A 72089-nucleotide genomic window follows, 5' to 3' on the forward strand; every position below is an offset into this window, starting at 1 on the left:
ATTGACATTTTGGGACCAGCACTTTGCTTTTTTGGTGTTATCCAACACCTTTAGGATTTTAAATCTGATGTCACCCCTGAATTCTCAATTATGATCATGGCATTCCTGCAGTGTTTGTATTTAATCAAAATCAGGCCACCTTGTCGGACTAAGAACTTGAATTAGGATGGATGGGGATGACAGCTCATCATCCATCACATGTGCCCCTGATACCCACAATTTGAAACATTAATTTGTAGTTAGTTGGATGAAACAGGGTGAGAGGCTAGGGAGTGGACAACATTGTGTCCAATTCCTTTCTGTTCCTGAGTTGGTCTGCCACTGACTCCAGCACCATGACCTCACTCTCATGTACCACTACTGTCAATGTAGATATCTCAGTCAAATTGCTGACAGTAGCATCCCAGACCACTGTTGGCTTGCTAGCTCACCATTCCAATAGTCTCTGTGAACGCAATGAAATCTGCAAGGCTAAATCATCAGTTTTCCTCTTTGAAGATACATTGATTGGGTTAAGTGAATAGGCACCCCAAGACCCTCCTCACCAGCACCACCTCCAACTGCCTTTTGGTGCAGACCCTCTGAATGATAGATTTCATTCCACCATTAACACACAGAGAATCTACAGATATCGAAACAAAGTCAGTCATTTGAATTGGCTTCTGATATATTGATATATATATATATATAACATGGCCACTGTAGTGGCCATGTAGTTATGATTAAGTTGCTGTTTCCATAGGAAGAGCTTTTTTTTGGTGGCTTATTCCTTCGCATCCCTCGACGAATCCTCACCGAACTTTGCAATAAAAGTATATTTTTTGCAAAGTTTGGTGAGGATTCATCCAGGGGGGGCAAAGTATAAGGGGGGTCCCAAAACTTTTTTTTTCCCATAGACTGAATGGGGAAAAAACTTTTCTCACGCCTACAGCCCAAACCGCTGGACGGATTTTCACCAAATTTTGCAAATTTGGTGAAAATCCGTCCAGTAGGTTTTTTTAAAATGGCCAAAAAGTAGGTCACAAAAAATTAGTGATATCTGTGTTCGGTCCGCGGACACATTTCCTTTTTCGCTCCGCGGACAGTGTCCTGATTGGCCAATCGGCTTACGTCATGTCCGCGGACATGCAACGTGTTCGCTGATTGGATGGCGTAGAGCGTGAAGTGCGTCAGATTTTCGGTAGCGCCCGCCATCGTGGATTCACGTACGTACGCGGACAGCGCAGTGAGACTTGGTTGAAAAATTGTATTTAGTAAGTGTGTTCATGTGTAAGAGTGTTTGGGGAGGGTGAGAGAGTTATGAGATGTATTTATTTATGTGGTAGACCCTCTTGTTGTGTTCGATTTGTCTGCGGACAACACAGCTGTTCTGAAATGTTCTAAATAAACTAAATGGGGGTGTTCTGAGGACGCAATATGTGTCTGTGTTGTTCGCAAGCAAGCTGAAACTGTTCTAAGAACACTTGCGATGTCCTTAAATAAAGAAGTTGGGGGTGTCCTGAGGAAGCTGTCCGTATTATTCGCTGGTAAGTTGAAAGTGTTCTAATAACACTTGCGGTGTCCTGAAATGTTGTTAAATAAATAAAATGGGGGTGTTCTGAGAATGCGGTGCCTTGAAATGTTCGTAAATAAATAAAATGGTGGTGTCCTGAGAACGGTATGCCTGTCCGTTTTGTTCGCAGATAAGTTGAAACTGTTCTAAGAATATATCATGTGTTCTGGGATGTTCGTCAATAAACAAAATGGGGGTGTCCTGAGGACGCTGTCCGTATTGTTCACTGGCAAGTTGAAAGTGTTCTACAAACACTCGCAGTGTCCTGAAATGTTTGTAAATAAACAAAATGGGGGTGTCCTGAGGACGCTGTCCGTATTGTTCGCTGGCAAGTTGAAAGTGTTCTACGAACACTCGCAGTGTCCTGAAATGTTCATATATAAACAAAATGGGGGTTTCCTGAGGACGCTGTCTGTATTGTTCGCTGGCAAGTTGAAAGTGTTCTATGAACACTAGCGGTGTCCTGAAATGTTCGTAAATAAACGAAATGGGGTTGTCCTGAGGACGCTGTCCGTATTGTTCGCTGGCAAGTTGAAAGTGTTCTACAAGCACTCGCGGTGTCCTGAAATGTTCGTAAATAAACAAAATGGGGGTGTCCTGAGGACGTTGTCCATATTGTTCGCTGGCAAGTTGAAAGTGTTTAACGAACACTCGCGGTGTCCCGAAATGTTCGTAAATAAACAAAATGAGGGTGTCCTGAGGACCCTGTCCGTATTGTTCGCTGGCTAGTTGAAAGTGTTCTACAAACACTCACGGTGTCCTGAAATGTTCGTAAATAAACAAAATGGGGGTGTCCTGAGGACACTGTCCGTACTGTTCACTGGCAAGTTGAAAGTGTTCTACAAACACTCGCAGTGTCCTGAAATGTTTGTAAATAAACAAAATGGGGGTGTCCTGAGGACGCTGTCCGTATTGTTCGCTGGCAAGTTGAAAGTGTTCTAAGAACACTCGTGGTGTCCCCTAAATGTTCGTAAACGAACAAAATGAGGGTGTCCTGAGGTCGCTGTCCGTATTGTTCGCTGGCAAGTTGAAAGTGTTCTAAGAACACGCGTGGTGTCCCCAAAATGTTCGTAAATAAACAAAATGGGGGTGGCCTGAGTACGCTGTCCGTATTGTACGCTGGCAAGTTGAAAGTGTTCTACGAACACTTGCAGTGTTCTGAAATGTTCGTAAATAAACAAAATGGGGATGTCCTGAGGACGCTGTCCGTATTGTTCACTGGCAAGTTGAAAGTGTTCTAAGAACACTCGTGGTGTCCCCTAAATGTTAGTAAATAAACAAAATGGGGGTGTCCTGAGGACACTGCCCGTATTGTTCGCTGGCAAGTTGAAAGTGTTCTAAGAACACTCGCGGTGTCCTGAAATGTTCGCAAATAAACAAAATGGGGGTGTACTGAGGACGCTGTCCGTATTGTTCGCTGGCAACGTCAAAGTGTTCTAAGAACACTCGTGGTGTCCCCTAAATGTTCATAAATAAACAAAATGGGGGTGTCCTGAGGACGCTGTCCGTATTGTTTGCTGGCAAGCTGAAAGTGTTGTAAGAACACAGGCGGTGTCCTGAAATGTCCATAAATAAACGAAAAGGGTGTGTCCTGAGGACACTGTCCATGTTGTTCGCAAGCAAGCTGTAACTGTTCTAAGAACACTCGCAGTGTCCTGAAATGTTCGTAAATAAAGAAAATGGGGTTTTCCTGAGGACGCTGTCCGTATTGTTCGCTGGCAAGTTGAAAGTGTTCTAAGAACACTCGCGGTGTCCTGAAATGTTCGTAAATAAACTAAATGGGGGTGTCCTGAGGACGCTGTCCGTATTGTTCGTTGTCAAGTTGAAAGTGTTCTAAGAGCACTCATCATGTCCGCGGACATTAAAAGTACCCATAAGGCATAGTTAAAATGTTTGAATCTATGGGTGTGGTTATGGCCAAGCTCCCAAGACTCTATGCCCTGGCCACAACCACCGCAGCATATCACACTCATAGTGGCTTATAACTTCGGGATCTAAAAACAAATTTATAAGGAACACAGTTATAAGCAACTATGGGTGTGATATGCTGCGATGGTTGTACTTATTATAATATACTTACTGTTTGGTTTAGTAAGTGGACTACATGTATTTCTTGTTCATTTCTGTGATAAAAGAAAAGATCATGTTAGTATTGGTATTTTGTAACAACTTAAAACATTTAATAATCAACATTTTTTTTTACCCTCATATTTAGTAGATTACAAACCCAAACCAGTGTACTGTGCAATTTGCTCAGTTTCTGTGTTTGTTGCTAAAATCATTGGGTCTGTGGGAGAAAAAAAATCCATGTTGGATTTAAAAAAAAAACTTTTTGTTATGCTACAGTCAATTTGTTTGTTTGTTTTCAGTGTTCACTTGTTGTTTCTGGCTAATGCTCTATATATTGGCTTGTTCCAGATTTTTGGAGCAGTTAGATATCATTTCATGTTTGGATATTGTAGAATTTTGGAGCAGTTAGATACCAGTTGGTGTAGTCTAACTGTCTATTTTTTTTATATAATTAAGTGGTAGTGATTTATCTGTTTGTATATTGTAAAAATTTTGGGGCAGTTAGATACCAATTGGCGTATTCTAACTGTCTATTTATTTATATAATTTAGTGGTATTGATTTATCAGTTTGGATATTGTAACATTTTGGGTTAGTTAGATACCAGTTGGTGTATTCTAACTATCTATTTTTTGCTCTAATTTAGTGGTATTCATTTATCTGATTAGCTGTTGTAGAATCTTTGGGCAGTTAGATACCTGTTGGAATATTGTAACAGTTTATATTTTTTTACTACAAGTTTAGTTAAGGTTTAAGTACAGTTTAGTTGATACATTTTGGTTTTAAGAACATTAAATAAGCGTTTGTATGATTTGCAGGTAATCTCTGCTTTAGAGTAATGGTACTATCATTACATTCAAACCATCCACATTTCTTTTTTATATATGCAGTGTAGTGAACTGAATTGGTTGTGGCTCCTGCGTGGTAGATTATACCTATTGTTGTGAAGGTTTTCTTACCAAGTGATACTTGACCATGTGTGAATCCAGTCAGCTTGCAGTTGTTTTTGGTACCATCTGCATTATAACGTAGAAGCATTAGTATTACGTATTTATTATGTGTTTGTATTAGTAAGGTGGAGCGATTATCTGAATTGCAGGTAGTACATAATCTACCATGGTTTGCATTTTGTACAAGTTGCTGAAATAGAATGGATTCACAATTAGGTATTGATATATATACGAACCGTTCATTGGGGATTTGTTCTTGTGTCACATTGTTGCAGAGAGTGCATGTATGTTTCCACATGTATGAAATCTGAAAGATTTCATTTATAGGTATGTTTTTATTTTCCAGTACTTGTAGTAAGTACATTAGAAATTCTTGTGGATCTTCCTGTGAGTTTATAGTGAATTTCACCATTCCAGCACAGTAGTCCAATTGTTGTCTTATTCCATAAACAATATACATGTTAACAGGATTGTTTGTTGCATTTCTGTGAAGTACTAACATTTGCAAACACAATTGGTCTGTACTGTGTAAGTAAATGTTGTCAACAATTGGTGGTAATTGAAATAGAATATTCATTGTTACATGTGCATAGCAACTTACTCCAACTATATTTGAGAGTTTAAATGGACCAGGTAGTTCTGTATCTAATTGATTTTTTTTTTTTAGTTTGTCTTCCTTCTTTGACAAAGTACCTGGTTTACTTTCCCTAATTGGTTCTTTTATGCTTGTGGTACTTGATGAAGTTTTAGTTTATTTTACTCTCTTTGGAGGATTTGCAGTGACATCCTGTTGCTTTTCTGTTTGATTTAGTTTTCAGGGGCACCCACCACCAGGCCCCCACCCATGTCTCCCAGCACCCCCACCCCCCAGCCACCAGGGGCAGCCTCCACCAGGCCCCCACCCATGTCTCCCAGCACCCCCACCCCCCAGCAGTGCAGGGGCAGCCTCCACCAGGCCCCCACCCATGTCTCCCAGCACCCCCACCCCCCAGCTACCAGGGGCAGCCTCCACCAGGCCCCCACCCATGTCTCCCACCACCCCCACCCCCCAGCAGTGCAGGGGCAGCCTCCACCAGGCCCCCACCCATGTCTCCCAGCACCCCCACCCCCCAGCCACCAGGGGCAGCCTCCACCAGGCACCCACCCATGTCTCCCACCACCCCCACTGCCCCAGCAGTGCAGGGGCACCCACCACCAGGCCCCCACCCATGTCCAACTCATGTTCCCCACCACCCCCACCCCCAGCCACCAGGGGCAGCCTCCACCAGGCCCCCACCCATGTCTCCCAGCACCCCCACCCCTCCAGCAGTGCAGGGGTAGCCTCCACCAGGCCCCCACCCATGTCCCCCAGCGCCCCCACAACCCAGCAGTGCAGGGGCACCCACCACCATGCCCCCACCCATGTCTCCCGCCTCCCCCACCCCCCCAGCACTGTGGGGCACCTACCAGCAGGCCCCCACCCATGTCCAACTCGGTTCCCCACCACCCCCACCCCCCAGCCACCAGGGGCAGCCTCCACCAGGCCCCTACCCATGTCTCCCACCACCCCCACCCCCCAGCAGTGCAGGGCAGCCTCCACCAGGCCCCCACCCATGTCTCCCAGCACCCCCACCCCCCAGCCACCAGGCCAGCCTCCACCAGGCACCCACCCATGTCTCCCACCACCCCCACCCCCCAGCAGTGCATGGGCACCCACCACCAGGCCCCCACCCATGTCCAACTCATGTTCCCCACCACCCCTACCCCCCAGCCACCAGGGGCAGCCTCCACCAGGCCCACACCCATGTCTCACACCACCCCCACCCCGCAGCAGTGCATGGGCACCCACCACCAGGCCCCCACCCATGTCCAACTCATGTTCCCCACCACCCCTACCCCCCAGCCACCAGGGGCACCCACCACCAGGCCCCCACCCATGTCCAACTCATGTTTCCCACCACCCCTACCCCCCAGCCACCAGGGGCAGCCTCCACCAGGCCCACACCCATGTCTCACACCACCCCCACCCCGCAGCAGTGCAGGGGCACCCACCACCAGGCCCCCACCCATGTCTCCCAGCACCCCCACCCCCCAGCAGTGCAGGGGCAGCCTCCACCAGGCCCCCACCCATGTCTCCCAGCACCCCCACCCCCCAGCCACCAGGGGCAGCCTCCACCAGGCCCCCACCCATGTCTCCCAGCACCCCCACCGCCCAGCAGCGCAGGGGCACCCACCACCAGGCCCCCTCCCATGTCTCCCAGCACCCCCACCCCCCAGCCACCAGGGGCAGCCTCCACCAGGCCCCCACCCATGTCTCCCAGCACCCCCACCCCCCAGCAGTGCAGGGGCAGCCTCCACCAGGCCCCCACCCATGTCTCCCAGCACCCCCACCCCCAGCCACCAGGAGCAGCCTCCACCAGGCACCCACCCATGTCTCCCACCACCCCCACCCCCCAGCACTGTGGGGCACCTGCCAGCAGGCCCCCACCCATGTCCAACTCATGTTCCCCACCACCCCCACCCCCCAGCCACCAGGGGCAGCCTCCACCAGGCCCCCACCCATGTCTCCCACCACCCCACCCCCCAGCAGTGCAGGGGCAGCCTCCACCAGGCCCCCACCCATGTCTCCCAGCACCCCCACCCCCCAGCCACCAGGGGCAGCCTCCACCAGGCACCCACCCATGTCTCCCACCACCCCCACCCCCCAGCACTGTGGGGCACCTGCCAGCAGGCCCCTACCCATGTGCAACTCATGTTCCCCAGCCAACATGTCATCATAATCTAGATGCCTGGTCCCTATGGTCAGACTCCAAATGCAAAACACCCACCCGAGTATTGCATCCACCCACTCATAATTTGCAATTACATCACAGAACACCAATTGCAAGTTCCGAAACAAAAACATTTCCCTCACATACACCCAATGGGCATTCAGTGAATCTCAAAACACATATCATGAAATGCATGAAACCAATGAGATACCACACATTGAAGTTCACCAAAAAAATATGTATTAAAGGAAACATAAATAGAATCAAAAGTGAAGAAACAGAAATGTGAATGTTCAAAAATTAAAAGAAGCATGTCCGTGAAAAAAAGCAAAACCAAAAATAAAATTCCAAAGTAAAGTTGTCCAAAGTCAATGTCCACAAAACAAAATCCAATGGGAAATAAAAAAGAAAGCCATTGCTCCATGGTTAAAATGTGAAAAAATAAATACAATCCAACAGTGAACTATGTACATGGGAACAAGCCAGGGTCCATTATCCCAACAAAAGAAAGGAAACCTATCTAACTACACTAACTAATAAAATAAACTATATACAAAAATGTGGCCAATGTCCAAAAGGTCCAAATAAAATCAAAACAAAAATGAAACCTAACACTACCTACATAACTATGTACAAGGGAAGCGGGCTAGTTTCACGGCTCACTTGTGGATGTCCCGGGCCAGGGCATCATCAAACTCCTCCTCAATGTCCCAGAGGCGGTCCTCCTCCATGGCCCCGAGGGTCCGCAGGGCCGTCGACGTTTCCACCTCCAAACCCCTGCGGATTGCCTCGAGGCACTTGGCCCGCCTCAGGGCCCTCCGCATGGAGTTCTCCGCCCTGACCATTGGAGCCGTGCCTCTTCCGCCCGCTGCCGCTCCGCATCTATGGCGTGGCCCAACCGCTGCCACACGGAAGACACTCTCTGTCCTGGGTCCCCCTGCCCTCCGGCCGATGCCTGCCCCTCCGATGTTGAAGGCCCCGAGCCTTCATGGCTCCCACCACGTTGCTGCTGCTGCTGTGCCTCTGCCCGTGCACTGCCTCCTGCTGCCTGCACATCCTCTGCCGGCTGGGGTGCAGTCGTAGATGTGGCCACCCCTGCTGGACGTCCGACTCCCGACTGTGGCAGGGATGCCTCCTCCACCAGCCTGGCCGCACCGTCAGAGGCAGCTCCACAGGGCACCCAGGTGACTGATGGGTGGCAAGATGGCACGGAGGACGACTGGCGCGTAGGGGGTCCAGTTGAGGAGGGGGTCGCAGCAAGCCCCATCAGACGGAGGAATCCAGCCTTGGTGACCTGTCCCAGCAGACTGACGTGGTCAACGAGCCATTCGAGATTATGTGCAGTCTCCTCATGAAAAGACTGCAGGTCACCTCGCATGGCCCGTTGACGCAACGCCACACCAGCCAGGACAGGCTCAACCCGGACCCGGATAGCCACGTCCGCAGGCAGAGGAAGGCCAGTTGACGTGAGCTCATCCCCTGCCTGAAAATGGGTCTGGACGTAGGCATCCCTGCTGGTGCAAGATGATGCAGGGACAGGATCAGGGACAGGATTGCACACATGCACCTCCACGGAGGCCTGTGCTGCCTCCTGTCCCCAGTCCTGCACTGCACCACTAGCACCAGTGGGATCCCCACCTCCAGACCCCGTCTCTGGTGCTTGCACGGTCTCCTCCTCCACCAAACCCCCCACCAACCTGGATGACTCCGTGCCATCTTCCCCTGTTGGGCCCTGTGGGGTCCCAGCTGCCCCTTCTGCTGCCGAGGAGTCCAACTCCAACCTCCGCCTCTTGGACCTCCCCCCGGCAGCTGCGGCCTGGGACGCGGCACCGGACTCCTCACTCCCCGACGAGAGCACAACATGGGAGGGGAGCCGGGCCTTGCGTCTCCGGCTGGCGGTGGGATCCCCGCCGCTGTGCTCCACAGCACCGTCTCCGCCCTCTTCATCAGTTGACGCTGCAGACAGGGAGAAATAAAACACAGGCATCAGGGCACTGTACAATGGACACATACACACATGACAGTTGTACATGAGTGGCATTGGCAAACCTCAGACATGTCATCACAATCCCCAACACACATGTCATTTAAACTCGCACACATGAGCCATACCACAGCCATATCGCAACTGCCAGCACCATCCATACACATACAACAGCATGAGCAGCCAAATGTGAGCCAGACATCACATGCAACACAGGAAGTGCACCACACATGTACACACACCACCACACTTGCATGCATGTGTACACCTCTGCCAAGTGTCGCAGTGTTCAGACGGGTATCCATGTCACATCTGCCAATCAGGCTTCCACATACCGCTGTCACATGCATCCATGTTGCATCACTGTTGCACCCTTGTCAAATACACACACATGCACATGTACACAGTGCTGATACATGCAGCCGAAAACAACATACATGCGTCACATCACGGACATGTCTACTTACATACACATTCATCCAAACATGTGTGCCAACACAACAGCATTTGGCATGCAAGCCTACACACACAAGCACCATCCATGTCTCACACATTCCAGCCCTCGCATGTGTTAGCCCCACGGCCCTGTACACCCCCACCCATACTCGACCCCATACAAACAGATGTGCAACCTGCACACTACTGAATAATCACCACACGCACTGCTCACAATCAGGATGCATGTACACTCACCGCTCGACTCTAGACGGGTCCCCCTCTCAAGGACCTGGACGTGGAGCGCTGGGGATATGCGTTCCAGGACCCTCATCTGTTCTTCCGACAAGTGGCCCCGGCGCCCCTTGGCATCCGCTGCCTTCAAGAGGCGCTGGGCCTTGTTCAGTGTCTTGGACCTGAAGTCCTCCCAGCGCTTCTTGACATGTTGGAAGTCGCGGACTGCCACCCCCTCTGCGTAGATGGCAGTCACGATGTCAGACCAGATCCGAGTCCGTCCTTCCTTGTCGGAGCGGGAACTTCCGAAGAGGGCATCATACTGCCCCAGGACTTGCTCCACCAGGACACCAACTTCGGTGGCACTGAAGCTGGTGCCCCTCTGCCTCTCTGGCCGGGGGTTGTCAGTGGTCCCAAATGGTGTTTGCCCCGACATGACAACCCCAGAGGCAGGAGTGGGTGGGCAACTGGCTCCTGGGGCTGGGCTGTGGAGCGATGGAATCCCAGTCGGGAGTCTTCGGTTCCAGCAGGGGTGGTCACAGCAACAGCACCCCTGGCTGATGTGCAGGCAGCAAATGGCAGGGCACGTGGGCAGCAGGCAGTCAGGCAGCAGCAGATGGCAGGTGGGAGCGTGCTCGGGTCTCTGGGGGGCAGTAGTTCGGCCTTCTGGGCAGGAGCGTGGTCTTCCGTGTGCTTACGCATGGCCAGCTTGATACGGAGTGATTTGGCACGTGAAAAATCTGCACGTTAGCGTGTAATTCGAGGAAAGGCCCTTAGCGCGTAAGCGCATCTGCATGCATACGCATTTTCATTGGACAGAAGGCCCCTCAAGCGCAAGCGCCCCTTTGACGTGACGCCTACAGACGTGCATCGCAATTTCAGCGCGCGTGAAAAACTGCACGTCCGCGTGTAATACGAGGAAAGGGCCCATGCGCGTAAGCGCGCGTGGAAAACTGCACATTCGCGTGTAATATGAGGAAAGTCCCTTAGCGCGTATGCATGGCAGCACGCATATGCGATTTCATTGGACCAAAGGCCCTTAGCGCGTGAGCGCGTCTGTGACATGACGCGCGCGGGTGTTTCCCTCATTGCACGTGATGAAGGAACACACGTGGATTCCCACCAATCGCGTGTGAAAGTTCCCGGCACCCCGGAACACATGTACCCAGGCTAATCGCGTGTGGAACTTCCCACGCACCTCAAAACACACGTACCCAGGCCAATCGCGTGTACGCTCACTCCCCTCCGATCACACGCGATGACACTCGGACCTACAGTCTTACCACGTATCCGAATACGGGAAACCCGTGCACGGCAAAAGACGTGCACAGGCGTCAACGCGTCCGCCCACACGAAGGCAGGCGGAGGCGTCCCCGCGCACAGCATAAAAGTGCGCGCAAACAACAAACGCGTATATACAGCTACGATGAATGCCCCATTTGTCGCTGCACTGATCGTGGGACACCGCAGGAGGAGGAGAATAGCCAGGGCACGCATTTTCGCACCACGGACAAGCCTTTTTGGGATGCCTGACGACCAGGTCTACGGCACCCCATATCATCCTAGACCTGGTCAGGGAGTGGGAAGATGACCTCACATCCCCCACCCTTTGCTCCCTAGCATTGAGCCCCTTGGAGAAGCTGCTCAATGTCCTGCATTTTTTGGCCACTGGGTCATTTCAGCGGACCACTGCCATAGTGAGGGGGTCTCACAGGCCACGCAGTCACGCTGCCTACACCAGGTCCTGGCAATCATGACAGCGCGCCCCTCAGTCCGCAGGCACATATACATGCCCAGAACACCCGCAGAAAGGCAGGCCGTTGTCCTGGATTTTTTCAGGGTGGCACACTTCCCCAAAGTGCTCGGTGCCATAGATTGCACCCATGTGGCCCTACGTCCACCTAGGGCCATTGAGCACATCTACCGAAACCGCAAGCACTGGCATTCCATCAATGTACAGGTGGTATGTGATGCAAAGGGAATCATCACCTCTGTCTATGCAAACTACCCTGGCTCTGTTAGGGAGAATTCTCTGTTTAGGCTGAATTTCCTAACCTAGTGAGTCCCCCAGCAGCTTTGCTGGATTTCTGGAGTTGCCAAGAGTGAGACTCTTTTCTCCCACTCTTGGACATGTATGTGTGTAATTCCTTTGAAATATCAATATGTTTGATGGGCTATGGTGTCTTTTACTCCATAGGGTCTCATATGTTTTTCTATGTGTGTTACACCGCACCCTACGTGTCGTAACACTGGGGCATCCTAGCGGACCCCCACCATAAACTCCATACCCGGGGACTGACTACTGTCTCCCCGGGCATGTAAAGTCACCATTGGCTTTACTAGACCTAAATTTACTAACAGAGCTAGTACAAACCATCTTATTGTGGACGTTCTAGTGGGGGTAATTCGATTACTCCTAGATCTGTTACTCGAGGGGGCACTGTCCCGTCCCCCCTCGTCGAGTTTTGGCTGGTGGCAGTGGAAACTACTTGTTATGTTCGACCCCGAACATAACCCTATGGGATTCGTCCCATTGTTGGAGATTGACTCTTTTTCTCGTTAATCTCTAACGTACCACCGGTCTCCTTATCTTAAATAGGTTTATCGGATGGTATTTTCTGCCAGAACTCGTTTTTTAAAAATGGCTTCTGTGTTCATCTCTGTGACTCCAAACCAAAGGTTGAGCCCTTTGTTCGACTTTTGGCGGGCCTCTGTACAGAGACCCTCCAAAGTGGTGCCATTCTGTCTGGGTTACCACAGGGGTGCGGGAGGGGGTTTAGGCACCCTGGACCGAGTTGCCTTGCCAACTCAGGTCGCACTCTGGAGTGATTGGCCCAAGTGGTGAGCGTTCCCGCTCACCACTTAGCATGTGTTGATTGACAGTTAGCTGAATGAATGGGGGTTTTCTGCATAAAAGCAGGGCTTTTGGGACTGGATCTTCAGAAGTCGCCACAGGACCTAAGAATCCGACGAGGGTAACGCTGAGCCGACCTGCAATGACGACACCTCCGGTGGAGCCCTGCTGAGCCGACTCACCACTTCCCGACGACAGAGGAGATCTCCCTGCCGGAGAGTCGCTTCCCCTGGCTGGTGGGAACAACCAGTCTCCTTTGCTTTTTATTCGCCTCAGGACGCAGTGGTCGAATTGCCCATGCAGAGCACCTCGGCAACCGGATAGCCACTACCCCTGTACAGTGACCAAAAGGTGGTGCCTTGTGACGGAGCACTCCGCGGCTGGTCTCTTCCCTGGTGGTGCACCGGACTTTACTTTTCTTCGACGACGAGATCATCTCTACTCTTGGCAAAGACCCGACGTGCATCCACCACCGGAACAACTGCCCCCGCCGGAGCTGCCCTCCACAACAAGGTACCGTGTCCGCCTGGCTTCCCTTTCGATCGGTTCGAGTGAGGTGTCTTAATCCTCTCCATTCCGTTGGGTCGCCTCCAAGCTTTTCTCATTCTTTGTTCTGAACTGGTTCAACCTGCCGATAACAATTTGCTATAAGACTTGAATGCATCTCCACTAGAGACTTTTTGGGACATCGCGCCTTGCCTCTCTCCGAGTGGGCCTGGCCTCTGAACTTTATGATCTATTGCGATTCTTGCCTTCATACCTTGCATTTTATCCGTGTAGGATTGAACTGTGTTGACTGCATAACCTGCCTATCTTTTTTTCTCCCGTCCTAACTAATATTCGAGTGTCATCTAGGTTGAGGTATACACCTCTGTCTGAAAATAAGTGGTACCAGTAGAACCTAGAGTTGTCGATATTCCGCTAGGGGGATTGATCGTTTTCTATTTCGTAGAGCAATTGTGTTTGATTTGTTTGCCGTGATTTGCTTTAGTGTTTTTCACAGATCTGTTATAAAATAAATACCTTAATATCTTTACACTAAGCCTCGTTGCGTGTTTGCTTGCCTTGCTGTGAAGAATTGCCCTATTTTGTATACTCCACATACTGCTCAACTTTTCTTGAGAGAAGTCTGACTGCTCAGCCACAGCTACCACGTGAATCTGTGTGGTGCAGACTGCTACCAAGTGGGTTCACCGCCAACGCCTGTAGTCCTAAATCTTTTGCAGTGGTCCCAGCGGGAACTGCACAGGTTTCCACCTAACACTGGTGTACAGCGGTGGGATTTGTATCGAGTATACAGTTTAGAGTGCTTTTCGACACTGTAGGATAACTAATCACAAAACTTTGCACAAAAAGCAACTTTCAAAAAACATGTCTACGATGGAAACTTACAGTCAAGAGTCTTTGTCAGGTGAAAATACTGAGAGTCTGCGAGCTCTCTGTAGGCAAGAGAATCTTCCTGTAAGAGGCAAGAAGTTAGAACTGATAGAGAGATTGCTGGCGAACCAAAGTCTGGGTACTGGTTCAGAGGAACCAATCTCTCCAGCAACTGTAGATAACAGTAATGGCGTTGATCTGAATCGTAATTCTGATGATAGCGATGAAGAGGCTGACGAGGACGGAGAGGCTAACGAAACTGTCTCCCCTGCTCCTCTACCTGCCTTACCAGCTGTACCTACGGGGCCCATACCAGGTCCCACAAGTAACCCTGCTTATTTTGAACTTGAAAAAATGAAGCTCGAATTAGAATATAAACGGTTCTTGGCTCAATCTGAACGAAACCAAGAGCTCGAGTTCAGACGGGTGAATGCCCAGGCTGAGCAGAAGCAAGCTGAGTTGATACTCAGAGAAATAGAACTTAATCACGAGTTAGAAATGAAAAAGTTGTCTATAGAAACTGCTTCTCTCTCCTCTGGTTCCTCTAGAAGCTCCAGTCCCAAAAGACCCCGGATGCCGAAGGAATTAGTGGGTATGTATGAACCGAGATTGGATGTGTTGGATTGGTTGAAACTGTTTGAATACAGTCATGGGCTCCAGGACATCACCGGGAATGTGTTGCTTCCCTGGTTGTTCTCTAGGCTCCCTCCTGTTGCGACTGATGTGGTAATGGAGTTGGGGGAGGCGGATAAGACGGTTTACGAAAGTGTGAAACTAGCTTTAATAGCTAGATTTGGGAAGACCCCTTGCCAGTATCTTAAGAGGTTTAGAACCCTTAAAAAGCATGATTGTACCCCTTGGGTTACCTGGGTGAGTGAAGGGTTGAACAACTTAGAGGGATGGATTAAGGGTTACAAAGTGAACACTTATGAGGGTATGAGAAATCTTTTTATGTTGGAGTCTATTTATGATGCCTGTTCTCCTGAGCTCAGACAGCACTTGGCTGATTCGAAGGAATTGGATTCCAGGGAGCTAGCTAAGGCTGCTGACTTGTGGGTTGCCAACAGGGCTACTCATGAGGATTCTGGGGCAACTCAGAAAAAGGATGAGGTAAAACAGCCTAAAAAAGACTCAAAAGAGAATTTGAATAACTCACATTCCAAAGAGGGCCCCAAACAAAACCAGAAGGGTAAGCCACCGGGAAAACCACAGCAGAATAGTGTGTCTTCTGGTGCCAAACCGGAAGGAGGTCAGAACAAGCCACCATTCCAGAAAGCATTCGGTAAATGCTTTGTTTGTGGCTCAACTGACCACGTGAAAGGAGATCCCAGATGTAAGGGTAAACCTTCAGGGGTCCAGCTTGTCTCCTTAGCCTTCGCTCCAGAGGAGGAAGTCCAAATGGCAAGTGGAAACTTTCTACTGCTAGCTGACGAACCCATTGGAGTCTCAGCCAGCGTTTCTTTAGTATCTCTAGGGTTGTGGGAACAACAGAATTTAGATGTCTATAATTCCATCCCTGATAATACTAAAGAGTATTATAAGGACAGTGTCCAGGTGAATGGTCAGGAGACTCCTGCCATTAGGGACACTGGGGCCAGCATAACTGTGGTGGATAAATCGTTTTTTCAGGCTGAGGTTGTTGCTAAGGCACCCAAACGCCTCACCAAGTTAGCTGGAGGGCCTGTGCAGATGCTTCCCCAATTACCAGTTCTCATCCAGTGTAACGACATGACTGTGAAGATACCTGTCAGCATACAGAGTGAGGTAACAGGACGCATACTGTTGGGTAACGATTTGAAAACTCTCGGAGTTGTATCGCATACTCCCAGACCTCCTAGTAAACGGTTACAGGAGCTAACCAGACCCGCAAGAGAGAGGACCATGCGCGGTACTCTCCAGGAGATGATGAAGAAAGAAATCACTCCTGCTCCACTGGAATTGTCGGCCGCTGTCTCCAAGAAATCAGAAGCGAAAGGGAAACCTAAGGCTTCTATCCCGAAACCAGCAGCCCGCATTCCAGTGCAGCCGACACGGACTTCCCCACGGTTGTCCAATGTCACACCCGTAACTCCATCTCCAGCCGAGGCTGAGAGGGAGGTACAACCCTGTGTGGTAGAATTAGACTCTGAGGAAGAGCTAATGGAAGTCCAGGAACTCATTGGAGATCTGGATCCTGTTGACCATCCTGAGCTGCAGTCTTTACTGGCAGAAGGTGGACCCAGCAGGGCAGACTTCAATAAGGGACAGAGAGAATATCCAACTCTGGAAGGTCTTCGCCACCAGGCAGAAACTCAGGCTGAAGGGCAAGAGCCTGGGAAATACAGGTTGCAATGGGAAGATGGCCTCTTCTACAGTGAACCGACCAAGTCTGCACCTGGAGACTACAAATGACTTGTAGTACCCCAAGAGAACAGACCACAGTTCTTGCAGCTAGCCCACGAGATTCCTTTGGCTGGTCACTTGAGTTTCAAGAAGACTAAGGAAAGGCTCTCTCTCTCTACTTCTATTGGACGAAGATGGGGGCCGAAGTAGAAAAACACTGCAGGAGCTGCCACACCTGCCAGACCTCTGGTAAGGTTGGCTCCAAAAATGTGGCACCTTTAGTGCCTTTCCCAGTTGTGGGAGTCCCATTTGAGAAAGTAGGGATTGACATCGTTGGTCCCCTTGATCCTCCAACCTCCTCAGGCAACAGGTTTATACTTGTTGTAGTAGACCATGCTACTAGGTATCCTGAGGCAATTCCTATGAGGACTGTTACAGCTCCGGCTGTGGCTAAGGCCCTCCTTGGTATTTTTACTAGGGTCGGATTTCCTAAGGAAGTAATCTCTGACAGGGGGTCAAACTTTATGTCCCACTACATGAAAACCATGTGGAAAACCTGCGGAGTAACTTACAAGTTCCCAACGGCTTACCACCCACAAACCAATGGGTTGGTATAACGGTTCAACCGAACCATGAAGAGCATGATAGGTGCTTTAGAGGAACCCCTTAAGCGTAAGTGGGACCTTCTACTGCCATGCCTTCTCTTTGCTTATAGAGAAGTTACTCTCCCTTCGAACTACTCTTTGGTCATCCCGTCAGAGGTCCATTGGCCCTGATTAAGGAGGGATTGGAGAGTGCTCCTTCCCCCAAGCTAGTCAGAGTGACTGACTACGTGATAGGTCTCCGGAGGAGAATGTCGCACATGATGACGGAAGCAAGCGATAACTTGAAAGCTGGACAAGCATTGGTCAAGCACTGGCACGATCAAAAGGCTAACATGGTTGAGTTCGCTCAAGACCAGCTCGTTCTCGTTATGATCCCAACAAGACAGAGGGCCTTGCAAGATAAGTGGATGGGACCCTACCGAGTAGTGGGTAAACTCGGAGAGGTTAACTATCTGGTGGACTTGGGCAATCCCAAGGAGGCTCCGACAGTCTTTCACACCAACCGACTTAAAGCGTATGTCTCACGACCGGATGTAGGAGCGTTGCTTCTAGCATCATCCGAGGAAGAAGAAGAGAGTGAAGCTCTTCCGGATCTCCTCAGAGGCTTACCTTTAGACGAAAAAATTGAAGGAGTAAATCTCTCCTCCAATCTGACACCCGAGCAACAAGAAGAGTGCAAATCTATGTTGAATCAGTTTTCCTCTCTGTTCTCGCTTTCACCAGGCTTGACCCCTTGGGGCCAGCACGACATACTCACTGGTGACTGTCTGCCAGTCAAAAGCAGAGGATACCGCATGTCAGAAAACGTACAAACCCACATAAAAGGTGAGGTCAGCAAGATGCTTGATCTCGGGGTAATAGAGCCCTCTACTAGTCCATGGTCTAGCCCAGCTGTGTTAGTACCAAAGGCCGGATCTAAAGAGCTTAGATTATGCGTGGATTATAGAGCTATTAACGCAGTCACCAAGACTGATGCCCATCTTTTGCCAAGAACAGAAGAGTTGGTGGATAAACTTGGCGCCGCCAAGTTCCTCAGCACATTTGACTTGACGTCAGGCTATTGGCAAATAGCCCTGACAGACCATGCCAAGGAGAAAACTGCATTTTCTACCCCCGTTGGCTTATACCAGTTTAAGGTAATGCCTTTCGGATTGAAAAATGCACCTGCTACGTTTCAACGGATGGTAAACCAGGTTCTGAATGGGATGGAGGACTTCTGCATGGCATACTTGGATGACATTGCAGTGTTCAGCAATTCCTGGGAAGAACATGTAACCCACCTGAGAGATGTTTTGCAGGCTCTTGGACGAGCCAATCTTACCATAAAGGCGAGTAAATGCCAAATTGGACAGAGTAAGGAAGTCTATCTTGGGCATGAGGTAGGCGGTGGAGAAATAAGGCCTTTGCTCAGTAAAATTGAGGCTGTGCAAAATTGGACAACACCGACTACTCAAACCCAGGTGAGAGCCTTCCTAGTCCTCACCGGGTATTACAGGAATTTCATAGAGAACTATGGGACCATAGCTTCTCCACTGAATGTCATCTCCTCGCCCAAATTTCCTAAAAAGGTTAAATGGAACGAGGAGTGCAATCAGGCTTTTGAAAACCTGAAAAAGGCTCTTTGCCAAGCCCCAGTACTCAGAGCTCCTGATTACTGCCAACACTTCATTGTGCAGACAGATGCTTCAAATGTAGGAATAGGTGCCGTACTCAGTCAACTGGATGGGAAAGATAGGGAGCACCCCGTTTGCTTCATCAGCCGCAAGCTGAAGGATCCTGAAACAAGGTGGGCAACAATCGAAAGAGAGTGCTTTGCTATCGTGTGGGCGCTGAAGAAGTTTAGGCCGTACTTGTATGGTTCTACTTTTCTCATTCAGACTGACCACCAACCCTTGAGATGGTTAATGCAAATGAAAGGGGAAAACCCGAAACTATTGAGATGGTCGATCTGCCTGCAAGGGTTTGATTTCACCATTGAGCACAGGTCAGGGTGTCACCACCAAAATGCTGATGGTCTCTCTAGGATGTATGTCATCGACTAGAGGTATAAGATTCATCCAGGAGTGGATTAAATCCTCCTGTCCCTTAGTCTCGGGGGGGCGAGTGTTAGGGAGAATTCTCTGTTTAGGCTGAATTTCCTAACCTAGTGAGTCCACCAGCAGCTTTGCTGGATTTCTGGAGTTTGTTTTTTTCCATCCTGCCAAGAGTGAGACTCTTTTCTCCCACTCTTGGACATGTATGTGTGTAATTCCTTTGAAATGTCAATGTGTTCAATGGGCTATGGGGTCTTTTACTCCATAGGGTCTCATATGTTTTTCTATGTGTGTTACACCGCACCCTACGTGTCGTAACACTGGGGCGTCCTAGCGGACCCCCACCATAAACTCCATACCCGGGGACTGACTACTGTCTCCCCGGGCATGTAAAGTCCCCATTGGCTTTACTAGACCTAAATTTACTAACAGAGCTAGTACAAACCATCTTATTGTGGACGTACTAGTAGGGGTAATTCGATTACTCCTAGATCTGTTACTCGAGGGGGCACTGTCCCGTCCCCCCTCGTCGAGTTTTGGCTGGTGGCAGTGGAAACTACTTGTTATGTTCGACCCCGAACATAACCTTATGGGATTCGTCCCATTTTTGGAGATTGACTCTTTTTCTCGTTAATCTCTAACGTACCACCGGTCTCCTTATCTTAAATAAGTTTATTTGATGGTATTTTCTGCCAGAACTCGGTTTTTAAAAATGGCGTCTGTGTTCGTCTCTGTGACTCCTAAATCAAAGGTTGAGCCCTTTGTTCCACTTTTGGCGGGCCTCTGTACAGAGACCCTCCAAAGTGGTGCCATTATGTCTGGGTTACCACAGGGGTGTGGGAGGGGGTTTAGGCACCCTGGACGGAGTTGCCTTGCTAACTCAGGTCGCACTCTGCAGTGATTGGCCCAAGTGGTGAGCGTTCCCGCTCACCACTTAGCATGTGTTGATTGACAGTTAACTGAATGAATGGGGGTTTTCTGCATAAAAGCAGGGCTTTTGGGACTGGATCTTCAGAAGTCACCACAGGACCTAAGAATCCGACAAGGGTAAAGCTGAGCTGACCTGCAACGACGACACCTCCGGTGGAGCCCTGCTGAGCCGACTCACCACTTCCCGACGACAGAGGAGATCTCCCTGCCGGAGAGTCTCTTCCCCTGGCTGGTGGGAACAACCAGTCTCCTTTGCTTTTTATTCGCCTCAGGACGCAGTGGTCGAATTGCCCATGCAGAGCACCTCGGCAACCGGATAGCCACTACCCCTGTACAGTGACCAAAAGGTGGTGCCTTGTGACGGAGCACTCCGCGGCTGGTCTCTTCCCTGGTGGTGCACCGGACTTCACTTTTCTTCGACGACGAGATCATCTCTACTCTTGGCAAAGACCCGACGTGCATCCACCACCAGGAACAACTGCCCCCGCCGGAGCTGCCCTCCACAACAGGGTACCGTGTCCGCCTGGCTTCCCTTTCGATTGGTTCGAGTGAGGTGTCTTAATCCTCTCCATTCCGTTGGGTCACCTCCAAGCTTTTCTCATTCTTTGCTCTGAACTGGTTCAACCTGCCGATAACAATTTGCTATAAGACTTGAATGCATCTCCACTAGAGACTTTTTGGGACATCGCGCCTTGCCTCTCTCCGAGTGGGCCTGGCCTCTGAACTTTATGATCTATTGCGATTCTCGCCTTCATACCTTGCATTTTATCCGCGTAGGATTGAACTGTGTTGACTGCATAACCTGCCTATCTTTTTTTCTCCCGTCCTAACTAATATTCGAGTGTCATCTAGGTTGAGGTATACACCTCTGTCTGAAAATAAGTGGTACCAGTAGAACCTAGAGTTGTCGATATTCCGCTAGGGGGATTGATCGTTTTCTATTTCGTAGAGTAATTGTGTTTGATTTGTTAGCCGTGATTTGCTTTAGTGTTTTTCACAGATGTTCTGTTATAAAATAAATACCTTAATATCTTTACACTAAGCCTCGTTGCGTGTTTGCTTGCCTTGCTGTGAAGAATTGCCCTATTTTGTATACTCCACATACTGCTCAACTTTTCTTGAGAGAAGTCTGACTGCTCAGCCACAGCTACCACGTGAATCTGTGTGGTGCAGACTGCTACCAAGTGGGTTCACCACCAACGCCTGCAGTCCTAAATCTTTTGCAGTGGTCCCAGAGGGAACTGCACAGGTTTCCGCCTAACAGGCTCCACCCATGAGTTTCATATACAGAATGTCCGCCCAGAGCCGGGCCCTGGAAGGTGGGCAGCATGGCGACACATGGCTCCTAGGTCTGTGCAAATGCCCTTGCACATGCATGCAAGTCACACACAGACAAATATCCAAACCTTAATGATCTCAACTATTATCACCTCCCCAGGGGACAGTGCCTACCATCTGAGCAACCACATGATGACGCCAATCCGGAACCCCACCACACCACCCCAGGTAAGATACAACGCCGCCCATATTGCAACCAGGGGCATAGTGGAGCGCACATTCGGAGTGCTCAAGTCACGTTTCCGCTCCCTTGACCGCTCTGGCGGGCAACTACTCTATGCACCACCAGTAGCGTGCAGGATCATTGTGGCAGCATGTGTCCTGCACAATGTTGCAACACGGCAGAGCGTCCCGGTGGACATGGTGGTGCCCCCATATCCCCAACCACAGGCACAGGCACTGCCCATGGGAGGGGACAGGGCACGTGGCGAGGAAGCCCGGACCCAGCTTGTGGCCACATTTTTCACCTAAACTCCTACCCCTGCGGAGTGCACACAAGCCTGGCACATACCAGGTGACAATCTATGATGACAAAGAGACAGTCAACTGTCACAGCCCTACCACCCTGAGATAGTTGCCATGGAAGTGCCACATCGTCTGCATCCCTAGCTACTTAAACACAAGCTATCCTGTGTGACCAAAAGGCACACATATGACATATGACATGATATGGGCCATACACAAGTATTTCAAGGCGCAATGAGGCAGGGAGGGGGGAACAAGGGAAGACAGACAACGGTACTACTAGGCCAGGTGTCATTGAGATCGTGCAAGTGCAGGGGTAGGTTGAAGGGAAAAGTGCAAGGGGAAGGGTGGGGGGGAGTCAAGTACAGGGGAAGTAGCCCAAAAAAATAATACATAGGTCGGCTGGTGGCAACTGCAAAGGTAAGTGCAGACAAGTGCTGGGAAGGCAGGGCTGTAGGGATAGAGAGACAGTACTGCAGTGCAGGGGTTGCCAGGGAGGCAGTGCAAGTGGAGAGTGGCTGGGCCAGGGACCGAGGTCGGTGAGAGTGGCCCAGTTGAAGCTCCTGTGCAGTTCCAGTGAAGAATTCTGCAAGGGAGATGCAGAGAGTAAGCAGAAGCAAAGAGGAAGGTCTTGAGGTGCTTCCAGAACTGGAGATGGTTCCCCTCAAGTTCAAGTCAGGCATGAAGTCTGTTCCAGGGGGATGGCCCTGCTGCGGAGAGAAATCTACCCCCAGCTAGTTGCTCTGAGAAGCGGATGACCCGGACATGCAAGGTGTGCATCACACACACCTGCAAAACAGGCCATGTCCATCACTGTCATGTCACTCAAACCCTCCCAAACATCAACATGACATGGCAAGCAATACCCATACACCAACGCAGTAACGATAAGCTACACATTGCCATGTCCTAAATGTACAGTGGCATCGGACAATGATGCCTGACCCGGAATCAGATGAAATGACAGACCAACAAAATCTCCCACCCAAAATAAGTAATTTCTAAATGCATTACAACAGTCGTAGACGTAACATCACAATGAATGCCTGTCTACATGCACATTATGCATTGCAAAATCAACACTGCAGCTCATGTGTGCAGTGTCCTACTCCTGCATCACACTGCTCAGCGCACAGCACAGTGAACATGCCATTGTGTGTGATGCACACCCTGCGCATCACATCTAAGTGACAGACCACGTCAAACATCAAATTAGGCATGTACTGGATCCATGATCGGTCACAGAACATGTGCTGCTGGGACACAGTGGGCACCAGAAGGCAAACAGTGTACACGTGGATATGCAAGGGTGGGAGTACATGTAGTGCATCAGAGTGCAAGTGTGTGGTTCTGCAAGGACATGCACTCCACATATGCATGTGCACTCAAGTGACCATCAGTGTTCCCTACACATCACATGTGAACATCCACCATGTGTACACCCCAGCATGTCAAACCTCAACTATCCCCTCGCACCTGAAAGGAAAACACAACACATGAACAGGCATTGATCAGCAGAACACAACATGTACATAGGATACCACCATTACTATGTCAGAGTTCCCATCACACTGCAGGGCAAGGCAACTATCAATAACAACCCCCCCCTCCCTCACAAATGACCATGACCCACTGAACAACTGTACCTGGGTCATGGAGCCCCCAACCCTCAATTCCACCTGGCCACAGGATCACCTTTACCCTTCGTCACCATCTCCCACCTTGTGTGTAAAAAGATGCCTGAACCCTCAGAATCCACACTCTTTTCCAAAATCACAAAATCCAAGGCATAAAAACTAACCCGAACACCCTCCAGTAGATGACTTGATGTAGCAGTACCTCACAAAGGCCAAGTACTACCACAATGATGCAACAACCAAGGTAGCACAGCAAAACAATGTCACGACAGGATGTGAGACATGTGTGGTACATGACATAGGATGATGCACCATGAATGGATGTGTACTGTCACAGGTCCCGAAACAACCACCCCCACCATGTCCCGGGTGCATGCAAGGTCAAACTCACACAGGCCCCTGAGACCTTGGTGGGGAAGGAGGTTCAGGGATATGCAGTCGGGACAGGTGTTGACACACTGGATGACTGGAATGAGTGGCAGGAGAGGGGAGGAGGAATGACACATGAAACTAGGGAATGCACGAAAATGTAAAACCTGCATGAACACATACACAATCCAAACAAACTTGGACATCATTGTCATGGCCTTCTGTAGTCCAGGCTCAGGAGTGGTACGAACCAACCACCCCCTCTAGGGTTTTGGCACCTGCAAGTTCGGGGCTTACACAGGCATCCGCAACCCCAGTGGGGAAAGAGGGTCAGGGAACGTTGCTTGGATAGGTACGGGAAGCAGGAACACCGGGTAGAGGGTACAGGTCTCAAAATTGCATAGGATCACGGGTGATTAGGGAGAAAAAACATACCAAATTGAACCACACATACATCCATGCATCAGTACACTCCCCAGCAAGCCTATGCAGAGCAGTTTGAAAGAAAAACAACGAGACACTTAGCTCTGGTTTTGAGTGCTGGCCTCCTGCCTGCGCACTCTCAGGTCCGGTTACAGGAGCACTGCAATGCTGCAAAGAGAGCCACAGTCAACAACCTGTACGTGCCAATTACACAAAAACACAACACCAAACATGCCCCATAGCAACAAACTACTCTACAAACAGACAATCTGTGGTCGATGCTTCGTACCCATATATAACATCACCCCTGTGACGGGTCATACACAGTCAATGCAGTAAGTCAGCCACTGGTGGGTGCGTGGCAAATGGAACACCAATGTGTCACAATTCACACAACATGCAATGTTCCCTGGGTAAGCAGACAGACCCATATAGCAAGCCATGACTACAGAGCAAGTTGCGTACCACCATGACCGAAACAAAGTTGGCAGTGCATTTATCATGAAGTACGTGGAAAAGACATGCACTGCACCCGAGTATGTCCCTTGCTGTATGTCCCTGTGAGCTGCCCCTTTCCATGTCTCGGAAGGCGACATGGTTGATACAAGTGCCTCAATGGACCTTGGTGTACCGGAGGGTATGTGCCACTGCCCATGCATGTCTCCCAGACAACTCTACTATCAACAGCCATCAGTCCACAAACACATCTGAACTGCATTGTGTGCTTCAACACCAATATTCGTCTAAGCTCACCCTCAGTGCTGTGACTAAGCCTGCATGTGCAACTCGCCTGGTGCAAGCTTTGCTGTATCGTGGCCCCCATGTGATGCTCACCTTGCCTGGAGTTCCTTGGAACATGTCAGCAGTTCTAGGATGTGGGTCTGCAATCACTGTGCCTCTGCTTGTGCACACATGTGCATGTGGGCACCAACAAACGGGTCCAGAATTCCGTCGTCCAATGGGCCATGTCTGCTGGCAAAGGTGCTCTGGAGGCTCATCCCCCTGCAGAAAGGGCATGAAACACATGATTAATGCTTGAAAGTCATCTGTGTGTGTCTCATCAGGCATCTCATTACTTGACCATGTCAGAGAGTCACATCACAAATCACACCATCAGTCCGTCTTTCACCTCCAAAGTGTGGAACACTATCTACAGCATGAATTGCAACAAGCACGTGTACAGGAAAGATATGAAACATACTACACAATGCATAGCAATCAATGTACACATTAATCATGACACACCCCATCTAGCAAAAGCTGAACAGTGGACAATGACACCTAAATCATCCCCACTAGGGGTGTCAACACAAGTCACACAGCACCAGACATGCCACAGATATGACAGTCCAAAGCCTTTGTGTAATATTCTGTAACACCGAACCATCCTTGCGAGCCCATGGATAAGGGAGGCAGGAGTGGCATATGTGAGTCAAGGACCCCAAGCAGCAAACACATACACAAAACAACCATGAAGGGCCCAGCTGGAACAGACAGTGGATGCCTTCAAAAGCCACAAAGCACCGCACCGTCACATGAAAGCACAATAGACTAGCAATTTTAAACTAACTCAACTATTAACTAATTACACTAACAATGGAAAACCTAAATTACCTATTTAAACTAACTATCAAACAGAAAATTAACTAACTAAACTAAAAGAAAAAACAAAAATGGCCACATACGACCCGGGGGGGAGGGGAGGCACCCAGGAGGGGGGAGGTACAGGGTGCTGCTCAACATCCACATGCGATGATGCTGAGCCAAAAAAAAATTATCCTCCATGGGCTCAACGCCTGCACAGCCCGACCTATGTGGGAGATAGATGGTCGTCCGAGTCTGGCTCATTCTGTAAAGGAGGACGTGGCACAGTAGCCTGGCCACGCCTAGCCGCAGCTTGCCCCTCGTCAGCAGCAAGTCTGCCGGACGGGTGAGCCTGGTTCTGTGTGGCGATGTGACATAGGTCTGCATGCAGAACCTCACGTGATACACGTGCTTCCTCTTGCAAGGTAGCACATGTAACATGGAGTTCCTCCTGCAAGGCCTGGCTGGACAACCGCTGCACCTCCCAGCAAGCCTGTAGCTCAGCCGAGATGGTATGCTCAAGCTGTGCAAACCTCTCCTCTGCCTGCTGCCTCTGGGACATCATAAGGACACCCAGAGTGGATCTAAGGGAAGCATACTCCTCCCTCAGGGCATCCATGTGTGCCTCTGCGTGAGCAGCAATTGCTTGACGCAGAGACGACATTTCAGCCTGGCGTGCCCTGTCTGAGGCTGTCATGCCCAGCCTGAGCGAGCGGGCCGTGGACCGTGCCGCCTGCTGCTGGAGAAGCACCTGCCTAGCAGGGGGGAGCACAGATCGGGCCACACGCTCCATGCTCTCAGCGATGTTCTCCATTGCTGCCCCCTGCCGTTCGGAATTGGCAGTCATGTCTTGCTCCCACTCAGTATACAGCGGTTGCGCGCGGCGACCACGTTGCCGGGCTTGACCCCTGCGGGACCCAAGGACCGGGGGTCCTCGCTGTGTTGGCACCGCCTGCGGCTGCACGACTACATGCCCCCGTCGACGTGATGTCCCAGGCACATCAGTGACTGGTGTGGAGGGTGACCCTGCGTCCCGATCCACCACGGGCGGAGGAACCAAGACTGTCTGATCCCTCAGTGCAGGTGTCGCAGACAGAGGAGTGCCCACATCAGAATCACTCACCCCTGACACATGGACTTGATGCTCGTCCAACTCAACATGGACGTCAGAGTCGTCATCAAGGCTGGACTCATAGGCAGCCAGAGACAAGATGGACTGCAGCACTTGGGGGTTTTCGTGGCCTACCACCCCACGACCCCCACTAGTGCCGGGTTGATGTGGTGTTACCAACCCTGTGTCTGGCATGACAACACCATCCTCCGCCTCCATTGCGTCATCACCTGAAAAATAGAGAGAAAAAAGGTCACTACACATGTCAGAAGCACACGACACACACACACACCGACAGCAAAGGCACCCGGCAGACATGTGACACACAACATATGACCTGGCATGCATGCTGGGTCTACTTTGAATAGCTTCTGTGATCAGACCTGTTGAAAGGTGGCAGTTTCCATGGAAGTGGGTCTATGCAGTGCAGAAAATGTGTATGCCACTCACTACCTACATGTACAAGCACTCCATGCTGTGTGGCAGGAAATGTGAAGGCAGTGCAATGTCAAATTCAGACATCACATGCATTGTGCATTCAATGTGTACCATGTCTAGAAGCCAAGCACCCCTCCACCCCAGTACCAAAGCAGGGATGCCTAGCATGGTATCAAAAGGCTGACCATACACCTGTGTATTGACAGGCAGTGTTGACTGGCATCAACAGCTTAATGTGATTCAAATTACAACACTGCAAATGATGCTGGGACAGTGGGCAGGACACATGATGAAAACTCCGGAGGCCGCCCACGTGTGAAGAAGACACAACAAGAGTTGGACAGAGTCATTGGCCATTGAACAGGGTGAGGCCTGTGAGCCACACAGATTGTCAGAGCCTAAACATGTGTGCAACGCAGGACTGAGCCACAGTTGACATTGGGAGGCCGATGAGATGGCAGGCAATGTATGTAACCAAGGACTCATATTACAGTGATCATCCAGTCAAGGACACATAGGGGCAAGCGTGCAATGCACATGGAGCATGAATGGGCACTCATGTCCCTGCGGGACATCTGACCCATGCACAGTACAAGTGGGATACCCTGCATCGAGTACTAAGGTTGTACCACACGGCATATGTCTGGCAGTTTCTACGCTGGAAGTTAGCATCTACACAGGACACATGAACAAGAAACTACCCATTGGCAAGATTGAAGCAGACCAGTGCAAAGGTGGAACTGGGGTGCAGAGTGGCAGAGGAGGGGCAAGGGAGCATGCCCACATGGAGTCCCGCATGCAGGCAGAGGAGACATGCATGACGGTAGCATTGCATTACTTACACATCAGAACCATGTACACGTCACATATAGCAGCAATCATGCACAACACATGCCACAAGTGAAACACACATGTCCTCAACAAACACGCATCAACACTCACTGGACTGGGCTTCAAAGTCCAGCATCTCTCCCACTCCTTCGACCAATTCAGGTGGTATGAACTCCGCAACGAGAGCCTCATGCGGAGTGAGTTCTTCCTCCTCTGGTGCAGGCCCACCGCCAGTCACCAGAGTCAAGTTGTAATTTGAGGCACGCTTAGCCTTAGTGCTGCGCTTGATGTAATTCCAACGCTTTTTGCACTCCTGCGCCGTGCGCACCTCATGGCCGAATGAACTGACATGTTCCGCAACATGCTTCCAGTGGGTGTCACGTTGGGCAGCCGTAGTCTGACTATTGGTACCCACTAGCATGTCACGGCTGTGGCCCCGAACGTAGTCCACGAGGAAGTCCAGTTCCTGCTTACAGAAAGGCTTCTTCCTCGACGTGCAGGAAGTCGTGGCTGTGTGTGGGGTCCCAGCCTGTGCTGCAGGTGCAACCTTCCTCCTCTTGGACTGTGGCGCAGACCCTGGCTGGCTAATGCCGCCCTGACCAGTATGGCCAGTGGGTTCGGTGGATTGAGCCAAGGGAGTGGCAGGTGGAGGGATGACCAAAGGCCTGACTTGTGTCAGTGGCAGCTGGGTGCCCACTAATGGACCCTGCGCAGCAACATCAGCTGTGGCAGGGTCATTGACCGCAACGGTCCTGGTTGGCAGACTCACAACCGGGGTGCTGTTGGGTGCATCTGCCCCTGCACTTGCCAACACCCGGCTGTTCGGGGCAGCAGATGACATGACTGCCCCAGGGACACGTGTCTTGGTCTGAGCAGCCCGGCGTGCCCCTATGGTTTCCCCCCTGGCCTGTTGGAGATCTACCAAGGGCTCTTCAAGTGCCAACGCAGCCTGCGCTGGCAGACCCTGAGCCTGGGTGGCGGTGTCCACAGCTGTACCTGCAGCTACCACTACCCTTGGGCCCGTGGCAGTCGATGGAACGGACTGCCGGGTCATACGGGTGCCAGTGCCAAATGCAGGAGCTGCATCCCCAGGAACCACAGGGGGTGGTGGCATGGCTGCACCGACACATGGCACAACATTGTGCTCAAGTGGTGCACCCCTGCCTCTTCCCCCTCTGTGGCTGCCCTGGACACCCTGGAGTCCCCCTACTCCCTGGTCACCACGGCCACGTCCCCGACCACGCCCGCCACGAGGAGGACGCCCAGCTGAGGCGCCCCTCACCTTTGGTGGCCTCCCAACCATGGCACAGATGTAGTAGTGCTGGCACAGATGGAGTGGTGCCAATGGGAGGTGTACCGCACAATTGACCTGGGAAATTGGGGCGAAGGGGGTGGGAAGCAAGATGTTAACAGCCCCCCTGCACCTGCAAGGCTGTATGTGTCCCCGGTGATGTGGTGACGGGTCACGCAACGCTCAGGCACCCCAAAACTGCTGTAAAACCGTGCACGCAACCCTGCAGCCTACGTGCGTGGATTCAACCTCCCGCAGTACGCGGTGGCACCCAGTAACACGAATAACGCGTACGCGTGGGACACGCAGGCTACTATGACATCGAAAATGGGTGCGATACACAGGGGCACCCGCAGTGGGAAAAAAAGCGTGTGTGACTCACCGTCTGACTAGCGCGATGCAGAAAAACACGCGTAGCCAATACCCCCGCCAAAAGAAGAGATACGTCCTTGATAGCTGTGAAGTTGTGATGGCGCGCGAAACAACAGGAAGCAGCAGCACACGTCAGACTCCACATAAGGCACGTACAGCGAACTGCTGGGCCCGCTCACCTTTAACCCGTGCTGAGGGAAACGCACGTGCGCGTCACGTCACTTACGCGCATGGGCCCTTTCCTCGTATTACACGCGGACGTGCAGTTTTCCACGCGCGCTTACGCGCATGGCCCTTTCCTCGTATTGCACGCGGATGTGCAGTTTTCCATGCGCGCTTACGCGCATGGGCCCTTTCCTCGTATTGCACGCGGACGTGCAGTTTTCCACGCGCGCTGAAATGGCCATGCACGTCTGTACGCATCACGTCACAGGGGCGCTTGCGCTTGAGGGGCCTTCTGTCCAATGAAAATGAGTATGCGTGCAGATGCGCTTACGCGCTAAGGGCCTTTCCTCAAATTACACGCTGATGTGCAGATTTTTCACGTGCCAAATCACTCCGTATCAAGCTGGCCATGCGTAAGCACACGGAAGACCACGCTCCTGCCCAGAAGGCCGAACTACTGCCCCCCAGAGCCCCGAGCACGCTCCCACCTGCCATCTGCTGCTGCCTGACTGCCTGCTGCCCACGTGCCCTGCCATTTGCTGCCTGCACATCAGCCAGGGGTGCTGTTGCTGTGACCACCCCTGCTGGAACCAAAGACTCCCGACTGGGATTCCATCGCTCCACAGCCCAGCCCCAGGACCCAGTTGCCCACCCACTCCTGCCTCTGGGGTTGTCATGTCGGGGCAAACACCATCTGGGACCACTGACAACCCCCGGCCAGAGAGGCAGAGGGGCACCAGCTTCAGTGCCACTGAAGTTGGTGTCCTGGTGGAGCAAGTGCCGGGGCAGCATGATGCCCTCTTCGGAAGTTCCTGCGCCGACAAGGAAGGACGGACTCGGATCTGGACTGACATCGTGACTGCCATCAACGCGGAGGGGGTGGCAGTCCGCGACTTCCAACATGTCAAGAAGCGCTGGGAGGACTTCAGGTCCAGGACCCTGAACAAGGCCCGGCGCCTCTTGAAGGCAGCGGATGCCAAGAGGCGCCGGGGTCACTTGTCGGAAGAACAGATGAGGGTCCTGGAACGCATATCCCCAGCGCTCCACGTCCAGGTCCTTGAGAGGCAGTCCCGTCTGGAGCCGAGCGGTGAGTGTACATGCATCCTGATTGTGAGCAGTGCGTGTGGTGATTATTCAGTAGTGTGCAGGTTGCACATCTGTTTGTATGGGGTCGAGTATGGGTGGAGGTGTACAGGGCCGTGGGGCTAACACATGCGAGGGCTGGAATGTGTGAGACATGGATGGTGCTTGTGTGTGTAGGCTTGCATGCCAAATGCTGTTGTGTGGGCACACATGTTTGGATGAATGTGTATGTAAGTAGACATGTCCGTGATGTCACGCATGTATGTTGTTTTCGGCTGCATGTATCAGCACTGTGTACATGTGCATGTGTGTGTATTTGACAAGGGTGCAACAGTGATGCAACATGGATGCATGTGACAGCGGTATGTGGAAGCCTGATTGGCAGATGTGACATGGATGCCCGTCTGAACACTGCGACACTTGGCAGAGGTATACACATGCATGCAAGTGTGGTGGTGTGTGTACATGTGTGGTGCACTTCCTGTGTTGCATGTGATGTCTGGCTCACCTTTGGCTGCTCATGCTGTTGTATGTGTATGGATGGTGCTGGCTGTTGCGATATGGCTGTGGTATGGCTGATGTGTGCGAGTTGAAATGACATGTGTGTTGGGGATTGTGATGACATGGCTGAGGTTTGCCAATGCCACTCATGTACAACTGTCATGTGTGTATGTGTCCATTGTACAGTGCCCTGATGCTGTGTTTCGTTTCTCCCTGTCTGCAGCGTCAACTGATGAAGAGGGCGGAGAAGGTGCTGTGGAGCACAGCGGTGGGGATCCCACCGCCAGCCGGAGACGCAAGGCCCGGCTCCCCTCCCATGTTGTGCTCTCGTCGGGGAGTGAGGAGTCCGGTGCCGCGTCCCAGGCCGCAGCTGCCGGGGGGAGGTCCAAGAGTCGGAGGTTGGAGTTGGACTCCTCGGCAGCAGAAGGGCCAACTGGGACCCCACAGGGCCCAACAGGGGAAGATGGCACGGAGTCATCCAGGTTGGTGGGGGGTTTGGTGGAGGAGGAGGCCGTGCAAGCACCAGAGATGGGGTCTGGAGGTGGGGATCCCACTGGTGCTAGTGGTGCAGTGCAGGACCAGGGACAGGAGGCAGCACAGGCCACCGCGGAGGTGCCTGTGTGCAATCCTGTCCCAGATCCTGTCCCAGCATCATCTTGACCAGCAGGGATGCCTACGTCCAGACCCGTTTTCTGGCAGGGGATGAGCTCACGTCAACTGGCCTTCCTCTGCCTGCGGACGTGGCTATCCGGGTCCGGGTTGAGCATGTCCTGGCTGGTGTGGCGTTGCGTCAACGGGCCATGCGAGGTGACCTGCAGTCTTTTCATGAGGAGACTGTACGTCATCTCGAATGGCTCGTTGACCATGTCAGCCTGCTGGGACAGGTCACCCAGGCCGGATTCCTCCGTCTAATGGGGCTTGCTGCGACCCCCTCCTCAACTGGACCCCCTACGCGCCAGTCGTCCTCCGTGCCATCTTCCCACCCATCAGTCACCTGGGTGCCATGTGGAGCTGCCTCTGACGGTGCGGCCAGGCTGGTGGAGGAGGCATCCCTGCCACAGTCGGGAGTCAGACGTCCAGCAGGGGTGGCCACATCTACGACTGCACCCCAGCCGGCGGAGGATGTGCAGGCAGCAGGAGGCAGTGCACGGGCAGAGGCACAGCAGCAACGTGGTGGGAGCCATGAAGGCTCGGGGCCTTCAACATCGGAGGGGCAGGCATCGGCCGGAGGGCAGGGGGACCCAGGACAGAGAGTGTTTTCCGTGTGGCAGCGGTTGGGCCACGCCATAGATGCGGAGCGGCAGCGGGCGGAAGAGGCACGGCTCACAATGGTCAGGGCGGAGGGCCCTGAGGCGGGCCGAGTGCCTCGAGGCAATCCGCAGGGGTTTGGAGGTGGACACGTCGACGGCCCTGCGGACCCTCGGGGCAATGGAGGAGGACTGCCTCCGGGACATTGAGGTGGAGTTCGATGATGCCCTGGCCCGGGACATCCACAAGTGAGCCGTAAAACTAGCCCGCTGCCCTTGTACATAGTTATGTAGGTAGTGTTAGGTTTCATTTTTGGTTTGATTTTATTTGGACCTTTCGGACATTGGCCACATTTTTGTATATAGTTTATTTTATTAGTTAGTGTAGTTAGATAGGTTTCCTTTCTTTTGTTGGGATAATGGACCCTGGCTTGTTCCCATGTACATAGTTCACTGTTGGATTGTATTTATTTTTTCACATTTTAACCATGGAGCAATGGCTTTCTTTTTTATTTCCCATTGGATTTTGTTTTGTGGACATTGACTTTGGACAACATTACTTTGGAATTTTATTTTTGGTTTTGCTTTTTTTCACGGACATGCTTCTTTTAATTTTTGAACATTCACATTTCTGTTTCTTCATTTTTGATTCTATTTATGTTTCCTTTAATACATATTTTTTTGGTGCACTTCAATGTGTGGTATCTCATTGGTTTCATGCATTTCATGATATGTGTTTTGAGATTCACTGACACCCATTGGGTGTATGTGAGGGAAATGTGTTTGTTTCGGAACTTGCAATTGGTGTTCTGTGATGAAATTGCAAATTATGAGTGGGTGGATGCATAGGGTCCAGGGATCTAGATTGTGATGACATGTTGGCTGGGGAACATGAGTTGCACGTGGATGGGGGCCTGCTGGCAGGTGCCCCACAGTGCTGGGGGGTGGGGGTGGTATGGAACATGAGTTGGACATGGGTGGGGGCCTGCTGGCAGGTGCCCCACAGTGCTGGGGGGTGGGGGTGGTGGGGAACATGAGTTGGACATGGGTGGGGGCCTGCTGGCAGGTGCCCCACAGTGCTGGGGGGGTTGGGGTGGTGGGAGACATGAGTGGGTGCCTGGTGGAGGCTGCCCCTGGGGGCTGGTGGGGTGGGGGTGCTGGGAGACATGGGTAGGGGCCTGCTGGCAGGTGCCCCACAGTGCTGGGGGGTGGGGGTGGTGGGAGACATGGGTGGGGGCCTGGTGGAGGCTGCGCCTGGTGGCTGTGGGGTGGGGGTGCTGGGAGACATGGGTGGGGGCCTGGTGGAGGCTGCCCCTGCACTGCTGGGGTGTGGGGGTGGTGGTAGACATGGGTGGGGGCCTGGTGGAGGCTGCCCCTGGTGGCTGGGGGGGTGGGGGTGCTGGGAGACATGGGTGGGGGCCTGGTGGAGGCTGCCCCTGCACTGCTGGGGGGTGGGGGTGCTGGGAGACATGGGTGGGGGCCTGGTGGAGGCTGCCCCTGGTGGCTGGGGGGTGGGGGTGCTGGGAGACATGGGTGGGGGCCTGGTGGTGGGTGCCCCACAGTGCTGGGGGGGTGGTGGTGGTGGGAGACATGGGTGGGGGCCTGGTGGTGGCTGCCCCTGCACTGCTGGGGGCTGGGGGGGTGGGAGACATGGGTGGGGGCCTGGTGGTGGCTGCCCCTGGTGGCTGGGGGGTGGGGGTGGTGGGGAACATGAGTTGGACATGGGTGGGGGCCTGTTGGCAGGTGCCCCACAGTCCTGGGGGGTGGGGGTGGTGGGAGACATGGGTGGGGGCCTGGTGGAGGCTGCCCCTGGTGGCTGGGGGGTGGGGGTGCTGGGAGACATGGGTGGGGGCCTGCCTGGTGGTGGGTGCCCCTGCACTGCTGGGGGGTGGGGGTGGTGGGAGACATGGGTGGGTGCCTGGTGGAGGAGGTGGAGGCTGCCCCTGGTGGCTGGGGGGTGGGGGTGGTGGGTGACATGGGTGGGGTCCTGGTGGAGGGTGCCCCTGGTGGCTGGGGGTGCAGGGGGACATGCGTTGGTGGGCAGTAGTGCAAGTTGACATGTGGGTTGGCTGGGGGTCATGGCCATGGTGGATGGTGTGCCTGCAGGACATGTGCAGGGTAGGCCCCTGTGGTGTGAGCCACCTGCAGGAGCCGTGGAGGGTGTAGAGGGAACACCTGGGAGGACCCACACGTGCAATTCATGTATGGTGCTCCCCGCGCACCCCTGTAATACACGTACCCTGATGGAATTGCGTGTGGAACTTCCCGCGCAACCCTGAAATGCGTGTACCCTGCTCGCGCGGGCCCAATCGCGTGTGGAAATTCCCGCGCACCCCTGAAATACACGTACCCTGCTGAGATCATGTGTGAAACTTCCCCCGCACCCCGAACTACACGTACCCTGCTGGAATCGCGTGTGGAAATTCCTGCGCACCCCTGAAATACACGTACCCTGCTGCAATCGCGTGTGGCACTTCCCGCGCACCCCTGAGATACGCGTACCGTGCTCGCACGGGCCCAATCGCATGTGGAATTTCCCGCGCACCCCTGAAATACACGTACCCTGCTGAAATTGCGTGTGGCACTTCCCGCGCACCCCTGAGATATGCGTACCCTTCTCGCACAGGCCCAATCGCGTGTGGAAATTCCTGCGCACCCCTGAAATACACGTACCCTGCTGAGATCGCGTGTGTAACTTGCCCCGCACCCCGAAATACACGTACCCTTCTGAAATCACGTGTGGCACTTCCCGCGCACCCCTGAGATGCACGTACCCTGCGGAAATCGCGTGTGGCACTTCCCGAGTACCCCTGAGATATGCGTACCCTGCGGAAATCACGTGTGGAACTTCCCGCGCACCCCTGAAATATGCGTACCCTGCTTGCACGGGGCCAATCACGTGAGGTACTTCCCGCGCACCCCAGTGATACACGTAGACCGCTTGCCGTGCTGGTACAGGGTTAGCGCAGCCCTTTGCGCTGGATTGGGTATATTGATGGCTTTTCCCTGCGCGAGAGGCGTTCTTGGGGGCGTAACTGGTGCTGCTGCAGGGTCGCTGCGCCACTGTGCGCCACGGCTGGTTTAGGTGGCTGGAATCCATGAATGCGCTGTGCGCGGAAATGGATTTTAGCACACGCGGCTGGCGCAGGGATTCACACGCGCACACTGTGCGCCAGCCGCATGCGCCACTTATGCGCTGAATTCTATGAATTACCCCCTTAATATCTTTTCCAACCCAGCTGTGTTGGAGATTGAATTTTCTAAACTGTTTAGTCTTGTTGTGGCTTGCTCACACATGGGTAGTGTAATACCATGTACATCTAGTTTGTCTGTGGCGTTAATTTCCATTATTGGTTGCATTTCTTTATTTAAAATTATTTTATTGAATTTGAAACAGCTTGCAAGAGTTGGCATTAAGGCCATGCAATTGACATTTTTGTGGGCTAATTGTTTCATAACAACTTTAGCACATGCATTATTGCCATAAAGTGCATGAATGTGCCGGGTTTTCAATATTGCTTGTGCTTCTTTAGATAGTATACCAACTCTAATACTTTTTAAGATATTGGCATAAGTGAGATCTGCAGATTGCTGCATGTTTTCTGTCAATTCTCTGTATTGGAAATGTTGCCAAAGGTTAACATTTCCAATGCTGCCAACAGTTTTACGGCAGAGTTTTTGTCCTAATGTTTTAAAAATAGGCTCACCTTTTACTGGTGTCAATTGAAGAAGATCTCCGAAAACAATAATGTGTTTTCCTGCAAAGAGCTCTTCGTAGTTTGTTTTGAGTACTTCTTGTAATCTGAGGTGAATCAAAGCCAACATTAGGTTGGACACCATGCTCACTTCATCTATTAGTAGCATTTTCATTTGTTTTAATACTCTGCGTAGTTCCATTGCAGCTTCTGTAGAAAGCTTGTAATAGTCTAATTTGTTTTGGTGTTCTACTGGAAGGAGTAGTAATCGGTGTAAAGTGGCACTGCCTATGTTGTAGGCAGCTTAACCTGTGGGGGCAGTGACAACAGCTGACAGTTTGTTGTTTGTCAATTGTTGAAGGAACTTACTGATGATTTTGATTAGGAATGTCTTGCCAGAACCAGCTTCACCACTGATGTACAGTAGTGTAGGTTTGTAATTTTGGCAGGTGCATTCTTTGTTTTCATGTTGTACACCATGTGCAATTTCTTTTGTTACTTCTTGATAAATGCTACGTTGCTCATTGTTTAGTTTTGATTTTAGTATAGTTAAGTCTTCTTTATCTTCATACTGACACATGGTGTTTTCTACTTCTGTCATAGCTAATTCTGCCTCATTTGTTATTAGTGGTTCTCCCAGTGGTTCTTGGCTTCCTGTTTCAGAAGGTTGACTTCTGTCAGGAATGTCCTTATCTAGTTGGGCCTGGAGTTCTTCTTCGTGTTGCTGTTCATTGTGCAACATTGCTTTGTACTGTATAAAGTTTACATCAGTTATAGTGCTTTCATTTGCTTTGAAAGCGTCTTCATATGAGTCATAGTTATCTAGTATTTCTTCTTCTTTCTCCATGGTTTAAAGAGTTGTAGCAGGGACATGTAATATAGTTCTTTATGTTGAGGAGTCTTTAATGACAATTTGATATGATTAATTAAATTTGTTTTGGTGAGTTTTACTAAACTGCCTTCACAGTTTGTCACTCTGTATTTACCTTTTTTTTCATCGGGTTTTATATTATTTTTGTATGTGAAGTTTTGGGCTATGTGGTATAGACACATGGTTTCCAAAGTATTACTTCTGTTTGGGTAGTATATGTCCAATAAATTGCTTTTTAAAATGTTGTAGCTGTTGGGATCATGTTTGGCTATTGTTTCTATATCTTTGTATGATTTTAGAACTCTTTTTCTAGATTTAGCAGGACCAAGACTTAGCCATACTATATTTTCAGATTTACCATACAATGCAGTACCAGTTAAACGATCTGCTGCTTCATGGGATCCACATTCTCTATGGGAGAACATTTTTATGCCCAAGCTGTATAATTTCTGAGACACTGTTTTGTCTGATGACAGGTCATTCCAGAGGTCTTGGAGCTCTGTTTTTTCTGTTTTGGTTAAGTATGCTGTAACATATCGTGCAACTGCAGTGGAATTGTCTGCAATGTACTACACATATATGTTTGAATTCCATAAGTGGGCAATGATTGCATTGTAATCATTGATATATTTTTCCTCTTCTGTTCTTTTTATGTAATATGTATTTTTAGGTGACTTACCTTTAACACTATGGGCCTCATCACGAGTCTGGCGGTAACCCTTAAATGCGGCGGTAGCGCTATTACTGCCGCATTTAAGGGTCCGCCAGATCATGGCTTTGGCGGATTTCCCCCAACTCTGAGCTGGGGGGAAATCCGCTGCAAAATTGCAGATTTTCGGCGCAATTACCGCCAGGCGGGAAATCCGCCGGCGGTAATAGTGCAAATTTTCCACATTGGGCCCAATGAGGAATGAGGAATTCACGAATGGGCCCAATGTGGAATGGGCAATATCCCTTCCGCCAAACCTGTGATCTGGTGCTAATAGCGCCAGGGGGTTTGGCGGTAGGGCTATTAGCGCCGGCGCTTATAGCGCCGGCGTTACCGCCCAACTCATGATGAGGCCCTATGTCTAACTGAAAACACAAGGTTGTTCACTTGACCTGTATTTGTAACCGGTCTAGGGAAACCAAAGCGGCATTTGGTGTAGTATTCCCCTTTGTTTTTGTATTTGCGACGACAATATATGGCACATTTGTGTCTTTGAAATTGTAACATTTTTGCATGAAGATCACTATTTGTGGCTTCTGATGGAATTTCACAAGTGACATATTTTTCAATAAACTGTAAAACAGTAGCATCACTGTCTTGACCAAATTTAGGAGCATCTTTAATCCATAAAAGCATGTGGATATGTGGTGCTCCTCTCCAAAAGAAGTGTTGCACTTCTTCAAGGGTAGTAACAGTTTTATTACAAATAAAGTGTAGCATAGCAATGAAGCAATGGTGAAAATATCTTGAAACATTAACAGGACCCAGAGAACAAAGTTCTCCAGGTGTTAGTATATCTATGTTTGTTTTGGTTTTGTTTGATATGCGCAGGAAATCATGTAAATCTTCCCATGCATATTCTGCACAATTTCATGTAACAAACCAAGTGGGTGGGCCAAGGTTTCTCATCATACAACGTACATTTCCATGACGTTGAAACCAGTACTCTTTAGTACCACGCATATTTGCTAATAGATTTGTAATATTTGATTGTAAAACCTCATCTTTTTGTTGCACTTTTTGTAATAATTGTGTAGCTGACATATTTTGAAAGTGGGACCCTGATTTTAATGTGTGTGCAACTCCATAACGTAAAGTTGCTAGTTCACTTTCAAAGAGTAGGTGGAATATGTATTCCACATTTTGTCTAAATCTGGGATCTTCAGAATACATCCGTAATGAGCGGAATTCTGATGTTGATATTTGAATAGGTCTATCATCGTACCTTCCTCCTTTATCAGTAGGAAAGAGTAGAGGAAAACCATGGGCTTCTATACTTTTTTCCCATATGCTGATTGGTGATCCTTTTGTTTGAGGCATTTGGTACGTTTCTAGTGCATCTTCTATGGTATCATTAGAGTGCAATGGATTACATTGTGTAATGGTCTAAAGTATTTGATATTGTAGCAGGATCTAGGAGCTCAAATTGACCAGCTTCTTGTGTCTCTTGAATAATTTCAGTTGTATCCTTCAAGTTTTCTTCAATGTTAATTTCTTTGTAGTATTCATTATTCTCTTTAAGATATTGCAAGACTTGTCTAACTTTATGTAAATCTACCAGCTGTTGCCATATTTTTTTTGTCTTTTGTAGGTACTCCATTTACTAAGATAATTAAAGATTGCTCCATTGGACGTTGCACTCCTAGGGTGTGCACATTTTCTTTTAGATCTAATGGTAAATACACTACTTTTCCACGAATACCTTTCACAAATTCAGAGGGAGGTAATTTTGCTGTTTTTGGTTGAAGGCGTATTATTGCTTGAAATGGGTGTACTGTTTGAATTATGATGCTCTCATATAAATTAAGTTGTTGTAGGGGTTTTGGTAGGGGATATAATTCCAAATTATTTGTGATAGCACGTGAAGGAGTTTGGTTGTTGTCAAGTTTTGTAGTGCAGTAACTCCAAAGTATTAAGGGGTCAGTTATTTCATATTTGAGCTCATTCAAACCATTTAGAATCATCATTGTCTTCTATTTTGTATGATAGGTCTACAGTTTTTGTGTTACTTTTATAAAAAGTTCTGCGGCAACATACACATACATGGTTTGGTACCTCAGCTGATGTACTTTTAAATTTTAGTATTTCTATTTTGTATGTGTGTAGTAAAAGGTCGCCATGCATAGAATTGTTGCTAATTTGGTTTAAAGCTATTTCATTCTGTAAGTGGCTTTCACTTCCAAAATATTTTTTCTGGATATAGTCGATTTCTTCAAGTAGGTCTTTTGCTGTACCATGTAGAAGAATGTTATTTAAATTGGCTAGTGCTAAAGCAGGACTTTTAACATAGTACAGTTTACAGACTAGATTTCTTATAGTTGAATGATGTGTTGATATCTTTTTGATATCATGGAAGGTGGTTTTACAAGTAGGTCCTGTAATGCAGGCCAATGAATGTCCTTGTAATCCTGTGTACTTGCGTACTGGACAGGTATACAAATTTTGCAGTAGTTTATTTTGATTTTGTCTTTGCGTTTCACATATTGATTGAGGAATTGGCGTAAAGACTTGAAGATTTTTTTGGGAATGTTACACATTGACGTGCATGGCCATTTGTATACTAGACGTTCTGATTCAGTTGAATGGAGAGGTAACTCTAAGTTTTCAGGGCATATTTTTGTAAGCAGTATTTCTTGTTCCATTATGGTATTATTAACTTTTTCATAAGCTCGACCACTGCTATGTATGTCTTATGTATTTGTTTGTTTTTGTTTGTATGCTTCTTCATTAAAGTATGGTTCTGTGCTTGTAGTGTGACTCCATTCACCTCCGCAGATATTTAAGAAGTTCTTTCTGTTGAAATTTCGTTTATTTAGAAGTCTTTTTTGTAATTTAGTCATTAGTTTTGTTAGTGGTTTCATTTGTTTAACACTAAAATAAATAACTTTCTTTTGAGAAGAATTGCACTGTCTATCAACGCTTCTAAGATTAATTTCCTATGATAGGTTTTAAGGGTTGAACCTGGTTTCGCTCCTGTTTTTATAAGATTTTGAAGGACTCTGTGACAGAACATTTTGGCTAAAATACTTTTTTTGGTATGCTTACTTTGCACTATATCAAGATTTATAGAAGCAGTTTTATCAGTAGTGATAGCTGATTTTTTGTTAATTGTTTTCTGGTTTGTATTACATTTAGATAGAGGAGGCAAAGTTTCTGTACTTGAAACTTCTTTTGTTTCACTAAATGACTGTATTAGCTGTTTTGTTTCAACTTGTTTTACAAATTCTGCTAGAGATGGATGCTTATGCTGAACACTTTTATTTTCATTTGCTCTACTTCTACGTTGCTTTCTACTGACTTGATTTTTGGTAGGCATTCTTTAGGGTCTGTTGAAAAAAATAAAGAAGGTATGGTGTGGGTTGTTCTGCAATGTATGTGTGCTGTGTGCATGAGTGTTTGAGTAAGATGATAAAGATATATGTAATGGTGTATGATTGTGCATTGGGCAACTACAACTAGTATGGATGGGTATTCTTGAATGAATGTGCTATTAAACTGGGGTTCAGATGACAGAAAAAAGTAAGCTAGTGGTGTGGAGAAGTACAAATAGCAAATCTAATGCTATACAATTAAAACAGTTGTTTGTTCTATAACATCAAAATTCTAGCAGCTGAGTTGGGTCATTTGTGTGTCGAAAAATAGGAATTTGTGGGCCATTCTGGCAGTAAATTGCTGTTTAAGAAATGGGGATTTATTGAAAGAATGGTGCACAATCTCTATTTTTAGGCACAGAAATAGCATGAATTAACCTTAGAGTGTGTTTGAGTAATAATACAAATATTATGGTGGTATTCAACTTACTTTTTTTCTAAAATGAGCAGGTTTCTTCTTAGTTGTTCTTTGTACTTCAAATTCGGCTGCTTCTTTTCAGGGGACTGGTCTTCACTGCAATTGTAAAACAAACAGATTAGTAATGTTGTTTGTATATAGCACGGTTTTTAATTTAGACATTGATTTTTTTTAATTGACATCCTCAGCGCTTTCCTCAAAACCATGAAAACTACTTTATTCACATAAGAGGCGTCGCACCAGTTCAATACATATCACATGTTCTTAATGAATAAACTGTATTGCAATGACTAACTGTAGCAAATAAAATATCAGTTCTATGCTTTGTGAAATTCATAATGTACCACTGAATACCACTATTCTTGTAACTGAGCTCTTGCAAGTAATAGTGCCTCAATGTCATGGGCTGCTTGCGCTATATAAATATAAGTAAGTAAATAAATAAATAAATACATAAATAAATGTTTATGTTATTGTACAAGTATTGTTGTATGAGATTTGAACATAGTGTGTGCATGCAATTTGTGTGACTGTATGCACTCTATATATTTTATTTAAAATATGTTAGTTCAACATGCTTTGAATATGTGTGTGTAAAAAGAAATTAAATAGTATAAAGGTTTGTAAGTGACACTTGATTTTAGGAGATAAATAAATGTTTATGTTATTGTACAAGTATTGTTGTTTGAGATTTGAACATAGTGTGTGCATGCAATTTGTGTGACTGTATGCACTCTATATATTTTATTTAAAATATGTTTGTTCAACATGCTTTGAATATGTGTGTGTAAAAAGAAATTAAATAATATAAAGGTTTGTAAGTGACACTTGATTTTAGGAGATGGAAAAAAAGACAGTAAGTTCATTTTACAGATAGTACAAGCTAAAAGTCAGTTAATCTGTTTATATGAAACTAGAAGAATTGTTCATGTACTTTACAGAGATTATGCATACCTGTAGTTTGTGTTCATGCATATGGATCTGCATGTAGCTGCAAGTAGAAATCTTGGAGACTTGTACAGTATTTCTTGTAGAAGGTGCTTTCCAATGAAATGACACTTCTACTCAGAGAGATTAACAGTACATTTGCAGTGCTGATCTATGATGATACAGTTAGATGTAGAGGTCTTCTATGTGACTGGTGGATGGTCATGTGACTTCTTAGCTACATCCAACGAGGGAATGGCATAGAGAGTGAAGTGGAAATGGTAGAAGGGCTATCCATGTTACAATATGTCCGCGGACATGGCGGTAGTTCGCGGACATCGGGTGTTACATCTGGGGATTTTTGGTTTGGGAAGCCATGCAAATGAGAATGAGCATAGAAAAGGATTGGTCAGGAAAGTTTATTGGGTGTGTTGTGTAAGGGGAGAGTTTCTCAGATACTCTTTCTGCTGGGAGAAGAACAGATAGCTATGGCTGTGTGTTTCAGAAAACAGATTGTTTGGATTTTGGGAGACTCGTGGATACATTGGTTGAAGGTGCATGGAGAAAGCTGTGGAGTAGCTGTAGATCTTGGATTCCCACATGTGGATGTACACTGGCATGGAGTACGTGGAATGAAGTGGTTGGACTTACTACCTCTGTGCGCTACTTTGGAGACAGAGCAACATCCAGATATAATTATAATTAATTGTGGAGGGAAGAGTTTAGGACATGTGTCTGGAATTTCTTTGCAATTTGCAATGAAAGAAGGACTTTGGAAGGTCATGGACATGTTTCCAAATTCTCAAGTAATTTTTGCACGGATTGCGCAAAGACAAATGTGGCTTTGTTCTTCTTCATTTGGTCCACAAATGGAGAAAGCAAGGTGCAATGTCAATAAGGCTGTTTGTGCCTTTCTAAGAGATTTTGGCATGTCTTCTTTTCACAACGAAAATATTATGTTTCGTAGTACATACATTTTTCGCAGACATGGAGTCCATCTTACTTATGCTGGCAATCAGATTTTTCTGAGAAATGTACAAAATGCATTGCGACATTTTTTAGAATTACAGCATCCATTTTGTAGTAGGTGTTGAGTATTTCTAATTTTTCAAACACCACCAAAAGGCTCTTTTCAGAGCCACCACTTCCTTCCAGAGAAAATTGCAATGGTTATGATAGGGCAGCACCCCAAAATGTTAGATGTTCGTGGACTGTCCGTGGACTTCTAAAAAATACAGAGGGCCCTGCTTCATTTATTTTCACTTCTATTTTTTAACTGTGAAAGGCGGCTCTGAAAAGAGCCTTATTTTTTTTTATTTTTGTTGTTTTATATTTTTCTTGGTTTTTCATACAAGACACACTAGGAGAGGAGGGGAGAGGAGGGTAAGGGGGGGACACCAACCACGGGGATAAGAAAGGGCGAGCTGAGAGAGGAAGATGTAGAGTGGGTTTTATTTGTGTAGTGAGCAGATCTTCTCGTGCTCTGAGACGATAGTCTCAAAAGCACTTCGAAGTCACTCCCCCCTGCAGAGTACTGCGTCGCAGTACATACACACAACTGTGACCCTCGAAAGGTAAGGGTCATCAGCATTGTGTATGGCCTGTGAGGCAGCTTGAGGAATACGCTGTCCCACAGGAGTGTTCCTTGTGGTGACAGGATCAGAAACGGAGGATGAAGTAGAGGAAGTCAACCTGGTACGCTCTTCGCAAGGTACAACCTTGCGAATGGCCCCAGTTTAGGTGTCCCTTCAAGGTAGTGGTCCCAAAGCTGTACGAACCAAGCCTCCCGCTACTGAGTACCATTTTGCACTCATTGCAGGTGACTTGGTTCGCACGAGCCTTAGGACCATTCCCATTGGGAATGGTAAATAACCGCCACACCCAAGACTCACGCAGAGTGCGGGTAGTAGGGAGTTCAACTACCTCATCCTCGTCATCCTCTGCTTCCTCCTCTGCATCCTCACTCCTGTTCCCCTCTTCAGGCCCTTGGGGAGGTGGTGGTGGTGGAGGGGGTGGGGGTGGTGCTGAGGCAGATGCAGTACCAGGAGGCAGCAGTGCAGCCATGGATGCCCTCAGGTTCTCAATGGAAATCTGCAATTGGCAGTAAAATTCGCTGTTCTCTGTAGGATAGCCAGAAACACAATGAGAATAAGCTCTAGGGCGTGGTCTTTTATAGGGGTGCTTGTACGCGGTTCGCAGAAATGCACGCTGTCCGTGGACAGATCAAACACAAAAAAAGGTTAAAGAAGTTTCAAAAAGTATGTAGAAACTCAGGATTAGTATGTGGGACTTGTGCTATGGTGAATTTTTATTGAAAAATATTGTGGATTACTTGAAAATGTACTTTTAAATTGTTCGGGGACACGAACAGTGTCCGCATTAAGAACACGCGATCAGCGTGGGCGCGGTCACATGATAGCTTCGCGAACATGTCTGCGAAGGGAGCGGCTGTCTGCAGGACACAAAATGCATGGACAGTGCTTTGCGTATGCACGTTGATGTTCTACGGTCCTGAAGTAATTAAAAGTGCGTCACACGTCAAACGAACAGTTACAGACAGGCGTTTGTTCTTAGAACAGTTTCAACTTGCTTGCGAACAATACGGACAACATAGCATCCTCAGGACACCCCAATTTTGTTTATTTACACACATTTGAGGACACCACATGTGTTCTTAGAACAGTTTCAACTTGGTTGCGAACAATACAGACAGGCATAGCGTCCTCAGGACACCCCTATTTTGTTTATTTACAAACATTTCAGGACACCGCGTGTGTTCTTAGAACACTTTCAACTTGCCAGCGAACATTACGGAGAGGTATAGTATAAGGACACCCCTATGTCGTTTATTTACGAACATTATAGGGCACATGATGTGTTCTTAGAACAGTTTCAACCTGCCTACGAACAAAACGGACAGGCTTACCGTTCTCAGGACATCCCTATTTTGTTTATTTACGAACATTTCAGGACACCGTGAGTTTCAACTTGCTAGCAAACTATACGGACAGGTATAGTGTTCTTCAGGACACCTCCATTTTTGTTTCTTTATGGACATTCCGGACACCCGTGCTGTCCGCGGACACCGAAATTGCTTTTTAAAAAAAAAATATGAAATGAATTAGAACACAATATAAAAATGTAACTTTCTTTAACATGTATGATTAATTTATGACAGAGATGGTGAGGCAGAAACTGAAACAAAATCAGGAGAATTAGGGGTTTCAGCAGGATTTGTATGAGGTGAAGAAGTGTTGGAAGTCTCATCAAAACGTTTTGGTTCATGGAGAGGGTTTGGAGATAATGGACTGGGATATGGTGAGGGGGACGGGTACATGTGGGACAATGGAACGTGGTTTTTTGTTTAAAATGATCTTCCACAAAGTTTTTTAAATTATTAAAATTAGCCAACAGTAGATCAATTTTTTCTTGTATGCTGTGAAGAGTCTTATCCATACCAGCTTTTTATGTCGTACTTTCTATTTTGGTATGCTCTGTACAAAAAGAAATGTATATGTTAAATGTATATAAAATAATAATAATTAAATGGTTTATATTGTAAAGTGTCTACCATTAGATTCACTAACTTCTGACATTTCCTCATGTGGGAAATGCTCCTCTAGCCACTCCAGATTACTAGACATTTCTGTGAGAAAAAAAAACATTATATCATTTTTTTTAAAATCTAATACAGAAAGTTTATAAATATATGAGTAAAATGCAGTACACTTACTATTTCAGGTAAGGTATGTTCTGAGTGGTGTGTAGATCTGCTGTTGTTCTTGGTTGTGGAGTTTCTGTGAGGTAATCATGTTGGAAGCCTATCTTTCTTCTTTTGGTATATTCCATTTTAGAACATATTGGCCCTCATTACGACCCTGGCGGAAATCGAAAAACGATGGCGGAAATGCAATATCGCCATCGAATACCGCCCGTTGCGATTATGACCCGTCACCGTAAAGTACGATGCCATTAGCGATACCGTAGTGAACGCCAACGCTAACTGCACCAAGTACGCGCACGCGCGCACTGCGAAACCGTAATTACCACCATGGCGCAACGGTACGGGAATTCTGACCCTAGCGGAGATGGACCTAACGCCATCAATCATGGCGGAAAGTACCATTCCGCCATGGCGAGAAGTACGGCATCGCAAACCAACCGTAAAAGGCCTTACTGAGTGCCTGTACACCACTCCCTGGCCACATTGCACAACTCCTCGTAGGTGCAATGAAGTCAAACAATGCAACCAGTGAAATGTACAAGTCACCCATGCATGCCAACGAACAAATGAATGTAGGGGCTCCAAGTGCCTTGTGAGTGGCCATCCATATTAGCCATGGCACCATTGCCGTACTGATGCAGCACAGGCATGTGAAGCTCCAAGTACAGCAACATGAACTGAAAACTGAGACAAACAAAAACAGGCCCCCCATTGCTTGACACCAGTGCAAGGCAACATACAAAGCAGTATCCTGAGTGAGACTGCACCAGCCCTGTACTCCTGCCAGTAAACAAACCAACCAGCAGCATAAGCATGTACCACACAAGTTGGCAGAGTGACTGAGCAGCCAGGCACATCTCAAGAGGGGCCAATGGGAGCAGCAGGGCACAGATGGCACGAATACAGAAGCCATTCCAATGGACATGACCTCAGTCTCCCTCAAAGAAACTCACGCAAACACAGGCACCTGTGACCAGCCATATTCTGAAAATCACATCATTCCACCAATCCACCTGGCTGACCGGCATCTGTTACACAAAAGCCAATCCCCCTCCCATGAGCATGACATCATTAAAACAGTCATAATGGCAGCCCCTATCCCTGACCTTACTGGCCTTCGTAGGCAAACGCGCCCAGTACAGTACCACGCGACTATGCTCAGAAGGCCGAACCCAAAGCAGATCTCCTCACAATACATCGCTCCCCAAATAGGAATATGCTACATTACTTGCAAAGAATAACGCTACAAGGTCAATATCATGATCAAAATTTAATGCACAACAAAATCACCCGGGCCATACAGCTATTAGGTCATGAACTCCAAATCATATCTCATAATTGTGGGCTGCATCCGCAATAAATGACCAGCTTCTTCTTGTGTGATGCCCTGTTCCTCCATGGTACACAGGGGCTACATCCACGGTCAAAAAGGCAACATGGAAGCGCCTAGAACCGCAGGGCCGTCCCATTAGGTAGGCACTAGTCCAGCTGAAAGCTTGAAATGTTGCTCCTAGCCACTAGTACTGCGTAAGGGCATGTGGGCCATTGGCGATCGTCCCATAAGATCGTAATGGTGCTCCACTGATTAACACGAAGCAGCAGGTGTCGGGAGTAAAAGCCATCTGCAGGAGTGGCATACAGATGGCAGCGGCAAAAGGGGAGGAGATACCTGTCACCCAAATGAAATGAAAAAGAATAGTATGGGCATCTGAACTCCATTTGAATTACTCACTTCAAAGATCACACTAAATCCACAGCCATATGCATGCTAGCCCACTCAAAAGGATTATTCGCACCCAATAATCACTTGCGAATCATAACCATATAAATCGAGGTGAAAACACTATTACAAACGAGTGTTTGTGTGCATGCGTCTGTTAAAACAGTATCCATTAGATGGGATTAGTAACGTGCATAGACACAAGTGTTTGAAGGCGCGTCGAGACAGGGAGGGTTCAACAAGGGCAGATAGACGATGGTCCCACTATGGCAGCCCTGCATCACATAGCGCAGAGGAAGTTGATAGATTCCAAAAAGCCATGTACATGGCAGACTCTCTATTAAATCATCTGTCCATGCATCCATACATCATTCCCTCATCCCGGTATAAAAACGCCTGATTATTTACTCACATCACATTAGAAATTTCCATTGAATCTGTGCTAAATGCAGTCTGCAAAATCCACTGTGCTCCAGGCCGGAATTCTAGTGTTGTGAAGTAACATGTATTTGGGAACGTCCTGCCTTATCCTCCACTACGCTATTGCGCATCCCATACTATTCATATCAATCATTGCATTCTCGGCATGGCCCCTGTCCCAAGGACATGAAACAATAGTACTTTCTATCTGCAGTCAGACCTGTGGGCGTCTCCTTGCCGCTAGCTGGAAACCGAAAGCGCTGTCGTTCGAATTCCTCATTTGCAACATCACGTCGGAAAGGCATCTGTGACCGCTTGAAATCACAAATCCATCCATTTAGTGCGGCAGTGTGTGAAAATGGCAACTGGCTACACTCACAAATGGGACGCCCCGCCCGTCGGTGAACCGCGGTACAGCGCTGCATGAGGGTCCACCGTTAATCGAGTACTACATTCCACGGACCCTTCACAAGTATGTTCACGACTGCAAAGATAGTATGTGAAACAATGGGAGCATAGCAGATTTAACCTATGAAGCAAGATCTCACTGCCATCGGGATGAAATACATGATATTAATAGCAAGATGCCATGCGTCGATTTGCAGCGTTGTGTGCGGGACGTGCTCGCCCAAAGGGGATTGCAGCTTGCACAGGTGGAATGAATCACCACAGGTGGAGGCTATACAGCTTGGAAACACATAAATTGCACACCCAACCCCCTCCCACAACCACACCCACTCCAAAATGCTAGCGGCAGGACTTGCGATGTTGGGCCTGGGGGACCTGATAGCACTGCAAGTACTCCAACTTCAAGAAGAAGACGAACACCAACTACTACAACAACCGGCCGCACAGAGGAGACGCAGGAGGAGGAGGAGGGCAAGGCAGGGCCAGCAAGGCCCACCAGCACAGCCACTACCACCACGCAGGCAGCCCGCAATCCCACGCCTCCGAGCACATCCGTTCGACCTCACTGATGAGCAGATCCACACCCTCTACCGTTTGGACCGGGACACCATAACCGCCATTGTGGACATGACACACGCTGACCTTGTGAGCATGATAGATAGCCCAACCGCCATCCCACCCCTACTGAAGGTGGTGTCTGTACTCCACTTCCTGGCCACAGGCACCTACCAGCACACAGTCGGACAGTTGCATGGCATTTCACAGCCACTGTTGTCACGGACACTATTGCAAGTGCTCGATGCCCTCCTGAAGCACGCAGACGACTACATCTCTCTACCACGCTCGGAGCAGGAAATTACGAACACAAAAGTGGGATTCCATGCACTTGCCGGCATACCGGGTTGCATTGGTGCCATCGACTGCACCCATGTGGAATTGGTTGTCCCACATGCCATGGAGGCCCAGTACTGCAACCGAAAACAATATCATTCTCTTAATGTACAAATGGTGTGTGACTCAAACAGGATCATCACACATTGTTGTGCCCGATTTCCTGGATCAACCCATGATTCCATGGTCTTACGGAACTCTACAATACCACGCTACATGGAGCGACGTGCAGGGAACAGATCCTGGCTACTCGGTGAGTCTCTTTTCATGCATGATGATGTGGGGTATGTGATGCGGCAATGACCTGCCAGGAAGGGGGGGGGTGCTTACGTAGCAATGTCATTCCTCAAACATCCTTTATTGTCCACATACAGGTGATGCCGGGTATCCACTGAAGAGATGGCTCCTTACACCACTCCGGAACCCACAGGACCAGCATGAGGAGGACTACAACCACGCCCACTCACGTACCCGTGTAGTCATAGAACAGGCATTCGGCCTACTGAAGGGTCGTTTCCGCTGCCTCAGCAGGTCTGGCGAGGCACTCCTGTACCGCCATGAGACGGTTGCTAAGATGGTCATGGCATGTGTCATGCTACACAACATGTGCATACGTAGAAATGTGCCCATGCCCCCTGACGCAGAACTGCAAGCACCAGAATATGGTCATGATGTGGGTGGGGATGTGGCAGAACCTGAAGGAGTCCGCGAGGCACAGGAGGCCCGTGAAATTCGTCAGATTATCATAGATTCATGCTTCTAGCACTCACGCCTGGTGGTTGATACATGGACACGGGAGTTGTGGCACTGTGTGTGTCTGGCACATGCACATTATGAACTGTACGCCTATGATGGCCTCGTACACAAAGATCAATGTCCACACATCTCATTGGATGATTGTGAAATGTTTATAGCAAATGTGAAATTGTGTTACACACCCCATCGACCCGCCACCCAAGTAAGCCCAACACACCCCCTCCACCCTCCTACCTCCCCCCCGAACACCAGTGTCCAAGGATGCTCATTGTCAGTGGGCAGACGCTATTGCAAGCCCCCTCTCCGGGTATCAGGGGCACCCCTTCCTGTGGAGCGCAGGTTCCTCCCAGATCTACGTTGGGGGCTGCCCTGGACGGAACTTGCAACGGATGATGTCTCTGCCTGCTCACGTCCATGCATGTCCCTAAGGGTTTGTGAGAGCTCAGTGAGCACACGGCGCACAGCGGCAAGTTCAGCACATACGTCTTTGGACGTCGCATGCAGTTCCCCCCTCAGGCTCTCGGTGCTTCTCTCCATTTGTACTCTCAGGCTCTCGGTGCTTCTCTCCATTTGTTCTCTCAGGCTCTCGGTGCTTCTCTCCATTTCTGCCCTTAGTGTCTCTGTACATGTTTCTATGGCTGCCTTGGTACCCCCACATTCATCAGCATGGTCCTTGAGGAGCGTGGCCAGTTGCTGCTGTTGCACGATCACCTGGTCGAGGGACTGTTGCCTCTGCTGGGCCATGGCCATTTGCGGTGGTGTCACAGAGGGGCTGATCACCTCATGTTGCCTTGACACAGGGCTTGTGGGGGATGGCCAGTCGTCGTCTTGTGAGTGCCCCTGCGTGGTATCCTCATGTTGTACGGGATGAAACAAACAGGGGGATTGAGACAGGTCATGGATGGATCGTACATCGACATCACCGTTTTCTGTGTCGGAGCATGCTGCCATTAATGCAGTGTCACCTATGGTGCTGCTGCCACCAGAAGCAGTGCCTTCTGTGGCATCCATTGGGGGGGCCTGTGGTGGTGGTGGTGTTGTGGCCATGCTGGCTGCTGGGGTGCCTGTTGAAGTCCCCTCCTGTGTGCTGCCACTTGATTTGTGCTGCTGCCGTGTCTTGATCCGTGCAGCTGAGGTGGAGGGTCTTTGGCCGTTGGTCTTGGCCCTCTTTGCAGGTGTGCTGGTAGGGGTGTCCTGGAGCTCGTCGTTTGAATCGGACCCTGTGGTGGAGTAAAGGAGGGCGAGCGTTATTAATGGGTCTGTGGAAATTGGAATGGCAATGTATCACATGCATTGGGGTGGTACCTGAGGGTGATTTGGGTCAGGGCCTTGGAGGTGGTTTCATTTTTGTGTGGATTGAGGGTGCAGTTGTATTGCAGCCTGCAGTTAGGGGGTGCCTGCTGCACGTGTAGAGGGTGTTTTTAGGAATTTTAATTATTTATTTATTTAATTTGACTTTTAATGTCCGCTATCAAGCCAATGTGAGTGGACGTTCTCCTGGACATGTGTTTCTGTTGCACTATGTGGACACATGGTACTTCACATGATTGGACATTGTGGTTTTAGCATAGTTTTATTTGGGCCACCTACCTGATTCTTCGGATGTCTGCACTCCTTTCTCCATCCCTCCGACTCCCTCTATGTTCTCCATTCCAATGGTGGAGGCACAGATTTCTTCCCAGGGGGTCAGCTTGATGGGTGATTCCGATCCTCCCCCGGTAGCTGTGGCAATGTTACGGTTGGCGGATAGTATGCTCCGTACGCGTATCCGCAAGTCGTCCCATCGCTTTCGGCATTGCTGTGGGTTGCGGGGTGCGGTACCCACCGCACTTACCCGCTGTGCCACCAGGGCCCATATGGCCTTCTTGTTCGCAAGTGCCGTCCTGGTCGACGGCAGCATTCTCCTGGAGGGTCTCTGTGAGCACCGTGAGTTCCTCACGTGAGAAGTGGCCCTGCCGCTTGCGGTCGCACGCTTTTTTCGCTACTTTTCCCATTGTTTTGGTTTCACTAGGGTGGATGACGGGTTGGGATGTCTCTCAGGGTAGTGTTTTTAATGGTTGTGTGAATGTTCTGATTTTATAGGTGTACGGCGTGCTGTTTCCCGTTCCGGGACCATGTTTTTGCTTCCGTTTCCGTATATTTACGGTCACCGTATTTTCCGCTTGCCGCTCTCTACGGTGACCGCTATGTACGGTGGCGGAATTGCACCTAGGTCGCCGTACGACGGCGGTGAGGGGCGTTTTGGGGACATTTCCGCCATCGCGGACTTTGCACTTCCGCCAAGGCGTAGTGCTCGTGCCCGATGGGTCAGAATTAGCCGCACTTTACTCTGTCGTGCCATGGCGGAAACGCTATTTACGCTATGGCGGTCAGGTCAGTTGCTTTCCGCCAGGGTCGTAATGAGGGCCATTGTATTTAAATGAATGGTTAGTGTGTTACATATATGGGTTACACTTCATATGTATTACTACATATAATGTGTATGTGTGCTGGTTTGTGAATTTGTAAAATGTTCATTTGTTATGATGTAACAATTAAACATACCCCCCCAGAGTTTCTGGGTAGTGGTGCTGTTGTCCGAACATGTCTGCGGACATTAAAAGAGTTTGCGACATCAAACTCAGTAGAGGGGGTTCAGTATGTTCAATTTTACAGGTACATAAATTCCGAGTTATTATTATTAAATTGTGCTACTAAAAACCTATGAAATTCAGTGAAAAAACTTTGTTAAAGGGACGTTATGGTTAAGTTTTGCTACTAAAAACCTATGAAAGAAGGACAGGTCTACAAATAAAATAAAAATGCTTAGTTCCTGACTGTTACTGAAAAAACCCATGTGGCCTAGATGTGAAAGTAAAGGAAAAAAGAGTGAGCCAGGCATGTAATCAGTGATGTCATCAATGACATTTGTGATTTCATCTTTGACGTCGTGGGTGTTAGTCTTAGCAGTGCACGGTGGTGGCACGAGTTATGGTTGCTTAGTTTACCATAACGGGCGAATTTCAGTTGTTTTTCGGTTTTACTTGGAACCATAACGTCCCTTTAACAAAGTTTTTTCACTGAATTTCATAGGTTTTTAGTAGCGCAACTTAATGATAACGTCCCTTTAAAAAAGTTTTTTCACTGAATATATATATACACTGGGAGGTTGGGGGCTGACCAGCCTTACCCTCCTGCTAATCCTGAATCCCTGGGATCTGTTTAGAAGATCAGAGGTTCAGGAGTCCAAGATATGCATTTTGTTATCTGAATGTAAAAATGTTTGAGTAAGTAGGTATTGAGGAATATTTAAGAGAAGCCAAATGTGCTGCCATAATTAGTACTAATGTAATATGCTGGTTGTAAACATAGTAGAGCATGGCAGTTAATAAACAAAATGAATATGATGTGATATAAGAAAGTGCCTGTCCAAATAATTACAAATATATCATAATGCACAATAATGCACAATAAAACAATAAAGTGTGCTGCTTCCCTTCCAGATTGCATGCCACCCTAGCAATTACGACCATTCACCTTCTTACTCAAGGAATGGGGTCGGGGACACCAAAGGAGGGCCCACTGTCTCAGAGTGTCAGGGTCATGCCCTAAAGGAACAGACACAGCACCACACCACACAGTTGGTTCTACCACCACCAATGCTGCCTTTCCTTCTCCACGCCTCCATGCCAACAAGCTCATTAGGCCTGAGGAAAGGACCTCATGTCGCTTACTTCAAAGTGTCATTATGTCGCACCACTTCCCCCAAGCTCCCGATTCCAACACTTTTCTCCTCCAGCAACAGAACCACAGAAGTTGAGTGGAGCACACATCAACTTTTTCAAACAAACTGGGAGCAAGAATGGTACTCTTAAATTGTCAAAGTGTTATGATGTTGTGATTTAAAGAGCCTTAATTTTGTAGATGATGAGAAAGCATCAGAAGAGCATATAAACTGAAAGACTCACTGTCAGCATCTCCAATACGACAAGCAAGAGATCATTTTTATATAAACTTGGTTGATTAACACTATTCCTCAATGCAAAAGAGAACCCATCCTCTGCCACTGACATTGAATTGTTTCCAACAGTATCTCCTTCTAACAAATATAAATCCATATTTGGCAGCCCCTCCCTTCGTAGCTTCTAGAACACTCACATCTCCACAGATCCATGGTAAACTTTCCATTGACAATGTCAAACCCCTTTCCCCATGGGTGGAAGAAATAGGCTTCATGAAATGACTGCTTCCCTGCAGGAGTACAAGGTTGGGTAGTGGCTAAAATTCCTACTCTGCCCTCAAACTGCTACAAATGAAAAGTGATCCCAATCATAAAGCTGAAATGCGTCCAGTTAAGAGATATATCTCCTTGACCTTTTGTGGGAACATGGGCCGAGGGAAGACTATACACTCAAGAGGGATTTGAAAGCGATTCAGCAGCAACCCAAACAGAAAATGTACAGCAGTCCAAGGTTTCCAATCAAGGTTCTATATAAATAAAAGGTACATGCTAATGAAATGCATCATCTTCACAAATAACTAAATAGAAAAACACTACATAAAACCACAGATGTAGCACTCTGGTTCATGAATCAGATGTGTAAAGCAAGAATAAAATCTCAATGTTTTTTAAAAGGCTATGTTCTGGTGCAAAAAGTGATTAAAGGTGACGTAACCAGTCTCTAGTCCCCAAACATGGAACAAGAGGGCAGTCTGCAATTCTTGATGATTAAACAACATCTTTTTTTTTTCTTTTTTTAATTTGTATTTGGTTTACAAAACCTTTTACAAAAGTTAAAATGATTACCTTTCAGTACATAATAAAAAGAAAGCAGGGATACACAGAAAATATACACTGAGGACCCATACATCATTCAAAAGTGGATAATACATTTTTCCAGCATAATGACCACTGCTATTGTTAGTCCTTGTGAGTTCCCCGAGATCATCCAAAGTTATCTAGCCTATATTGCAGTATTCCTGCACAGTCCAGTAGTAGATGTCTGGTAGTCTGCCTCACAGGGTTTTTGCAGATCTCACATAGTTGAATTGCCGAGTCTCCCATCCCTCTTTTTGCGAGGATGTCCCCAGTGAGAATTACATTGAATCTTAATCTCAGAAACTTTTTCCTGATTCTCCAATCTGGGAATTTTAGCTGATATTTGTTTTGGTGCCCCTGTTTTCTATCCACTTTCTGCAGTGGATTTGGATTCACTGCTGACCGGATTTCATCAATTGTATTTATCCAGTCCAACTCGTACCATCGTTTTTTTAACTTCTCGGGATTCTCCAATAATGTTTCGATGTCACTGTTCATCTTTCCAAACCATTCCTTTATCTGACAATCCAAACCTGTTAGCATTTTTGATTTGTTATTCATTAGGTGGATTTTTATGTCTCAATATAATGAATCCTCTTGGGATGATATTATGAGTTGCTACATGAAGATCAATTTCCATCCTGCTTGTGATTTCAAAGATTGTAGGCCTAATTCAAACCTAATGTTTGAAATAGGTAGGCAAATGGGTAGCCCCAGGACATTTTTCTGCAACCATCCCTCCCATCTGCGCCAATTCCCATACCACATGAGGGGTTTGGCCTCTACCCCATAGAGAATTATTAGAGTGACCTTTGCCAGATAGTATTTAATGAGGAGGAGGGAGAATCTACCATATCTTCTCAGAATTTGTTTCATCCTCGCTGATAGTTCTTTAATTTTCATCTGTATTTCCAGTTCTACCTTACATACAGCCAGTGATGCATAGATTGTGTATCCTAGGTAGGTTAGATCTTCCACCCTAGGAATTTGTTGGCCTCCCAGCATCCAATTTGAGAATGAGATTTTTCAATTATTATGTCTGATCACCAGGATTTTTGATTTGTTCGGATTTATTGCCAAGCCATTTTCCTCTGCATAGGCCTGCAATTTATTCAAAAGGCATTGGAGCCCTATTGTGGTTTTGTCTAAAACAACCACGTCCTCCGCATAGGCAAGCCAGTGTATTTTTGTGCCATTTAGCACAGGGCTTGCCAATGCTGCTGGGGCCAAGTAATCTCCCATATTGGATAAGTAGAAATTAAAGAAAAAAGGTGCTCCCAGACAACCCTAGCAGAACCCCCACTCTACTCCCACTGGTTCGGAAAGCTGCCCCTCCTCGTCCAGGCAGACTCTGACCGCTGTATTCGTATGGAGTTCAATGAGCATTCCCAGGATTCCTTCCGGTATGCCCTTGTCTCTAAGTTTCCACCAGGGTCTGTCTCTGTCCACCTCGTTGAAGGCTTTAGAGAAGTCCACTCAATCCCCATTCATAGAACAAATGGACTTCACCTTTTTACATCACATACACAAAGTACATTGTGCCACAGGAAGTGGTGGTGAGAGGAAGGAAATACAGATGAAGAGAGAAACAAGATGGTGGTTCCTTCCTCAATTAGCAAAGAGCTCCCTCTTTCTACATTAGCCCAACCTCATTCCTTCTCAATATAATCAAAATCCTTTAGATATGCAGCATCCTGGTGTGAGGCTACTCCTTTTATGAATGGGTGTGCCATTTGGTTTCTGTTCCCAGGAAAGCTTCCCATGGAGTGCTTGTCTCTCTGGGTAGGGTGTTACCTGCCTTCACAAAGGAGCAGATATGAGGCAATCTCCAAGGCTACATCCTACTAGTAGTAGCACAGTAAGCCTGTAGGGGGAGAATGCACATAGTCCATGTTATGGCTGAGCTGAACTCACAAGGCTGACACATGTGTGATATGAAAGTGCTGCGACTGTGCCAATTACGAGAAATACCATTCACTAGATCATACATTAGGTATATCTTATCTAAAGATGTATCTTCTACCAGGACAGTAAACTCATTATTATGGGGTAATTGGCACAGGGTCTTAAATGCTGCTCCTGCACTGCAGAAAATTGGCTGTCACTGCAACTATCAAATGGGCACTAATGGCCTCTGAAATTGTTTTGTGCCACTGGCAAAGCAGGCACTGTAGATCAGGAAACTGATGCAGCTAGCCACATGTTCACACTAGGCTCTTGGCATGGAGCTTATGAAATAGGAATCATATCCAGAGTAGGAATTACCTATATCATTTAATAAAATGAATTCAAATAAAAAAACAAGGGCTTCTATACTCTTGCCAAATGTCAATCCGTCACAGTAGGGACATGACATGTCACATTACTATTCAATCAAACTTTGTACCACATTTGGCACAATGTCTTCATGTCATCCTGATCTGCATGATGGTTATAGGTGCAAAAAATAGAAGTTACACCAGGCCATAAAAAGTCAAGAAAAACCCAATGTGTATCTGTGTCATTTTAAGATGTGAGAACAATTGCAGGATGCAGTATGATGTTTTGTCTAGTATATCATTATTATTGAGAAAAAATGGGGGCCAACACTCTTACAGGACAATGTTACCGTATTTCTACACGATTGATGTCCAGCAATACAAGAAATAATTGTCACCGGTGTTACTAACTCACCCTCATGCATACCACAATGCACTTCTATATGCATACGAAATGTGCTACCTGCAGGCACTTGCCCATTTACGAACTTGTGCTTTTCATGTTATGTTGAATTAAAACCCTATATGTGTTGATAAATTGTATCCACCTTCTTTTTAACGATTGGTGACCTTTTTTACCATTGCTCTGAGCTAATTAATATCTAGCTCCATGGCAAGTAGTGAGGTGACCTCCCCATAACGCCCATGACTAGGGTAGCCTTTGACTCTATCTTTATTATTGTTCATAAAATAACAATTTAATTTTAATGTCTGTATCAAGATTGAACAGAACATATTGGGAAAAGCCCTTTTCTGCAGTGGTGGTTGTGGTGAAATCTAGCAACATACACGTATAAATCCAACACTGAGCCTATTGATTCTAAACCATAAGTAAATAATTGTAACATGTGTGGGTATCAATAATATCCTGCTGAGTAAAATTACAAGGTGACACTGAACACTGTGTAAGAGAAGTATATGTAAAAGAGTGCAACAATTGGAAATCTATTACACCAATAAGAGTTTATTTAACCTAAGTGTGAATTCAAAAATAAACACAGAAAATTAGATTTTGCACTAAGAAACAGATCAATTGAGTGAACAATTGAACAACGGAGTCCAAGGGACTTAACGAATGAAGAAAGGAAGAAAAAGACCCAATAGAGGGGTAGTGGTGTTTAAATAGAAAGTTCAAAGAGATCATCAACAATTCCAGTTACCATCATAATGAGTAAAGATGGAAAAATAAGTGGATAAAAGCAGAAAAACTAGTTGAACAACAAGACATTCAAATTAGGACGGAGTCAAAGACATATGCAAATTTCTTTTGGATTATGTCATAACCCCACTCCTCAATTAGGACCAAATTATCTAATAACTTGGTTGATTGTTAGCATACAGCATATCTAGTCACAATTAAACAATTTGATATAAAGTATTTGTCTTCCTGAAATTGAATTTGTACACTGCTAAACACAGCTACAGTTGTTTACGCACTGGAGTCTGCCTACATGTGTGAACTTTCACAAATTGATAGAGGGACCCAGCTAGTACATTGTGGGTCCTACACCTGTACACGTTTTTGCAGTCGACAGCCAATTGTTGGAAACACCCTCCTCAGGGCCTGTTAGAAGACCCTAGGGGGATGTAGATTGTGTGCATCAGTGTCATTTTGGAAGAAAGAAAAACCTTCAAGTAGCATCTGTCCCTTTTTTAGCATCCCCGGGCCACTTACCCAGTTTAAGCAATGATTGGGGGTGTTCCATAAGACAAATCTCAGATCTGGGCGAGCATCATATCTACAGGGCTGGTCCTGCACTGTCTCAAAGTCTATAATAGAGGTGCATAGTTAGGAATATATTTCATGGCATGGCTCTGAGTAACAGCAGTACAAGGATCTAATAAATATGAGCAAGGTTCATGCCCTACTTTATGATCTTGAGCGTGGTGAGTATCTTGTACTGCAAGTACTCAAAATCTGGAAATGAAAGCATGACCTTTTGTGAATAAGGACTCTAAGTCCAATAGGTAATGTCGATTGCATCCAGATAACTGCATAGAGGTTTAGCAATACTTTAGTGTTGCAAATCTTTCACAGGAGCTCACTGCCTGCTGCAAAACAAAATATCTGAACCCCCTTGACAGAAATTCTTTGCAAAGGGTACAATAATATAATAGAAACTAGCGAAATGCATTATTATATTAATTACAATATGAGAATGTTACACAATTTAATATATTTGCCTATTAATCATTACATATTTTTGCATTTAGCATAGGACTATTTGTTTTACCAAAGACAATAGTTAGGGTCCTTGGTTGCAAATTTCAGATGCAATTTGATTTTTGTTTTTATATATTTTCCCAGAAATTGTTTTGTATCGACACAGTTCGCTTAAAAGAAATGAATGTCTACTGTTTAACTTTTCAAAAAAAGCCACCTTGTATGTGAAATAATTACACAGTTTTTCCTTTTTCTCCTGTCTCTATCGTCCTTTTTGGAGACCGTAGGGTCTTCGCAGTCACTTTAACCACTGGGGCTTCTACACGTCTTAAAAACTTACCACTTTATTTGCTCTCTTTTCACTAGTGAACATCATTAAGATTTTTTCTCTCTCCTTTCTTCCACTCTTGTTTAGAAACACATATGTAAAAACAAATGTTTTGTACCTATGATATGCCAGACATTGAAACTTGAGAGATGTTAGAATTTTGTGATTTGTACTCAAGTCCACTTTTCATGTTACTTTGTGTTTTTCATGGCACAAATTATCAGCAAAACAAGAAAATATACTTTTTTGTTTTTTTAAAAAATGTCTTACTGGTCTGTGTGTTCCTTCTGGCACCCAATATAAACATTTTGACTAATGGCTCTGTTTAAATTACTGGTTGATCCAATTAGGTTTCAAACAATATAACCCTTCCTGTTGTCAACCATTAGTAGCAGCATGTTTCTCCTATGTTTGTTCATTTTGCCAAACCCTGCTACCTGTCCACTAGGGCAACCGAACCCCCTTTGTTTTTCAGCAAAACAACATATCTGTCTGTGTGGCAGCTTATTAAATCCAGTTCCTGGTACTGAAATCCAAGCTAAGTCTCGTACTACAATTTGTCTGGGTCCAGGAATAAAAACACAAGTTGGTGTAATGCTAAGCTCTGTGTACAGTAGATAGCGAAGTTACGTCACTGTATCTATTTAAAGATATAGCAAGTGTACTTGAGGGCAGCACACTTACCTAGTACAGTGCAGCTAATATTTGCACAGGGACTCATGAAGTGTGATTCCTGGTGCTGAAGCAAAAGTCAGTCAAAAGACTGTAGTTATGGAAACCTGTAGCTCATAATAGGGCGTCCCGTAATGAAGGGTGCCGGTCCCGTACCGGCACCCTTCATTATGGCAGCGCCTGCCTCGTAATGATGCACAAAAGAACGTTAATTATGTGATCCTGGAATGAAACACATTTCACTGACAATGCAGCTTGAATAGAATTCAGTCAAAGAAGCAGTCACATGAATCAATGTAATGCAGCAAGAATTTAGATAACCAAGAAAAAAATAAAACATAGGAAAAGGCATAATAACTTCCTAAATGAAAACATTCAATTAAATGGGATATATAAGGAAAAATGCAAAAACTGGTCATCTTAAAAAAATAAGTGTTAAGAAATGAATTATGCTCTGAATGAGTGTGAGGATGGGTAGTGGCTAAACTGGCTGCTCATGGTAACTGAGAGGCTCCATGGTGTGGCAGAAATGCAGTGAATTTCATAAGCGTTGGAAAACACATCCTTGCAATCGCTATCCTGGTATCAGGGCTTCCAGCACAGTCAAGCACAATCAAACATACCCTGATATCTAGCACAGCACAAGCCTCACTGAGGTATCTCAGCTCAGCACAATTATTCCATTAGGCAGAACAGTCCAGTCTATTGACAACATTTTTCCCTGTTCACACTCCATTAGCAATAAAATTGATTTCCATAGCAGCCTCAACACAAATGTTCCACCTTTTTAAGCAGCAAAGAAGGCCAGCCCACCTCCCCTCTTTTTATAAGCAGAACCTGCCCTGAAGATGGACGTCTCTGTCCGAAATGCATCGGCATGGGTCTATGTGTATAAACAATGAAAATTAAAGAGAAGAGCAATATGGAAAGACTTATGAACACTTTGGGCCTCAATACGACCTCGGCGGTAGCCATGCCGCTATTGGCGGCATGGCTGCCACCGAAATCGCATCCGGGTTCCCAGAATGGGGAATTACCGGGCCATTCCGAGTTTGGAGGGCCCGGTAATTCCTCCCTCCAGGAACCCGGGCCCGGACCTTCCCCATTCCCATTTCAGCCCCTATAGGGCTGAATGGGAATGGGAGAGGGAGCAAACAACGGGCCCATTACGAGTGGCCCGTTGTTTGCTCCCTCTTCCCCTCGCGGGACCCAGTAACGATGCCTGGTTTTACCAGGCGTCGTTGCCGGGTCCCGCGAGGGGACCTCGTAATGTGGCGGAATGGGTTTAAGGGGTCCGCCTCCTTTTGCGGAGCCCATTAACCCGTTCCGCCAGGGTTGTAATGAGGCCCTTTGTGTTTATTGTGCTTTTCTCAAAATGACTAATATACGTTTTAGTATGCAGTAGTGTTAACTACACCCCAAGCATCTCCAGGTATTGAATGTCTCACTAGACATATTTGTTCTTTTTAAGCTAGCTGCTCAACCCTTACAGTTCTACAACCAATGATAATTCCCATCATAAAGGTAAAACTGGCATAGCCAAGAAATATAACTCCTTTGCTGTTTGTAGTAACGTGGGCTGAGGGAGGGCTATAAGGGGTGTCAATGTGAAACAGTATCAACTCAAACAGCAACAGTACAGAAGTTCTAAAATAAAAGAATGTCAATCATGTTCTATAAAAATATGTACTTGAGCGAAAAACAAATTAATCATGCAATTAACTATTACAAACACTACAAAAATCGACAGAAAATGCAGAACACTCCGGATACTTTAGCAGGGTGGAAAGAGGCACATATGCAAAAATGTCACTCAAAGGATATGTTCTTTAGGAAAAAGATGTAACAAGGACTTAACCAGTCACTAGGGCCTAAAAATGGAGCAAGGGTTGAAGGGATCTCAACGGTACCTGACTTGAGTTCTTGGAGGTGGTAGGAGGATGGTGAGTTGTGTTGAAAGCATGTGACAAGTTAGCATCGAGCCATATTCTTATCAATGCTCTGTGTGTTTCAAAGGCAGTGGCGAGTGATGCAGGTCAATAAAGGATCACCAGAAGTTTGATGAATGAATGTGGTTCAAAATTATCAGAGTTCCACTGGGTCTGGATGATGAGTGATGTCTTGGTTTACCTTAAGCTGCAATGCAAAGTCCTGGTGGTTCAATAATTGGCTCAAAGATGCAGCAGTTTGAGGTCATCTGCACAGTGTGTTGGTTAGTGAGCCAGAAAGGTGAACTGCTCTGCTGGTGCAATGTGCTTTTGTACCGGTTTAATGGATGCAAGTGTTGGTTTGAAGTTAAAAGGTGAGTTCCAAAAGAAGCAACCTTTGTCCTGGTGGTTCAATAGCATAAAGGCTATGCCATAGACTGTGGGTTAAAGTCAGTTTGAAGTGGTTCCAGCAATGAAAACAGGAGACCTTGCTTTTCTGTGGGTCCCACAGCAGGGTGCTGCAGGCCAAGATGAGTATGTTTCAAGCTCTGCTTTGAAAGCCTGGGAAGTTTTGCTAGCAGAGTGGTAGGCCTAGAACCTGAGGAAAGTCAACCTCAATGTACCCTAGGTATGAGTAGGGAGCAGAGCTTTCCTCTGTATTAGAGCACCTATGTTCACCTCTGTCAGAGGGCTTTGGAAAGGACTGATTTCACAACTGGGTCCAGTTGAATTCTTCCTGATGCCCTTGAAGGTCCAAAAGTGATTCAAAGAAGAGGTGGGATACCCACTTCTTTATAGGTAAAAGGGGAATGGATGAAATCAAGCCTGATTTAAGGGGTCCAATCCCTGTCCTTGAGTCAAGTGACCCTTGCATTCTGATGTTACGCCTAGAATGTTTGTTCTGCAGTAAGTGGAGAGAAAAAGAGCATACAGAAGAGAACGATTGAGGAATCCTTCCACAAGTCCCCTTGTTCTCTCTGACTGAATTAACCCTGCACTTATCTGTCTGCAACTTCATAGGCCTTCTGGTGTGCCAACCCCAAGTGGGAGGGAAGTCTTTGATATAGAATTGCTTTCTTGAAGCCATGTTCTCCGAGATCAACTGGTTGTTGTTAATGCAGCCTCTTCTGCATAAGGTCTGCTATCAATACTTCACATGTGACCTTTGAACCTGGTCTCTGCCACTGGAGCGCAGGTCCAAGTGCAGGAGACTGGTGAAGCAGGGCACATGTGTGCACTATGCTTTTGGCATAGAGTTGTATGAAAGGGAGGTCTGGTTCGCAGACCACACTTTCTGAGATGGGTTATCTTCATCATTTTATTGTTACTAAAAATCAAACCAGCTTGGGCTTTTGCACCTATGCCAGATGGCAATGTTCACAATAAGGAAAAGCATAGAGGAGAGGTAAGCAACATTATAGCATATCTCCGCAAGCCAAAGCAATTCAAGAAACAATGGTAGGGAATAATGCCTTGTTTTTATAGCTCCTTGCTATCATGATTTCTGTAGTTGCATGGCACTGGAAAGTGCAAGTGTTACTATTTCACATCAAAATCATCGGAGTGTCGGGAAACTGGGTATCGAAGAAGCTTGAATCCTGCTGAAAAAATGTCAAGCTGAGTTACTCCTACAGGTTAAACATTGATGCCAGTAACAAGTACTTAGCGAGTGGGACGTTGCCACTCACTGTACAGTGGAATGAGTGAAGTCAGAAAATAAAACGTGCTAAATGATTCATAACCAAATGTGCGGAATCTGCTTGCAGCAATGGAAGAGGGACCACAGCCCACTGTGAGAGTGACATTGAATTGAATTGTGTTAATCACTGTACTAGGTCCCTTTCCTTCACGTCCATAAACTGTTCTGACACTTTGCTGAGGTGGGACTCCAGGGTTCAACCATCAGCAGATTTGTTTAACATCTCTATACATTCTCTCCTCTAGGTCATTTGTAATTATGGGATCAATTACTGCTAGTACTGACAGTATACAGTGCGACATGCACAACCTTCACCCAAATTCTGACCCGACTCTATTCCTCATTACTATCTGCCTGTCCATTTTTTCAATTCCTACTGCACACCACAACATATACTGACAAAGCCATTTGGGCTGTTTACGAGTACAATGGTGCTTCGATATGGTATTGCTTTCTGGAGGAAATGTCAAACATAGCTTTCTAACACATGTCCATGAATTAAGAAGAGTATATTTTTTTCACGAATAAATGATGTTACTAACCGTCTCCTTATTCCGTGTGCTCGTCCATCTTTTCTCTAATTCATTGTTTAATGCATTGCCTGGTAATGACGCATAGTGCATTTAAATGTCTCTTCTTTTACACAAGTTCAATGGAGAATGTGGATTCAACCTTCAAGTAATCCCTGCCATAACAATGTGTTTGGTTGTTATTTCGTATATGTCTATCATCTGGTACTGGCTTCAATGCAATTGCGCCTACATTCCTAGACAGTAATGGATGTAACCTTTAACCTTCCGTGTTTTGGTTTGTGAAACTTCTCCCACAATAATGTCACTGAAAATCACCCTCATTTTAACAAGGTTGGTGCATTAAATGAAGGCTTGAATGCAAGGCGTAATGCGTGGTTACCCCCATTTAATGCTCCAGGCCATTTCCGTGCTGGTGCAAGGCAGAGGGGGGCTACGGAGTGGAAATAAGATCTCTGGCGTGCTGACCTCCTTGTCTTGTGGCAGCACGTCATTTTACCTCTGCATGCAGATTTTATGCAGGAGTTAGACTACTGGATTTGCTTCTATTTGCACCTGCTCAATCCAGGTGGATTCCATAGGAATTCATTCGTAAATGCTGTCTGCAAAGCATAATTTGGAGGCAGGTGTGTACTTGTTCACAAGACAGTGTGGAAAAAGGAGTAAAGTAAATTTCCTAATTTTTACTCTTTCCTATTCCCCTACACATCCTAAATGTTTTAAATTGTATGCATGTTTGTGGTCTCTCTCTAGCATGCTATTAATGCGTTTTAAAAAATTAGGCTGCGTGGGGGGCATTTTTGAATGGGCTGCAGCCAAAAATGAAAGCGTAAAAGTAAGGAGTAAAGCTTTAACACATTAATGTTGCGCTCTAGCCCATTTTTGTGCTGACACTGGGTGCAGGAGGGTCACGGAGAAGATTTACAGGGTAATTCATAGAAATTTGCACAAAAATGGCACACGCGGCTGGCGCACAGTGTCCCCGTGCGACACACTGCGCCAGCCGCGTGCGAAAAAATCCTTTTCATCGCACAACGTATTCATGGATTTTAGCCTCCGAAACCAGCCGTGGCGCAGAGTGGCGCAGCGACCCTGCAGTAGCGCCAGTTACGCCCCCAAGAACGCCCTCGCGCAAGGAAAAGCCTTCAAAATCCCCAAATTATCGCAAAGGGCTGGGCTAACCCTGGACCAGTTAACAGGGCTGCCAAACAGCAAACGCCAAGCGGGGAACGTGTATTTCAGTGGTTCGCGGGAAGTTCCACACGCGATTGTCCTGTGTACGTGGACATCAGGGGTGCGTGGGAAGTAACACACGCAAAAACAGCAGGGTACGTGTATTCCAGGGGTGCGCGGTAAGTATCACACGCAAAAGCAGCAGGGTACGTGTATTTCAGGGGTGCGCGGGAAGTACCACACGCAAAAGCAGCAGGGTACGTGTATCTCAGGGGTGCGCGGCAAGTATCAAATGCAATTCCATCAGGGTACGTGTATTCCAGGGGTGCGCGGGAAGTATCACACGCAAAAACAGCAGGGTGCATGTATTCCAGGGGTGCACGAGAAGTATCACATGCAAAAGCAGCAGGGTACGTGTATTTCAGGGGTGAGCGAGAAGTATCACACGTGATTCCATCAGGGTACGTGTATTCCAGGGGTGCGCGGGAAGTATCACACGCAAAAGCAGCAGGGTACGTGTATTTCAGGGGTGCGCAGGAAGTATCACACGCGATTCCATCATGGTACGTGTATTACAGGGGTGCGCGGGGAGCACCACACGTGAATTGCACGTGTGGGTCTGTTAGGGAGAATTCTCTGTTTAGGCTGAATTTCCTAACCTAGTGTGTCCCCCAGCAGCTTAGCTGGATTTCTGGAGTTTGTTTTTTTCCATCCTGCCAAGAGTGAGACTCTTTTTCTCCCACTCATGGACGTGAATGTGTGTAATTCCTTTGAATGTCAATGTGTTCTATGGGCTATGGGGTCTTTTACTCCATAGGGTGTCATATGTTTTACTATGTGTGTTACAACGCACCCTCCGTGCCGTAGCACTGGGGCGTCCTAGCGGACCTCCATCATAGACTCCATACCCGGGGACTGACTACTGTCTCCCCGGGCATGTAAAGTCACCATTGGCTTTACTAGACCTAAATTTACTAACAGAACTAGTACAAACCATCCTATTGTGGACGTACTAGTAGGGGTAATTCAATTACTCCTGGGTCTGTTATTCGAGGGGGCACTGTCCTGTCCCCTCTCATCGAGTTTTGGTTGGTGGCAGTGGAAACTACTTGTTATATTCGACCCCGAATATAACCCTATGGGATTCTTCCCATTGTTGGAGATTGATACTTTTCCTCGTTAATCTCTAACATACCACCGGTTTACTTATCTTAAATAAATCTATCGGATGGTATTTTCTGCCAGAACTCGGGTTTTAAAATGGCGTCTGTGTTCGTCTCTGTGATCCTGTTGACCATCCTGAGCTGCAGTCTTTACTGGCAGAAGGTGGACCCAGCAGGGCAGACTTCAGTAAGGGACAGAGAGAATGTCCAACTCTGGAAGGTCTTCGCCACCAGGCCGAAGCTCAGGCTGAAGGGCAAGAGCCTGGGAAATACAGGTTGCACTGGGAAGATGGCATCTTCTACAGTGAACCGACCGAGTCTGCACGTGGAGACTACAAGCGGCTTGTAGTACCCCAAGAGAACAGACCACAGTTCTTGCAGTTAGCCCACGAGATTCCTTTGGCTGGTCACTTGAGTTTCAAAAAGACTAAGGAAAGGCTATCTCTCTACTTCTATTGGCCAAAGATGGGGGCCGAAGTAGAAAAACACTGCAGAAGCTGCCACACCTGCCAGACCTCTGGTAAGGTTGGCTCCAAGAATGTGGCACCTTTAGTGCCTCTCCCAGTTGTGGGAGTCCCGTTTGAGAGAGTAGGGATTGACATTGTTGGTCCCCTTGATCCTCCAACCTCCTCAGGCAACAGGTTTATACTTGTTGTAGTAGACCATACTACTAGGTATCCTGAGGCAATTCCTATGAGGGCTGTTACAGCTCCGGCTGTGGCTAAGGCCCTCCTTGGTATTTTTACCAGGGTCGGGTTTGCTAAGGAAGTAATCTCTGACAGGGGGTCAAACTTTATGTCCCACTACATGAAGGCCATGTGGAAAACCTGTGGAGTTACTTACAAGTTTTCAACAGCTTACCACCCACAAACCAATGGGTTGGTAGAACGGTTCAACCGAACCATGAAGAGCATGATAGGTGCTTTAGAGGAACCCCTTAAGTCTAAATGGGACCTTCTACTGCCATGCCTTCTCTTTGCTTATAGAGAAGACCCTCAGGAGGGAGGAGGTTATTCTCCCTTCGAACTTCTCTATGGTCATCCCGTCAGAGGTCCATTGGCCCTGATTAAGGAGGGGTTGGAGAGTGCTCCTTCCCCCAAGCCAGTCAGAGTGACTGACTACGTGATAGGTCTCCAGAGGAGAATGTCACACATGATGACAGAAGCAAGCGATAACTTGAAAGCTGAACAAGCATTGGTCAAGCACTGGCACGATCAAAAGGCTAACATGGTTGAGTTTGCTCAAGTCCAGCTTGTTCTCGTTATGGTCCCAACAAGGCAGAGGGCCTTGCAAGACAAATGGATGGGACCCTTCAGAGTTGTGGGTAAACTCGGAGAGGTCAACTATCTGGTGGACTTGGGCAATCCCAAGGAGGCTCCGACAGTCTTCCACACCAACCGACTCAAAGCGTATGTCTCCCGACCTGATGTAGGAGCGTTGCTTCTAGCATCATCCGAGGAAGAAGAAGAGTGTGAAGCTCTTCCGGATCTCCTCAGAGGCTTACCTTTGGACGAAAAAATTGAACGAGTAAATCTCTCTTCCAATCTGACACCCGAGCAACAAGAAAAGTGCAAATCCATGTTGAATCAGTTTGCCTCTCTGTTCTCGCTTTCACCAGGCTTGACCCCTTGGGGCCAGCACGACATACTCACTGGTGACTGTCTGCCAGTCAAAAGCAGAGGATACTGAATGTCAGAAAACGTACGAACCCACATCAAAGGTGAGGTCAGCAATATGCTTGATCTCGGGGTAATAGAGCCCTCTACTAGTCCATGGTCTAGCCCAGTTGTGTTAGTACCAAAGGCCGGATCTAAAGAGCTTAGATTCTGCGTGGATTATAGAGCTCTTAATGCAGTCACCAAGACTGATGCCCACCCTTTGCCAAGAACAGATGAGTTGGTGGATAAACTTGGCGCCGCCAAGTTCCTCAGCACATTTGACTTGACGTCAGGCCAGAAAAATAAGCCAAAAAAGAAAGCAGGGATAAACACATCCCTGAAAAATCTTACTACTCCCACAGCTGAAAAGACAGCTGATTCCATCGTTATTGCATCTCCAGTTACTAACCTTTCACAAACATCAAAAGCACATGATGCCCTCGTAAGCAAGTGTGTTCCTGAGACAACCCAGGGCAAAAAGACGTGCTCAACGGGCAGAGAGAGTCCTAGTAAAATCAAGGTTCAAACATCAAACTTTGGTATGCAAACGGATTTTATATTTCCATTACCTGCAGCTTCCGACAATCAAAAAGGCACACCGGTCTCTACAAACATCAAGATTGCTCCAATATTTCTAAAACCAAATTTACATAAAGAACCAAGAAAGGAACTCAGCGGGGAGCCCAAGCAAGCATTTATAAAAATGGCCCCTATTTTTCTGAAACCGTCAGGTAAAAAAGCTCCTGCATTACAAGAAAAAAATACACCTCCCATGTCAGCCATCAAAGATGTGACATCACCAAGCTTCTCATTCAATGAAGTTGTCTGCTGGAACGGGTCCGGGAAATTTAAAAACCTGGAAAGGTGTCCTCAATATGGAGAAAGAGAGAAAAACGAACAAAAACAACAAACCCCTATGGTAGGAAAAGAGGAAGTAGCGGCATCAAACTTTACAATCCCAAGATTGTGGCTTAGACTAGAGAATCAGAGTACAAAGACATCACTATGCAGATCTGTCCTATTGTCAGAAATTCAAAAGAATTACAATCTCTTTCTTTTTGATTCAGAGGACATTGAATATTTAGCCTTCCCATTCAGGGAGGACAAATTCTTTGTGGAGATAGCTCTCACCTCAAGAAAGGCACAACAGGCGCTTATCAATAATAAAGACGATCTGGCTAAAGAAGGGCTCTGGGTTTATGAATCAGAAGAAGAAGGAATATCTGGAAATTACCGGTGGTATAATCAGACCGTAGAGGAACCCGCAACCACTGCTGTGGGTACTGCCGGAACTACTAGAGGGCTCCAAAGCAACGTAACAAGTGGTCTCAGATTAAAAGACGATCTCATAACTAAACTCCCAGAAATCATCTCGCAAATCCTCCAGAAACTGGGCGAGGAACAGAACAGTCTTTAGTCGGAGAGGCCTTAGATTAGTCTCCTGGAACACCAGAGGCCCAAGCTTTTTGAAGAAAAAGCAACTCAAAAACGACCTCTTAGTGCGCAATGACATCTTATTATTCCAGGAGACATGGTTAGCTAACTCTATCGAGATAGAGGGCTTCACAGTGCAAAACCTCATGGCCTCTCAAAAAGCCAAAGGAAGACCAGCAGGAGGAATGTTAATAGCAACCAAAAATTCCGCCATTAAAAATATGGTCACGCTATGTAATAACCCAGTGGGCATTCAGGCCTGTAAAGCAGAGATAAGACAGAGTGACTGCCAGGCCAATCTCATTTTGGTAAACATCTATTGGAACCCAGCCATTTCCAAACTCCGAGACTTCATAGAAACTCTAAATGAACTCTTCGCTAGGGTCAAGATGAATCACATAGGAGCACAGATTGTTGTAGCAGGGGACCTGAACACAGATCTCATTAGTGTAGGAAATAGGAAAAACAGCTTACCTAAACACAGTACCACACAGAAAGGTAAACAATGGTGGGACTTCTTCCAATCATGGGATCTCGACATAATATCTGAAGACGATAGCAGTACGGACAACCCCGGACCAACATGGCGGCAGGGAAGGTTGCAATCAATTATAGACTACATCTTCGCCTCATCATCACTTACCCTGCACCAACATCATCTCACCTTAGTTTGGGAAGGGGGAAGTGATCACGCGAGGATGGAACTCTACTTTCCTGAAATTCAGTGTTCTGCAAACCCACGCATCAGACAGGACTTGGAGGGCTCTAAAGGGAAACTGAAAGTACTCAAGTACAATCATGGGGGGGGAAATTTGAATGATCAGCTAGCAATAATTCATCCCTCAATAGTGGCCGAAAAGTGTCATCCAGAAAAATTCGGAAAGTTTATATGGTCCACTTGCCGACCAAGTGAAGTACAAATAGTGGGGAAACAGACACATCTCCATCACTTCGACGAGGAAACTTTCAAAAGAAAAAGAACTCTGTGACAAACACTGCGAAGTATAAGACAGACCAGAGCAGAAGATCCTTTAGGCTGTATTCAAAAACTTAAAAAAACCAAACAAATTTATAGAAACTGGTCTAAGAATCACAAACATTTAAAAATCCAAGAGGATGGGGAGAAAATGCTTTCGCTTCTTAGTACAAATAATTGCAGAAACTTTTGGGCAGCTCTAAATCAACTTGAAACTGGCCAAAATAGTTCTCTTTGCAACTTAGTGTCGGAACACAAGTGGGTAGAACATCTGGCCAAGAACTTCGAAGCAACAGGCTCAAGAGACATTAACATCAGCAACATCACCTGGTCTCTGGATTTTACTGAAGAGGATATTGAAGAACTTATAACATCATCCTCTACCTCGAAAGCCGCAGGTCCGAACGGCCTCACATATCAGGTGTTAAAAAATCAGCCAAAACTCTGG

The sequence above is a fragment of the Ambystoma mexicanum genome, chromosome 6p (assembly GCF_040938575.1).
Source record: "Ambystoma mexicanum isolate Mex_15411 chromosome 6p, UKY_AmexF1_1, whole genome shotgun sequence".
Lineage (NCBI taxonomy): Eukaryota > Metazoa > Chordata > Amphibia > Caudata > Ambystomatidae > Ambystoma > Ambystoma mexicanum.